Here is a 57,318-nt window from a genome sequence, read left to right as displayed (position 1 = left end):
GATTCTAGATTGAATTGGAAAAATTTTAAAGGAAAAAAATATGACCGAATTATATTTATTTCATTTTGATATTTCATTTTAAATTTAATCTAATATAACCCAATAAAAAATAATTTAAATGAAATCAGTTTTTCTTTTATTATGCAATTTGTTTAGGAAGCAGTCAATAAAATTTAAAATATACAACAAATATACTAATAATTAATTTGAAATATTAAAATTCATAATAGAAAATATTTTATGTAAATCTAAAATTATATCGTGATGAAGTAAGAAATATCTTATTATTCTTTAACATATTTTTAATTAAAAATATTTTTTTCTATTTAATTAAAACTATTTTAGATATACAATGAAAAGGTTATATAATAAAAAAAATAAGAGATAAAAAAATAAACTTTCAACGAATCCATTATTATTGAAAATAAAAAAATATTATTATTTGCAATTTAAATAATAAAGCAATAAAATATTAAAATTAAATTCATAAATATTACTTACATAAATATAAATTGAATGATAATTTTATAAATAAAATTATGTATAATTCTGTAAGTTTAGTTTATATTTCATGATTGGTTTTTAAAATTATATCTGAAATTTAATTCAATCCAATAAAAAATTAATTTTTAGTCTAATAATCTTAAACTTTTTGGTTTAATTTTAGCAATTTGTATGGGTTTAAACTAGTTTATTAACACTCATTCTCTTAAATAATGGTCAATGTTGAAGTTTTGTGAATGAAAACAAAAAGACAATAAATATTCGTATCTCTGAATACAAATAGCTTAACTTCTTTTATATTAACTTTTATTTTATTTATTTTTATTAACTTTTATTGTAATTGAACATGGTGAATTTGTAAAATAGAATTTAAGTGGTCTTCGTAATATAAGCTTTAACGGTGTAGCTAAATCATTTTCTAAACTTCTTTTGGACTGTTTCATTTTAACATTGAGTTGCAACAAATTAAGTCTTAAAAAATATTCATTATAAGTATTTTAAAAAAAATTAAAGGAGTCCCTATCAAAATGTATTTAATTAAAATTTTTAAAAATAATATAACTATTGAAATTTTTTAAAATGATATAGCTATTGAAATTAAATATAAGTTTGTGAGTTATTTATGTATAACAAGATATTAGCACTACATGATTATAAATAACGGTTGGTTTTGTTTTAAGAAATATTTATTTATTTTAAAATTAGTTTTATTTTTAAAAAAATAAAATTATAACATTTAAGATATAAGATAACATAATTATACATGTTATGTTACAAAAGCAAAGAAAAATTATATATTTATATTGTAAATTGTTATAAAGATTAAAAATAGTTTAATTTATATAAAAAATGTGTAATACAAAAAATTTAAGACAATATAAACTATACTTAAATTTTTATAACTTATTCAACAATTATAATTTTAATTAATCAAATATTGTATGTCAAAATAGAAAAATAATTATAACTAATCAAATGCTTAATTATTTAACTTATTAAAGTTAGAAACATTAGTTAAAGTTTTTAAAATACTAAATTAAGTTTATTTAATAAAAAAAATATTTTAAAAGAAGAATAAAAAGTATATTTATATTAATTAATAAAGATAATTATCCAATGAAATAATTTAAAATAAAAAATAATTTTAAAATAAACTTATATTGCATGAGACATAAAGTGATGATGATATGAAATGGTTCTGATAATTTACAATGCATAAAGGTATATATGCTATAAATTAATATTATAAATCATTGTATTAATAAGATAAAATAATTTTATTTTAATTAATAAATATATTATATTTAATAATTAGAAGAAGAATATATTTTGATTAACTAGTAAAATAATTAGTTAATTAATTAATAACTATTAAAGAGGAATAAAATAAAAATATACCTTAATAAAATAATTATTTAATTAATTTAAGATGAAATATAATTTAATTTTAAGATAAATTTATATTATTTAATATTTAAAGAGATGAACATTTAAAATAATAAATTCAAAGAAAATAAATATATTGTTGATTAATTTTAAAAAAACATTTAAATCTAAAATGCATTCACAGGACATAAAACTTAAGGTAATATTAGTAGATATATGTCTTAACATTCTATAATGCATGCAATAAAAAAATTACACATCAATATTATAAAATATTTTATAAATTTTATTCATTTATTTATTATATAATTTTTAAAAAATATAAGTTTAATTATATTTTTTATCTCTATAAATGTAGTATGTTTTCTGATAAATTTTTATAAAATTTTCTTGTTAAAATTTAATTCATAAATGTTAAGATATTAGGATTTAATCTTTATTATCAACCTTTCTGTCAAACGTTGAGCTGATTAAAAAAGAACTAATCCAAAACTTTCATATCATTGTCACATCATTTATTTTTTTAAATATTTTAGACTTAATTATGTTTTTGCTCCTTATAGTTGTAACACACATATTATAAGTCTTTATATAATTTTTTTTTATGATTTAGTCTCTACTGTCAACCTCTATTTTGTTAAATACTGAGTTGATTAATAAAGAACTAGATCAACACTCTCATGAAAAAACATCATATACCTTTATTATTAATTTACAAAAGTTAAAAGCTTCTTTACATTGTTTGAAGGATAAAGATAATCATTTATAAATTTTAAATATATTATTAACTTGGCAAACAACATACTCTTTTATTTAAATTTTATAAATAGATCGAGTAGCATGTAATTGCATATACATTAACCATTTTAACAATTTAGCATATGATTCATTGTAGCCATTAAAGACATTTACAATGGATTTTTGCTTTTTCTTCCAAATTTTTTATGTGTAGTTTTATATCTAAATTGAGAATCATCCTCTTTTGAATTAAACTTATAAGCATTGATGTTTCTTGATTCACCATGCCCACAATAAATACAACAAGAATAATATAAGATGACATCAATTATATTTAAAATATTTTAAACAAAAAACACATTTTATTTAAATCATTACTTACAAATAATGCATGAACAAATCATATTTAAATTGAGTTTTTGATAATCTTGAGAAATTATAGAATTGACATATCTATGTATTCATTATTTAAATTTATAAGTAATAACACTTTCACTCTTCATGGACAACCATTATTATGGTTCACATACTTCGCATGAAATTTTATTGGTTTTTTACTCAACCACAAAATAATTTTTGATGTATTCTCATAGCATAATATTTTAATACTTTTTAACTTCATCTTTGGAATCAAATTACAAGCCAACATATAATGGATCTCTTTGAACATGAATTTGATTTATTTAAATCTTCTACTTTTATTTATTGATCATGATGTTCTTAATTAATACACTTATAGTGTGAACTTACATTTCAAAAAGAATTTTCACACTCACCTACATTAAAATTTTATCAATATATATCATTCATACTTACATATGTCTTAAATATTTCAATCATTAATAATATTTGATATATTTTGCGGTGAAATAGTTTAGTTAAAACCAAAATAATCCTTTTAAGTCAATATCAAAAGAAGTGTCTAATAGAATATATCCTTCATTGTCATTAATCATTGTTATCATCATCCTTGTCTTCATATTCATTTTTACTTTCTTCAAAATACAATAACTTAGTCCATATAAATTCTCATAACACAAACTTAAATATGAAATCAATTAATAAACGTATTTATACCTTCCTTAACTGACATATCAACATGTCAATATTATTGACATGTGAAATTGATAAATTTAACTCTAAAATATGTGAAGCAAATGCAAAACTTTCACTAAAGGTAACATTGACATATGATTCAATAACAACTGTATTACTTTGTTGTTGATACATATTAATCACACAATCAACTTAAAAAATGTGAAATTAATTTATATATAATTTGATTATGACAAATTTAATTTTTCCATGAATTTTTCTTCTCATATCCTCAAAACTTATCCCTTTTTTTATCTGGACTAATTTTTTTCTTTTAAAAGTCACACTTTCATTTCCTTCAAATATTCTTGAACTTCAATTTATAATAATAACAATTTCACTCATCTTAAATATGAAAAAAAAAATTCATACAAAATATTATTTATTATTTGCAATTTATTTAAATAATATAATATAAATTTGTTAAATTAATTAATTAATTATAGTTTATTCAATACAAACTATTGAGTAATTGTTGGAGGCAAGTGTACCTGTTAAAAAGTAATAATGATTCTAAAATAAGTTTTTAAAATATCATCTCACAAGAACTGATTACAATTACTAAGAATTTTTTTTAATTCAATTGTTTGAACTTAAAAGATGCGAAAATAAAAACAAGAATTAAAATTAAATCAATTATCAATGAAATTAATAACACACTTTTTAGTTGACCTTATAGAGAGAAATCTATGACATATAAGTTTACTTATTTAATCTTTTATATATTTTTTTGTTTAACTTTAAATTTGATTTCTTTGTGATTACCAATCATTCATATAAATACTATCAATATACAATGGTCATGTAATATTAATATTTTTTTATCTAAATTAATATCCACAATGGTCATACAAGATATTAATTTAAAAAAACATAAAACATCTATGAACTTGTTAATTTAATAACGATTGGAAAAGAAAATTTGATTTAGTTCATCTAATTCTTTGTCTTGTTTTATCTTAGAGATCCATTAATTAATGAGGTACGAACGTCTGACGATATAATTAGTTATGGCTATGTTACGAGTGATCAATTCACAACATATAATTATGCGTAATAGTATAAACACTAATCACGAACAAAAATCAAACTTAGATTCAAACGTTAAAATCCTATAAATTTATGAACAAGAATTTTTATAACCATAACTAGGAACTTAGTTACTCACACTAAGAAAAATAACTAAAATAGTCATAAACAAAGTTATAGTTAAAAAGAAAATAACAAACTAGAATGTTCTCAAGGGTTGAGAATGAGATGAATTTTTGGTCTTCAACTATGATCACTTAAAGCTCTAAGTTCCATTAAGAAAGTGATGAAAAAGATGACTCAGAGGTGTGAAAGGGATGAGTTAGAAATAAAGTTAAAACAACATTTAAAACAAGATGATAATAAGTTACATTTTCGCTACTTCTGAGGTATTTTCTTAATAGGGTTTGAAAATCCTAAAATTACTTTATAATTGAACTTCTTAGAAGTGAGCAAGGCCATAAGCATGTAAATCGAAACACTCACGTACTTTTTGTTAGGTCTGGACGTGCTAACTGTTATGAAACTTTATTTTTCAACCAATTTTGGTCCAAATGCCTAAAAACTCAATTGTGACATTTTTATGTTAAATTGCACAATTAATATATAAATTAGCATAAAACTTAATTAAAATAATAACCATACATAAATATTTAGGCTATAAAAGCATGCCAAAATACATACTTATCAGTAATATACAACACTTTTATTCAATTTATTCATCAAATTATTAATTTAACAAAATGAACTAAGTAATAATGTAATATCAACTTATTAAATATATTCATCAATTCAAATTAGTTTAACTAAAAATAAATATACAAATTTACTTAATACATTATTTATTTAAAATTAACTTAACTAAAGCATTATTAATTTATTAAATATATTAACTTATTCAAATAAATTAAACTAAAATAACTAACTAAATATCCTCAATTATTAAATATATTGTTTATTTTGATATCTTTAACTAATAAATATAATTAGATTAATAAAAAAATACTGACCTAATAAGGTCTCTTAGAGTTTTTCCAAATAATTTTTTACAAATACATCTCGTCCACTCTTTTATATACAATTTTTTTAGTAGAAAAATTTACCTATGTCAATTTATGCATTGAATCAAGACACATCTTGAAATTCCAAAAAATTTCATCCTTACCTCATATAAGACTAAGTTAATCATGATATATGTCTAAATTGTGTTAAGTTTTGTTTACAGTAGATAAAAATTTCAAGACCATGACACGTGTCAAAAAATATACAATTTTTGTATTTGCATACTTAAAAAGTGAAAAACTTGCGTTAACATGATTAAAATACTCTAATTTTTTTTTTTTAGAAAAAATATTATTTTGATAATTTATTTTTAAAAAGTATTAAAAATTAAAAAAGCCCTTGTAGGGCCTAAAAATAATATTGAATAAGACCCATAAAGTGTTTATCTCAAAACAATAAAGAATGAGTAGGGACGAAGTTAATCGAAGTTTACATGTTCCTTCCCTGTTATCTTCTCGTCAGCATATGTTAGTTTGTTACTGCTCAGTTAAACGAAACTTTCCTCTTTGTAGCCTATTATGCCTTTTTCTTAAAAGATTACATTACTTCTCAATCATAAAAATTTCCCATCTTTTACGTTCTACAGTTTAAGGCATGACAAATAATAGGATAGGAAGATAGAATAAACTAAGGTATAATAAGAAAAAGATAAACTCTTTTCTTATACTTTATGTACATTATAATAGTAGAATGAATAACATTATGTCATCTTTTTAAATGTTTAAAAAATAATAATAATATAAATATAAATATACTTAAATAAAAAAATTACTTTTTTAATCAAAATTAATATAATTTTTTAAAAATATTTTTTATTTAACTTTTCAACTTTTAATTTTTTTTCTCTACATATAATATTAAAATTTTGATATCAAATATAATAACTTTTTTTCAATTTTTTACAATTAAAATTAAAATTTTAGGCAAAACCTATAATCAAAACAAAAAAATTATATTTTATAAAATGAGTAAAATATTTTTTATATAAAAAATTATTAAAAAAAAGTATATTACAAAAATTATTAAAATTTATTTTTAAATAATTAATTTTTATAAAATATTAAAAATGACATAAGTATGAGTAAAAAAGAAGTAGAAAAAAATTAAATTGACCTTATCCTAATATTTTTTAACCTATCACCCTCCTTAAAATAAGAATTTATACTATAAAAATAGGACAAAATAACTTAACAGGATTAAACCTATAATTTTTTTTCATGAAATTAGAATTGAAGTTTAGAATTATAATTATAATTATAATTTTAATTTTAAAATTAATTTAAAATTATAATTTTATATTTTTTATACTCAAAGAATTAGAATATAGAATTAAAATTTTAAATTAAAATAAATTCTATAGTGTAATATAAGATCTAAATTTTTAAAAAATAATTTAATTTTACATTAAAATTTTATTTAATAACTTTTAAAAAATAATATGTTAATTAAAAATATAAAAATAATTATTAAATAAATTATTAAAGATGATATAATTAAATATTTCTTTTTCAAAAATTATAACATAGTAATTCATTTTTTATGTTTAATTTATTATTAAAATATAATATTGTCATGAATCATCTTTCTCATAAATTAAATAAAAACATAAAAATATTCACAAATATAGTTTAATTCTTGAAATTAAAATATAAATTGAAGACAAGTGCTTATGAGAACTCTCATTTTGAAATTATAAGTTAAAATAAGTAGAAACATTACAATGGATTCTTTTATGTTTACATGATAAGTATATCATGTGTAGTCCTCCTCTCTCTCGTAAAATATTGCAAAGCTCAAAAAAACTTATTTAGTAAGATGTAATTGATTATAGCAATTTTTATTAGTTCCGTGATATAATCGCCTCAAAAGTATATTCTCTTTATTATGTCTTTATCATTCTGTTTCTTCTTACATTTAACAATTCAAGAAAAGTATTAAACAATTTATTATACAAATAATATAAACAATATAATTTGCCATAAGTGTTGACAGTGCAGAATAACAATATAATATAATTTACAGTAAGTACATGATAGTAATACAATACAAGAACATAAACATAATAACCATGTAACAAATATAAAAAAGAAGAAAGAAAGAACAAGATGTAAAAGAATAATAGGAAGAACAAGAGAAAGAGGACTAGAAAAAAAACTACTTTTATTAATAATCAATGTAAAACGAGGAAGAAAGGAATAGAAAAAAATAATAGAACATAGAAAAAGAAGTAATATTAATAATCAATATAAAAGTAGAATTAAGAGAAGAAGAGAATACATAAAAATAGGAGAAAGAAGAAAGTTGCACAAAAAAAAAAAGAGAGAACAAAGGAAGAGAGAGGAAAAAAGTATTTGGAAAGAATAAGAATTACAAAGACGAGAAATTATAGAGACGAGACCAAGAAGAGGCACAATAAGTGAAAGAAGTGCATTGTGAATTATGTTATTAAGAATTCAAATTCTTAAAGTGCAGATTAAAAATTAAAGTAGGTCAAATTTAGTTATCATGGAATTAATCTATGAAATTATAATCCCAATTTTAAATAGACATCTAAACATAATAATTTAAATTCTGAAATTTAATTCTAATTCTAATATCTTATTTCATACTTAATTTCGTACATCAAACAGGCACGACTAAAGTGACTCTAATAATTCACTAGCTTATTATTTAACTATGCAATTAACAAGTACCTAATTCTAAAACATTATTTTTGTTATGCGGGAATTTGAAACTTAGACATACTAAAAGAAACTTTGCAATGTTAATAATGGATGACAAAACAAGCCATTTTGAATTGAGAACATTTTAAATGAGATTGAGATCTTTTGTAGATAATTTTTTACCGTATCTCTTCCAATTTTAATTCTATTCATTCATTATAATATTTATTATTTTTAAATAAAAATAATTTATTTTAATGGTTAAGATCCTCTATAACGATAATGTCATTGCAAATTATACTAATCCTTTTGAATGGGCAAGACAATCAAGTTGCCCTCTCCCAAGTTGCTTTCACTAATTATCAGAGATATGACAATAAGCTAAGTAATGAATCCATGGAACACTAATTTTTTACATGAAATGGTTAGAGCTTCTCCTACTCATTAGTTTAGAATGCATGAAGTTGAGGTTTTTTAAGGTTGTCATGGATCTTGGTAACAAACCTTATTTGGCAAAATACTGGGGCAAGTATAAGGCCACAATCAAAGAAATATTATTTATGGTGTTGACCAAGATGTCGGAAGCAACAAAGCCGTTTTTGGTCACCCCACGGAGAAAACTATTGTAACCATAAGATATAGAGGTAGGCAAACAAGGATGAAGAAGTCATATCTAGTTTGAACAAGGCGTGTATTATCAACAAGCCCACTACTACAGTTATTACTTATAGGTTGGATAAGAAGGCCTTGAAAAGTTTTTCTTTTTTTTTTAAGAAGGCCTTGAGAAAAATCAACCAAAACTTGTTAATTTTTTATTTAGGTGGTGTAGACTAGATGTTTCTCTCTTAATGATTTAGGAGGAATTTTGTGTGTGTCAAGGCCATTATGAGTGATACTCGTTTAAGTGGTGAACACTTTGTGTATGAGTTAAGGAAGCTCCTAAGCACATCTTTACCAAGATGTAACCTCCATTCTAAGTTGTCTAAGTTAAGGAGGCCCCTAACCAACAAGCCTCCACCCAAGCGTGATCTCCATCCTAAGTTGCCCTTAGCATTCATACTGGACAGTAAAAAAATGACCCTAGGACAACTATAAAATGGAATATTGAAGATAACTCTTGTTTTGCAGAAATGTCATTTTCACTCAGAAAAATATAGCTCAAACAATGCCCTACTTTGCCTGTTCTTTTAACAGTGGAGAGAGATAATGTGTAAGCACAATCTTTTGTAACATCGAAGTGTTATCATTTGACAATTAAAATAAGAAAATAGGATTGAAGTGCTAACAAAAGATACTGCGTATTCAAATGAGAACAATTTGTTATAAAGAGAATTGAAAAAGATAAATATCAAATATTAGATCTTATTTAAATAGTTAAAATAAAAATAAAAGTATATGAGTTTTTTAAATGAGTATCTAATCATCAAATAACTTTTACTCTTTTTATGTATTATTGTATTGACAAAATTTATTACTTTAATATTACTATATTATTCCCCTACATGTGTTTGTAAAGTGATTAAAATGACCCAAAACTACTATTAAATAACATTAAGAGCACAATTTCTTTTGGGGAAGCTAGCAAATAAGTAACAAGTTAAGGAAATCTAGGCCATTCCATGACTTAAAAACCATACATTTTTTTTTTATAATTATCAATTTTTGTGCGCATAAAAAAATAATGAGATGTCACTGGTTGTGTTAGTGATGGGATAAAACAATAGATAGAAAATATAGCTGTAAACATATAAGAGAATAAATATAGAGAACTGTGGGTTTGGTTTGGTTTTCTACCTCTTTACAACTGACTTCTAAGATTGTTCAACCGATAGAATTCTCCCAATTAATCCTATATACGATATATCTTTCCTTTTAACAACCACTCTAAACTAATATATCTCCTAGACTCTCTCTTCATTAAATTGGGGTACAAGTTATCATACAAGTGACTCTTTTTCTTTTATAATCGACTTGACTGTGAAGCTGTGGATGATGTTATGCATTTTTTTTTAACTCAACAATGTTGGCTGGTAAGGATGATGATGATAATAATAATCCATTTTCATATTAAAAGCTAAATACGCTAATTGCAAGTCGAATGTAATTATTATCCTAATCAAACATATGCAAGATGTATGAACCTAATTTGTAAAATTAATGGTGCATGCAGTGTACAACTATAATACGGACTGCCCCGGAGCATCTACTGAATAAAACCATATAATAAGTATTGCCATACTCATAAAGACACTTCGATAATATTACATAATTATTAAACATGCTTGAATATGTGACCCCTCAGATGTTGAAATGTTGAAATATCACATAATTATTGAACAATTATGCAAATTTAATACAATTATTTTCATAAATTTTAAATTTATATGTAAAGAGTTATTTGATTTGGAAATTGGAATAGCCATAATTCTTGTTATGGAGTTTTAGCGTAATATTTTAAAAAAAATAAATCAAAGTATCATTTAGTTATCAATGTCCTTGTAGAACTTTGGTGTCAAATGTTTAGTTTGTTTATAGCACAAGTCATCACTCTAGTAACGTATACAATTGATTTAACTAAGAGGCACAAATCTGTATAATCAATAAAAAATTATTTCCTTGTCCTTCTTTTAGGTTTGTAAAGGTACGTTGCTTCTAATGACCCTGCATATCAATAATTTCTATATACAAAATATTTTTTTTATCAATAAAAAATATTTGAAAAATACTCTCATATACTCTTATCGATCTTTATTATGAGTGAGTTTATTGTAAGTCCTATTAAATAGAGAGTAAAACTACAATGACTTGCCATTTTGCTTAAAATTAAAATGATATTAAACTAGACAATGATAAATGAATGATTAAACTAGGACCAACCAAATGAGTTTTGAACAAAAAGAAAATCTTGAGAGATTGTTAGAAAAAAATATAGCATTTGTTTTTGATATTGTGAACTATATATGCTGTCCATGGCTACTTATAAATTACAAAGTGTTACATTATTGATACAACACTTTTGCATGATGTTTTTTTTTTTTTTTTTTTTTTTTTTTTTTTTTATTATTATTATTATTATTATTTTATGTATTTCTATTACATCACTCATTTCATTACACTTTTATCCTCTTCGCATTTGGCTTCTTGTGCAAATTCTATTCATGGTATTCAAAATGCAATTTCTCAAGGCCAACCTAATTGGGGTAAGACTTGATTGCTGTTGTACTATTATTATATTTAAAGTTTATATTTCATACTTTTAAGAAAAAAATCACTAACTAAATTATTGTAATCACTTTCATTCATTTGTTAACAAAGTCAATTTTTTTATTCTTTATTGAGATATTACTAATCTTAGTAATATTCTATTAGCTTTAATTTGAAAAACTAATTCACTTTGAAATATTAGGAATTATTGATAATATTTCATGAATATTATATGCGTAATTGGTAATTAACATTTATAACAAGTTAACAATCAGTATATGGATGACTTTGATTTCAATTTTGCGTAATTTTGGAGGCCTCAAGCAAAGTTTTACTGTTACTTCATAAAAAGAAAAGCCAAGTCTTACTTGTAGGGTCTGGCAATTTCTCTATTAGAAACGGTTTGCGCCACTTTTTATTTTATTTTATTTGTCTTTTGAGAACCAAAAGGTAGTGGGCGCCACAAATTTATAGTAAGTTCACGACATATATATCCATGCCGGCCAAGCTCATTACATTCCATCAGTAACACATTAATGATACTGAAAAATATGCCGGCCTTGTTCTATTCTCTATTAGGATCGTACAAGATCTAGTTCCTAAATATATATTGATATTGTGCGTACGTTTAAAGCACACTCAGCTAAACCTCTGCCTTTCATCCTTCCATCAAGCAGAGAAAGTAAAGTTTCTGCTGAACATGGATTCTTTCCGTTTAATTGCTCTCACTTTGGCGTTGTGCTTCCTTATTCATTTTGATCAAGGAAGTGAACTGACCCCTACCACTGAGACCACTGCTACAAGCAGTTCAAAAACGTACATTATTCATGTGAAGGGACCAGAGAGCAAGACATTTACTGAATTAGAGGATTTAGAGAGTTGGTATCATTCATTCATGCCACCACCTACTATTATGAGCACTAAGGAACAGCCACGAGTGATATATTCATTCAGGAATGTGATGAGTGGTTTTGCTGCAAGACTCACTCAAGAAGAGCTGAGAGCTGTGGAAAAGAAGAATGGTTTTATTTCAGCTCATCCTGAAAGGATACTACATCTTCAAACCACACATAGCCCAAAATTCTTGGGGTTGCAGCCACAAATGGGATTATGGAAGGAATCAAACTTTGGAAAGGGAGTTATTATTGGGGTGCTGGATTCTGGAATCACTCCTGGTCATCCTTCATTCAGTGATGTAGGAATGCCGCCACCACCATCCAAATGGAAAGGGAGGTGTGAACTTAATGTGACAGCTTGTAACAACAAACTAATTGGAGCAAGGTCATTCAACCTCGCAGCTATGGCAATGAAAGGAGAGAAAGCAGAGGCCCCGATTGATGAGGATGGACATGGGACTCACACAGCAAGCACAGTTGCTGGTGCTTTTGTTGATTATGCTGAAGTACTAGGAAATGCCAAAGGCACAGCAGCAGGGATAGCCCCTCACTCTCACCTTGCGATTTATAAAGTATGCTTTGGAGAAGACTGCCCTGAGAGCGATATACTGGCTGCAATAGAAGCAGCTGTGGAGGATGGCGTAGATGTACTATCAATATCTCTTGGTCTAAGTGAGCCCCTTCCTTTTTTCAATGATAGCACTGCAGTAGGTGCATTTGCAGCTACTCAGAGGGGAATCATTGTAAGTTGTGCAGCAGGAAACTTTGGCCCTTTCAATGGATCCTTAATTAACGGAGCCCCATGGATCCTCACAGTTGGAGCAAGCACCATCGACAGAAGCATTGTAGCAACAGCAAAACTAGGAGATGGGCATGAATTTGATGGTGAATCTGTTTTCCAGCCTTCCAATTTTTCTCCAACACTGCTACCCTTAGTGTATGCTGGAAAGAATGGCAATCAAAACTCTGCATTCTGTGCTAATGGGTCCTTGCATGACGTTGATTTCAGAGGCAAGGTTGTTTTGTGCGAGAGAGGAGGGGGTATAGCAAGAATTGCCAAAGGAGGGGAAGTAAAAAGAGTAGGAGGTGCAGCCATGATTCTAATGAATGATGAAACCAATGGCTTCAGTCTCGCAGCTGATGTACATGTCCTACCTGCAACACATGTAAGTTATGATGCTGGACTTAAGATTAAAGTATATATAAATTCAACTGCAACCCCTACAGCAACCATTTTATTCAAGGGAACTATAATTAGAAAGTCCCTATCTCCTGCCATTGCATCCTTCTCTTCAAGAGGTCCCAACTTGCCAAGTCCTGGTATTTTGAAACCAGACATCGTAGGACCAGGCGTGAACATCCTAGCTTCCTGGCCATTCCCCCTGGATAACACCACCAATTCGAAACTCACTTTCAACATTATGTCTGGCACATCAATGTCATGCCCCCATCTTAGTGGCGTTGCTGCTTTGCTCAAAAGTTCTCATCCTCAATGGTCACCAGCTGCTATAAAATCTGCCATAATGACTTCTGCAGACATAATAAATTTAGAACACAAACTAATTGTTGATGAAACACTTCATCCAGCAGATATCTTTGCCACAGGTTCCGGCCAGGTGAATCCATCAAATGCAAACGACCCTGGATTAGTTTATGATATCCAACCTGATGATTATATACCTTATCTGTGTGGTTTAGGCTATAGTGATACACAAGTTGGGCTCATTGCACATAAAACGATTAAGTGCTCTGAGACTTCAAGCATTCCCGAAGGAGAGCTCAACTATCCCTCATTTTCGGTTGTGCTTGCTTCCTCGCAGACATTCACAAGGACTGTAACAAACGTGGGTGAGGCCTATTCATCTTACGTTGTCATGGTTACGGTACCAGAAGGGGTTGATGTGAAGGTCCAACCAGATAAACTTGACTTTTCAAAGGTGAACCAGAAAGAGACGTATTCAGTGACATTCAGCCGTGTAGGATCGGGTTATGAGATGGGGCAATATGCTCAAGGGTTTTTACAGTGGGTCTCTGCTAAACACACTGTAAGGAGCCCTATTTCGGTCAAATTTGTTTAAGACAATAACGTTTGCAACCAGCAACCAGTGCTACAAGAGAACCACCGTAATGGTCAGATAATTGCCTTGCTAGCTACAACAAGTGTTAAGTGACAAATCTCAATCGTACCTTGGCAGCATTTTCTTTTCTATTTTCATTCCATCAATGCAAAAGCAAAAGTTAAACTAGATAACCAGAAGGTTTTGAACTCTTACTTTTCAAGTTGTCATGATCGTGAAAAAAAGAAATGGAAAAAACAAATTCTCTTAATAGATAAAATTTGTCAGCTAACAAAACAATGAAAGCTTATTTTTCAAAATATGAGATGGAATAATAGTGGACTATGGAAAGGAAGATACAACATAAACCAAAATAAAAATTACAAGGGTGTTAGTGTTATACCCAATAACCATGGTTCACAGCAAATGCGGATAGATGCCAGATATTTCTTTCAATAAAAACTTTCGAAGCATCCAATATGCAAGACTAACTAATTGATGTGTAAACCATAAATTTGAAGATGTTTATAATCTCATGTTAAGTACATAGACTTGGCTATCAATCCTAGGTAGCAGCACAAATTGGTCAACCCCAAGACCACTAGCAGGATGGCCACTAAACCAAATATTTTAAATACAAGTGATTTATAATTTATACTATACAAATAAATGCTTTAAATAATGATAGCAAAAATTAAAGATAAGTTCATAATTAACAATCAAAACTCATAGTCTAACATATATTCACCATTAATTTAAGCTACAATTAACAATGAAAGCAATGAGAACATAGGAAGTAAAAAAAATGGAAGATATTGAATTTTACAGAGAAACAGAGATGCAACAAAATAATTAGAGGAATGTGAAGAACACACTACGCGATAATTGACATAAGAAAACAAAGATATCTCATATATGTCTTAGTTAAGTTGCAACAGATCAGCATTTAACCTTCGCCCTGTTGTCAGTCCTCTGTTTTTTGAACTGCAAAACTGGGGTTTGAGGTGTAAAGAGATAATGAAGTGAAATCTCAAAAAAAAGGGGGCCAGCAATGTCTTTTCATATTAGATTGAAAAATAAAAAAAATACAGAAGTTGAAAAGGGAAAAAAGATAAGAATGACAGAACAAAATTTGGCTGTGCATACACTTGTATTAGAACCAGAAGGAAGAAGACAGGATGACAAAAAGCAAAGGAAAAACAAAATAAAAGACAGAAAGAAAGGCAGCAAAGAGGAGAGCTTGGCCAGAAAATGAATGGGGCTGGAGGCAAAAAGGGTGGATAAGGCAAAAATATGGTGAGCTTGGCTGATATATCTGTGGGCTATCAGGGTTAGACTAGAAAATGGAGGGGCTGAGGTGTGAAGAGGGTTGGCACTTTATGGTACACCGGTGCTATCCTCTGCAATTTGGATGCTATTCAGCAGCAATTGCTGCCACTATTTGGGCAAAGCAACACTATGAGTTTCCAGCAGCCATAACACTCCATCTCAGTGCTATAAATGGTGGTATTTGCTAATTGCTACAATTGATAACTATGTACTTAGGAAAATCTCAATCAGCTGAATAAACAGAAAGATTTAGCAAATGTACTAGGTACTGATTAGAACACAACAAAATAAGAAGAGCATGGGAATGGGGGAAAATAAATAGAAACCACTCACAGAAACACATTATTTATGTCTTACGGAACTCCAAAACAAGTGCTGAAACAGATACTCTTACGACTTAAACTAGTTTTATTTCACCAAATTTGTACAGAAACAACTAAGTAATGAAACATATACAGAAACTCCAAGCTCTTGTGAAGAGGGCTTCTATTGATCAATAGCTCTTAACAAAATTCATTGTGAAGATCTAGCATTCATTTCAGAAAATTTTGGGATTAGTTCCCACAAAAATTACATGTAATAGTTGACCTTCTGCTAATTAGAATAAATAATGCATCCAATATTAGATCAGGATGTCAAGAGACCTCTAGACCGTCGCATGTTTTTCTATGGCTCAGTCAATATCAAAAACAGAAAATTCGATGTGTGACATCCAACGACAGCAAGGGTTGCAGAACAGAAGAAAAATTGAAACACCTAATTCATCAACCGAAACCAGGAGGCACATCAGGGTCTTCATCACTACAATACGAAGACGGATTGGGCTCCACATTCATTGAAAATCCAGGGGGCGCATTGCTATTAATATCATCTTCAAGTGTATCCTGCGATGGATGGGAATCTTCATTCCCCTCTGCAGTCAATCCTTGTTTCTGAACCTGCACCTTCCCTTTATCCTGGTCCTCATGATTGTTGTTATTCAGATGATTAGGTAAGAGAGTGAAACCCGGTGGCTCTGTTGGCTCATTTTCGTGCAAATTATCATCAACCTCAGTATTTGAAGCCGTTTCACCTTGTCTCAGAATTGGCTTCATATCAGATGTGGGAACCTCATCTTTCCCTTTCGGGTTTGCCAGTTTGTCATAGACAGACTGCACTGTTTCCATTATTTCACTTTTCATGCCGTCACTTGATCGAATTATTTGCCATAAACTATCAGATATCTGGCTCATCACCTTGTCACTAGTTAAAAAAAAAAAATGCAAAATAAAACTTCTAAAATGAGTATACAGAGACATAGTATGACTGCAAAAAAAATGCAATTTATAATTACACAATAGCTAAATATGGGGTAACATACCCAACTTCTTCATATATGGCATCGGAAAGTTGTCTAGGTTTCATATTTTCCGCTCCAGCACGATTTAGCGCCACTGACTGCTTCACAATTGAGGTAATATGTTGTCGTAACTCTCCCTGTCATAAATTGTTGGATTCAGTATTACTTACACGCAATCATACAGTCAACCGTTAAATTAGAAAAATTAAAATCATAATGGCCCATTATACGAAGCTCTAAAAACTCGTCATACTGCTACTGACAAATACAAATTATAATTAATCTGAATAATTCGATATTGTGTTGAATGTAATGTCCAGTTATGTAACTGTAAAGCAAGCTTCAGCAATTTTTCTTTTTGTTTTACATTCCATGATAAGAGGCACAAATTCAGAATATGATAGAAACCCTAAAACGAGATGAATAGAAATTAAGGAATAGAGAATTAGAAGAAAGCTTACGTTATCCTTGAGCTTACGAACGATCTTAAGACGAAGCCTGTCAAAGTCGCCATCGTCCTTCAGTTTTGCGATAACCTCTTCCTTGCCAACCACTACTTCTGATTCTTCCCTGCTTCCCATCACTCACTCACATTCCCTCCTCGCAACACACACAAACTACGCTCCCCATATTCCTCTTTCTTCTGTCTAACCCGGCAGATAAATATCAACCTACGCTTGATATGAAACTTTAGATAATTCTTAACTGATATGCCATTAGTTATTAAAATTTATTATTAATGAATTTTTAGCATAATGTTTAAGAAAAAAATATTCATTAATTTCTAATTAATGCTCTTAAAAATTCTACTTAATAAGAGCTTAAGATTTTATATTATTCTCTTGGACTACTTTACTACTATGTGGTATTTATTTTTTAAAATTAAATTTATCTGAAGATATTACGTGAGTTATATTGTATTTTATATATTATAATGTTTTCACTTTGTTCTAAATTTTAGAAATAAAATTTATAGTTATAAATTAAATTAAAATATTTTTTAAAAATAATTTTATTATAATGTATTTCTTGTTAATGGACCAATAAATTTTTCCACCTTGTGAACTATTTATCTGTAATAATATTCTCTAATAAATGAATAATTGTGGTGATTAAATATTTATTTTAGATTTTAATTTAATTAGTTTCAAATTATTAAATATCACTGTAATAATTATTTAAATTAATTATAATCGTAAAGTTTACATATTTACATTAAAACTTATAATATATGAAAAATTAAATTTATAAGAATTATCATAGGTGTCAATAGAAAACTCAAAAAGAATTGAGAAGCATGATTTGGATAGTCATCATAAGTATATAATGATTTATATAAAGAAAATAATTAATTATTTAACAAATTTTTTAATTAATTTCTAATCTTTTAAGTACATTTTAACTATATCTCTATTAAGAATTTAGATTCTTTTCAATTTGTATAAGAATAAAATGTTTAATTTTATTTTTGTTTAAGCACATTTAAATTTACTTAAGCAAAATTTAAAATTCATGTTTAAACAAGATAAAATTTAGTTTAAGCAAATTTATAAGCGAGTAAATTATAATACGATTAAGTGAGTCACAAACTTTTTAAGCAAAATATTTACTTAAACGAATATTAATAATTTAGAATAAAAATTTAACAGAGACTACTAAACAAGAAAATTGATTTTGGCTTAAGCAATAATATGTCTCTTTAAATAAAATATAAATTCTTTAACCAAAATTGAATAAAAAGCATACTATCTTAAATATTTAAACTTGTTTAAGCGAAGCTTAGATTGCATAGGTGATGTGTCTCTCTATAAGCAAAACATAGTTGACTTAAATGAAAATTGAATAAAGAAAAATGTTGCAAGAATATTTAGTTTTCACTTAAGCGAAGACTAAATAGTTTAAGTGAAATATTTGTTTCAACAAATTATGTTTAACTTAAGTGAATAATGCAAAAAATTGTTTATAGATTATAAAAAATTAAAATTCAAACACATCAAACAACTAAACGAAATTTATCACAAAATAAATACATCAAATAATGTTAAAATATACATTTATAATGTTTATATGATTAGAGAAATACAACTAACATTGAATGAAGTAAATAAGGTACAAAATAAAATTAAAGTTAATAAAAAATTGAATGAGTTGTATTATCAAAAGGTTCCTGCAAAAAAAAAAAAAGACAAAATACTAAAAATCATACAATGAAGTAAGAAAATAAAACTTTGTATTTTTAAGTTTAATGATCTTACTATTAATAATATAGTAAAACTAACTTGATTGTTGAAAGTGTGCATTGTTGAAAGTGTGCAGAAAATGATAAGATGAAAGTATCAAACAATGTATGTCATAGGGTTCAGAAAGAATGAATTAATATTTTTAAAATATTGACAAAATAAATAACACATTGTTATAATAAGAAAAAAATAAATTGACTTATTTATTATTATATGCATTGACATATGTATCTATAAATATTGACTTTGTGATTAACTTCTAATTAGAACATTATTTTTTCCTTTTATCTCAACTCAACTTTTGAATCGCTTATACCTATTTTTCTTTATACTTGATTGTTACTTAAAATTCTTTGGTTATGTACAGTCATTGATGACTACTGTAATAACATCATTATTGTGACTCTTAATATTTTGTTATTGTAATTGACGGTGTGTAATTTGACGATAATTAACGTTTACACTTTAATCTACAAAGTGGGAGTATTATTTGGAAGTAGATACCTCATACACAAGTTTAATCATTTTAAAAGTTAGTTGTCGATATCGTTGTATAACAGTAAGTGTAGGATCTTTGTCAACATTTATTCCTTTACATTTTGTACACTATCAGAGCAACCTTCTCTTATCTAACTCTTATTGATGTATTTTTCAAGCACAACTTTGATATTGTTCGCTTAAAAAACCTTCAATGCATGAGAATAAAGTTTGTTAAATGTTTTAATTTTTTTACAATTGCAATATATAGACTTTGAGGCATGATTAAGTGATATTCTCTATGATCTCTCTTGGAAAACTATAGTAATGACATATTCAAACAAATGAGGAGATTCAATCATTTTTTATAAGCAACATGCCAAGAATAAATACAATATTGTGTAATTTTTATCCATTTGTATTAGTATGAAAGATATATCATATCTCAATATTGTTAGGTTATGACGAGATTTATACTCACAAATTAACTATTTGTAACATTTGTCTTCAACAATATTTTTAAACTATGCAAAGAATTATTTTATGTCAATTCTAAGTTTTATACAAGCTTTGAAATTAAAATTTAAACTTTCACTTAATTGAATATTTTGCATCTTAAGTGTAAATATTTCTTTCTTGTAACAAAATGTCCATTTTTTCTTAATAGCTTATATTGATTTGATCCAATTCTTGTTAGAAACATTGTAATCCTCAACCTTTTAATTCAAGTTTGCACGAAGTCAATTAATGTATCAAAGTCCATCTCTTAGAATCTCTTAAAAAATATCTTCTACCCTTCATCAAATTATCAAAGTGTTTTGTTCTATTTTACATCTAGTCCCATATGTTCAAAGTATAATGTGTCTCAAGTATAACTTCAACTAGGGCCTTAGCCATTATTTAATCTTGATCAATAAATATAGTTAGTAATTTTTTTTATGGTGTGCTTCTAAGAATGTCTTAAAATCATTTAATTTTTAGTTGGTAATTTTTTTTTATGATGTGCTTCTAAGAATGTCTTAAAATCATTTAATTTTTGTTGTTGTTTCATCATAAAGTAAAATTGTATCAAAGATCACAACATCACGATAATAATTAACTTATTGATCAATACAATATTTAGTATTAAAAAAATCGCTTCATCAAAATATGTTTAATCTAATACCATTTTTTGTTCAACCTAAAATATATTTGTTATTTGTTCATTTGTATTTATCTAATATGTATGAAAGAATAATGAATTGTTTAATAATTTTTGTTAAAAATATTGTATTAAACAACGAACTTTTTTATAAATTATATTTCTTTGTCTTCTTACTTTAAAATAATTTTTTGTATCCAACGTAATATATTTGACAATAGCTATATGACTTGCAATTATAGTGAAAACTCTAAATTTATTTTAACTAAAAAAATAAAAAAACATGTCATTGACAAATATAGACTATCTTAGACACTTGAAACATGAAAACTTTGTTTTCACACAATTTCTAGTTTCTTTCTTATTCATTTTCTTTATACTACAAAAATTAAGTACATCAAGTAAAGGAAATAATTTAAATCTAATTATATTAAAAGATACTAATTAATATTTTTAGAACACTAATTAAGAGATAAACATATTTATTAAAAATATAAAATAGACTTATTTTCATGTTTTAATATATTTTAATATAATTTCATAAAAACGAACATTGATTAGCAAGTTTGTTATGTTAATTACTTAAAATTCATCGGCAAGAAAAGTGATCTAAATGACTTGCCTTTAATACAGAAGAGGGAAGAAATGAGTGACGCGCACGCCATCCGAATTAAATTATTAACTAGTATGTAAAATATTCAGACTAAGCATTTAGTTCTGATTAGTATTACATCATTATCCGATCATCCGCGCGTCATATTATTACTGGAATTTGATTTCTCAATGATTTGTCACTATATACTCTTTTTACCGATGCGTCATCGTTTAATTTGAAATAAACTAAAAATAAACTCAGTACGATCTTTAAATTTATAAAATCAAAACATATTTATAAAAAAAATGGTAAGTTAACAATAATTTTAAAAATATAAATAAAATTTTAGTTTTAATCCTATGCGAGTATTACATCATCATTCCATCATCTATGCGTCATATTATTAGAAAAAATTTTCAATTATTTGTCGTTACATACTCTTTAAATGGAGTGTCATCACATAATTTGAAATAAATTAAAATTAATCTGTGCAGTCTTCAAATTTATAAAATCAATGTTAAAAGGTATATAAATAAAAAAATATAAAATTAAATTTTTTTATTTAAACATGAGTTATATATATATACATTATGCATCTTTGCTGACAATCTTTTAAAAGTAGTATATAAATTGATACACAAAGGGCATTATGTTAACCTTGATTTTGTACAATTTGTTTAACAAGCCTCAATTGGACATGAATTGAACATCACATAATATCATATATTGTCTGTGTGATCAACAACCACTATCAGGAGATATTCATTTATTGTTATAATGATAGAGCATGGCCATCTTTAATCGAAGTTTTTCTTTTAAGAAAAATTTTCAGAACTCGAAGTAACATTTTAGATGAGACAACTTAATTTTTAAAAAAATAATCTAAATTAAAATCTGTCAACTCTGTGGATTAGCTTTAGAGTTAGTTTATAAAATAAAAAATTAAAATATAGCAAAATATATAAAAAAATTGAAACATATAAATAAATATATATATATATAATTAAAAAATCATATAATTTTGCTGTTAAACTTTAATAATTAGTACCATTAAACAATAAATTTTAATAAATTATTAAGTAGTAAATTTAATAATAAAATATTTTTAAAAATAAAATAACGAGTTGAATATGCTAAAATATGATAATTCACAATTTTTATAAACTTATTATTTATTTTTTTTACAAACTCAAGCAACTTGTGAGTCATTGATTTAAAGGCCAAATCTATATTGATAATTCTAATCCAAAAAGTGTACGAAAAAAATAAAATAAAAACTGATGAGATATTAATAAATTCAATAATGATATAGTTGCAGAGATTGAGCTTCCACTTCTCCCTTTCATCAACATTGGGGACAGGAGAGGTCTAGCAAACCAAATATCTAATTCCAAACTGCGGATTATGCTGTCGTAAAATAAGGTTTTAATTTTAAAAAAATGAAATTTTTTTAATTAGTTCCTTTTTTTTTAAATAAGTCTTCAAAAATAATTTGTTATTATCATTAATATAAACTTATATATTAATAACTTAATTTTTATTAAGTAAAAAATATATTAAAATAAGTTGTGACGCTCCACATTTTTTATTTGATAGTAGACAATTTTTTAGTAATTATATTAAGATTCACGAATCAAACCGCGTGCTTATTTTAATATCACCAAATGCGAACATTAATTTGTTGGAATCAAAGACAACTTGACACGTGGTGATATTATTATAAACTTCGTCTGAAAATATATACCTGATTAATCTAAGTCATGTGTATGCATCGATGATAACAACACTTACGGGAAAAGTTGTTCGTATGACCGAAGAATGTTAATTTAAGACACCCGAACAAAATATAATTAATAAAACAATTAACATGCATTGAAATAATTTATAATTTTGATTAATCATATGAACAAGCCGGCGAATATATATTATTCCCAAGGATACACCACTTCACCGCATGCACGCGTTTCTTCAAATTTACTAAGCACGAGCCAACCGTAGGGTCAAGGTCAAGTGTCAGTTTTTTTTTTTTTTAATATGCACACTAGATTTTATTAAGAACATATTATAATTGGTTCAATAATTAATCTATAAACCTTGTTAAAAAATCAAATAAGTTATCATTAACTAGTATGGAAAGTAATGAAAAATTCAATATACAACTAACCTTTTGGCGATCATTGCATTTTTTGTTTTTCCTTTTTGTCTAGGATCATTCAGTTTGTGTGTGTGTATTTCATGCAAAAAGGAGGTAACTGTGAAATTATTGTATCTTTTCAAGTGAAAAAATGTTTATTTTTGTGTATATACAAAGTTATAATTAATTTTCCACAATAATAATTAAAAGTAATAAGTAATGTACGTGTATATACTTACATATTTATGTATGCAAATAAAAAAGGGAACAAAAAAAAATTGCTTATATATATACGAGATTTTTTTACGTTCGACATATTTTCGAGGATTAATTGCTCATCTAGTAATTAAGGCAATTGAATACTCTAAAAACATTAAAAAATATATATGTCAAAGCATTAAAATATTTATTAAATACTATGAATAAATAATCAAAACTTTGTTCCTTTTAATTACTTGAAATGAAAAAAAAAAAACTGATTTAAATTTCAAAAATAAAAATAAAAATCGGCCTCCTATAATTTAAAGATGCGGGACCCAATTAGATCAGTTGGTCAATACTTATCCTATTTTGTTTCAATAATTGTATCACTAATAAATGTTATAAAATCATTTGCGTATCTAGGTTCCGTGGTTGCCAAGTAATAAATTGAAGAAAAATCGTCACTCGCTGATCTACGTTTATACTACTCACCAGAATCAGAATAAAATTGAAAATTCACATTGCTACATATAACTTATAAGGGTAAGTTTCTTAATAGTTACAGAAAATCCCTATAGATTTTATTTTACTATATTTAGGATATCACAGTCATGACTTACTCCTGTTATTACAAGGGCATTCCTAATCTTTAATTATGATGTTATGCTAGCATACCACATGAGTTCACTCTTGTGTTATAATATTGTGCATCACCCTATTTTGACACTATAGAACAAGTTGCATATTCTATCATAAAGCATGTAATGTATTTTTGCTGTTGCTGTTGTTATCTTATTAGTATAAATATTAATTTAAGTATTGAATTGTCTTTATAAATACACTATCTATTACAATAATAAAGTCTCATGTTGGTCGATCAATAACAAATCAAACAATATTCAAATTAAAGTCTAACACCTTTTTTCAAATTGAGTTTATATTCAAAATTCTATAGTATTAGATTTCAAATTAAAAAAAAAAGACTCGAAATTAAAAACAAAGAGTGTTGGGGAAAAAAAAAGGTCTATGACATTAACAAACTAATTCAAGTAAAAAAGAAAAGAAAATTATAATTGGGTTAATTAAACTGGTAACAAATTTGAAGGTATATAAATAAAAAAGTTATCCCTTAAATTTAGAGTCCAATCACTCTCTTCTAAACTTTTGAATTGAACTCATATTTAAAATATTAATATCAAAATCTTATTACTATCAACCTCGTGCACTATTTTTGTGATACCACTCTCTCCTAAACTCTTGAATCCTGATTCAAAATCCTAATATTACTCTCTCAACTACCATTAATCTCGTTCACTAGTTTTATGATAACATTTTTAAAACTACACATGACCTTTAGAAAAAAACTGCATTTCTTAGCATGCCAATTTGACTAATATACAAAAAAAAAAAAAAAAAAAGCATTTGGAGCTTAGGTAAGATTACCCATCCTTCTTGTTTCTTTTTTCTTCTTTTTGACGGAAGATTACACTTCCTTTAAACGGTTATATATAAATATTTATTATTATTCTCAGAACATTGAAACTATATTTGGTCAATTAATTAACGAAAGATAGAATTCACCATTATAATATTTGATAAATTATACTTGTAATTTTAAATATTATACTCAAACTTCTTTCGTAAATAAGATGAATAAGTACATATAAAGTTTGAACACTTTAATTAATTTCTTGGCATAATTATAACTGACGATGTCACATATAAACAGTTAATTTGAACACTTTAATTATTAAGATCGTCATTTTAGAATCTAAAATAAAGTTTTAAACATCCTTATCATCTGCTTTAAAATTCCATCTATATTTTTTATTTTATTTTCTAAAGTCAAAAACTGATAATTAATAAAAGCTTAAAACTAAATGTTTGTGATGTTGAAAATTCCAACAATGAGGGAAAATAATTGAGAATTACTCATAATTATTTACATTAAAATATACTAGAATGTGTAATACATATAATTTATTCTCAAAATAGAGTGTAAATTTTGAATTTGAAGAGAAGTAATATGAGATGGGGATATTTATACGTGCCAAAAATGATTAGATCAGCGTGACTATTTAATTCATTATTGCAAGCATAAATTAAAGCCCTACGCTGAGAGGAAAGACATTAGAGTAACGTGATTGAAATAAAAACGAACGTAGGTATACTTAAAATAATTGAATATTTGGATAGTTGAAACTTATGAGAACAAAACAACGCGTACAGTTTCATTCTCATATATAATTAAATATCAATTGTTTCTGTGACATGTTTATGTTGTTAAACAATGATGCCAAGCCCCCAAATAAACAGCGCTAAAATATAAGGTTGTAGCAGCTTCATTGAGGTCACTTCTTATATCATCTTGACTGTGATCAGCGGAAAATATAATAGCTTAATTAGGCCCTTAAATATACATGGCCGAACATTTTGTCATAGAGATAAGAGAATTAATAGACTTCCAGGACATGGACGACTACGTGTTCCAATTTGACCAAACAAACCATTGTTCCAACGTTTTCCCCCTACCTTCTTGTCCCCAAAAGAAGATCATCAGCCCCAATCTCCCCTCCCACCTGCTGTTGAGCTTTGGAAATTGGCGTCATGAATCATCACCATTATTATCTTTCGATGAACTTGATCGTAAACCTGGTGAAGTCAAAAAGAGGAAGATTATGCACAGAGATGTTGAAAGACAAAGAAGGCAAGAAATGGCCACTCTTCACGCTTCTCTACGGTCATTACTCCCTGTAGAATACCTCAAGGTCACTCTTATTTTCCCTTTTCATTTTGTCCCTCCTTTCTCTCTCTCTCTCTCTCTCTCACACACACACACACACACACAATGTTGCAATAGATACATAGATCAGCATGTTCGAACTCCGAATATACTTTTTTGTCAAAGTTTTAGTTAGCTTGCAACTTGAATCCTCCTTCACTTGAATACTCCTTCTGATCTCTTTTTATAAAAATTAAATAATGAAAATTTATTAACTATAACAAAATAGTAATATATATGTTATAAATTTATACTATATTTAAAAATATTTATAATATTAAATAGTTAAATTAATAACTTATATATTAAATAAATAAGCATATAAAAATAATATTTTTTACTAAAAATATTTTGAAGGAATATTATATAACAGTACTGTTGTGAAGGTTTTAGGGAACGCGTTCAATATCAGATCACATGCACCAGGCGATGAATTATATCAAACATCTTCAAAAAAAGATCGAGGAGCTAAGTAACAAGAGAGATGGGCATAAAAAATTGTGCAACCCTAGCTCTTACCACATGGAAAAAACGGTGGAAAATTCCGAAGCAGCAAAACAGGATGTGGTGACAGTTAGACAGTGTTGGATAGGAGTCGAGGTTGTCATAAACACTGAACATGAAGAAGGGCTTCCTCTTTCTAGAGTGCTCCAAGCTCTAGTCAGAGAAGGACTCAGAATTGTCAATTGCAATTCAACTAAAGTGAAAGGAAGGTTAATTCATACCATTGAATCGGAGGTAACAGTCTTGCTCCTTTTCAGGAACTATATAAATTTAGGGTTATAAGGTATCCACTAGTTCTACCACTCTTCTGGCTGGGTAATGCCTTCTAATTCCAGTTTTCATTCAGGTGAGCAATGATGGAAGGAAAATGGACCATTCTGAGCTACAACAAAAGCTAACAAGCTTAAGCTTAGCTAGATTTTTGTCATGATTTGTATGGAAACTGAAGGTTGATAAAAAGTGTACGTGTATATCCACACCAATGATGGATGGCTTATGGTTATGGCTATTTCGTCTTCCTCTTCAAGGTTTTTGGAGATAATGGGTATAGCAAGAATAGAAAGTTGTAATTAGCAATAATGGGTTACGGGAATACATGCTAGCTAGTTTTAGACAACCACGAGCTATGTAGTTGTAGTGGATAATACTGTTGATAAATATTTTTGAATATTAACTTTTCTTAAATAAGCTGATCTCAGCAATAAATTGTTACACGCATGGCGTCCAATAAGTTTTAGCTGCATTGCCGCAAGTAATAATATTCCACAATTGATTTCTAGATTTTTCTGCTTGCTTCCAGCCTCTTTGGCACACTCTACATCATGGTTCAGGTTCTGCTCCCCTTTCGCAATCCTTTCCCACATTACCGTTCTTATTGCTAAATTATAAAAATAAAGAAAAGCACCCTAATCAGATTGCTGAGTCGAAGTAGAAGGTATCAACACCTAACAATCTTATAATAGCATTTATTCAGAAGTTATTAAATACATCAATAAGATAGGCCATACTTATAAATTGTGATAAAAAGCTATTAAAGTTGTGGAATTTTCTTCAATGTTATCTTTCATCCCCATAGATGGTGTGTCGTTAGAGGAGGTTATTCACTTAAAATCTACAGTTTAGCTCTTATTAATAAACTTTAACAACAAAAATTGTTGAAGAGAAAATGTTAGAAAATGAAAGAATGGAAGGATAAATTTCAAAATAATACAACATCATCACTCAAATCTATAGGAAAAGATAATTATAACAACAATGAAAATATAAGTGAAAAAATACAAAATATTATAATAGCTCAATCTCTTAATTAATATTATTTTAATATTAATTATAACTTACACTTTTATAACTTTAAATTTAATAATGCTTTATATTATATTACATATTAAAATTATAATATTTTTTAAATAATTATCTAATTATATTACTCTGAATTTAATATTCATTGATACTAAAATATATTTACTTTGCATTGTGTAAAATATTTAAGAAAAGTATATAATAATTATTGAATTTAGAGGTAAAATTAAAAATAATTATATTCAAATTAAAGACGATTTAGAGACTTAATCAATTTTATTCTTTTTTACTCAAAATAAGGTAAAATTTTGAGCTATTGATCAAGAAGGTGGAAAACTTCAATAATGGAACTAAGAACACTGTTGACCAAGAAAGTGACTAGTAGCAATGCATTCTTCCATTTCACTAAAAATATAGAGCACGAGCTATGTTAAGAAGATGTTGATATTTTCTTTCAACTACTGTATTTTGTTGAGGACATTGAACACAAGAAAATTGATGGATAACGCCTTCCTCTTGCAAAAATGAGGTAAGAGCCAATTCTTTGGCATTGTCAGATCATAATTGTTTACTTGTTTTACCAAATTGATTTTAAATTAGTGGAGAAAATCTAACAAGTAATGCAGTAGCTTCGGATTTATGTTGCAACAAATATGTCCAAATGAATCTATTGTAATCATATACTATAGTTAAGAAAAACTTATTGCCATTATAAGTGGGAATATGATATGGATCCCAAATATCATAATGAATTAAATCGAATGAAGCAGTACACATGTTGTTATTAGAAGGAAATGAAAGACATCTAAGTTTAGCCAAAGGATAAATATCACAAACATGAGAAATATTTTGCGATAAAGACAAAGTGTCAACAAGTTTATTTAACATTAGAACTATGTTGTATAGGAAAAATTTGTTATAAGACATAAAGCCCTTTAAGCAAATCACCCTTGTCAATCACCTTTGAAGAGAGGTTGTTTTGAAAGAAACAAGACTTATTAGTAAATATGACAACATTGGAAAATTAGGTTAATAAAGTAGGTATTGAGAGTAAATTAACTCTAAAGCTAGGGACATAAAGCACATTATGTAAAATTAGATTAGGATTAATATGAACTGAATCAGTAGATAGTGCATGAATTCTATTATGATATGGTAAAGTGACAAAAAAATTATGGACATGTATATGAGAATGAAAAATTGAAAGAGTTGATGCAATATGAGATGTTGTTCCACTATTAATAATCCAAGTGTATGACTCAAAATTGGATCTAATGTGACCAAAGCAGAAGATTCTCCGACTTAAACCTTGCTAGCCTCAGGTCAACAGACGTTTCTCGCTCGGCGCTACTAACTAACAGGGTGGGGTCTCGTTTGATTTCCCCTCTGAGTTAATGGCACACAATCATTAACAGAATCATAAGCTGAATCGACATCGGTAGTAAGGTCTACTGAGGGTCTCGAAGCGAAGGTTGAAACGTAATATCCGTAAGATCATAATCAGTGACCCTTACTCCAACCTCTAGCAGTCAATCTGGAGTAGTCGAGACTGCATCATCCCCCAACAAAATCTCGAGCTAGCCTGACTTCCTCTTTTGATTCTTCTCTTCCTCTTATTCTGCTTAGTTGGATACAGTGTAGATGGAGCCACTGGTAGAGTGATAGGCCCTATGAAGTCATACGTCTTCGTCATCCTCAAAACTAGTCGTTGTAGTTGCAGTACTCATACCAAAACCATTGACCTGAGGAGAGAAAGTCGCTGATTTAGATTCCGCAGTGCCGGAAGGAGCATGCATTGCTTGTGATTTCTTTCCGCTAGGAGGGGATAAGCCCATGTCTAAATATAAGTCTTCGTACTGATCTTTGCTAGTATCCTGGAAAGACAGCTTTCTAGTCTCCTCTAAGGACTTCTCCCTGGCCCTATTATAAGAATCGTAATTTGCAGTGCCATCTGTAGTTGTAGAAGGAGACCTTGGTGACAGGTTCACTTTGCTCTCTTGACCAATTGTAGAATTAGGCCTTGGTGAGTTCACTTTCTCTTTTTGCATTTGCTCGGCCCATTACACTTTACAAGTTTTTTGCTCAGGGATGGTGGACCAAAGCAGAGCTTGGCCCTCCCTCTGAGCAGAAAAAATGATACCTCTTGAAACCATATTATAAGTATATGTCTTTGTCTGTGTCTCTGTCATTGGCTTGATCTGTCACTACTAAAAAGTCTGTTTATACAGACAGATTTACAAACGAATTTTTAGAGCATTACAGACAGTTTTTTCCCTTACAGACGGATTTACAGACAGTTTATGTCCGTCTGTAATCTGTCGGTGATATATTTTACTATTATTGATATTTTTTTGTTTATATAGATAGTTATTTCCTGCTGTTCTTGATTATCACAATTTATAAACAAAATAGAAACTATAGATTCGGCATCTAAACATTCCAAAATGATTTATAAAATATAAAATTTAAATGTTATTACAAAGGAAGACAAAAAAGCATCTAAATAAATACATTTAAAAATAAAATACAAGTCTTTATCAGAAATAATCTGTATGGTCATAATCCGAAGGAGCATCATCATCAGTAGAAAAGGAGTCAGTAGAGGAATGATGCATGGAGGTGAAAACCGGTGGTGCTGGAGCTGGTAGAGGAGGAGGAGGAGGTGTAGAGCTGCTTGCTCTCATGAGCTCAAAATAAGCATGCATCTGCTGCATTTGCATATGTTGTTGCGTCATCTGCTGTTGGACCTCCCTTTGCATTCTCGACGCCACCTTCTTCTCTATCTTCTTCTCCATTTTCTTTGCCCACTTCTTCTTCCATGCACTTTCTTTGCTCTTCCACATCTCCTCATTCTACTTCTGGAGTTCTTCATTGAGGGCATGGACCTGAGTGTGGACCATGTCCTCCACATCCTCAGGTGCAAGAGAAGGGGCATCTCCAGTGACAGATGCAGGGGATATAGAGTCTGCAAAGCGGCCCCCATGCCATAAATGCGACCTTTATAAAGGCCACCCACTGTCTGTGACCACATAGCATCCTCATCTACTGACTCTGAATTCTGAGAAGATGCTTCCTCAAGCCTTTGAATATAGTCATCCTACAGTTCAGTTCAGATAATTAGATATTAGTTTGGAGAACTATTTAATAAATCGCTAATAATAACATATATTATCAATAACTATGACTTACATATGTGGCTTGAGATCGTGTATCAACCCACAGGTTTTTGTCCTGCCTGCGAGTGTGTGTCTCCTTAAACAACTCTCCAGTAGTAGGTGGCCTCTTCAACGACTTCTCCTGCAATTGAAAATAAATCACAATCTCAAATATGAAATTATAAATAGAGTAAATTGAATTTTAAAATCACATACCAAGTTCGCCTTAGTGCCAGCCAAAGTCGTAGACCCACCAGTATGCAGTGACCCCCCTTTATTAGATGCCATGTTTGTCTTGTTCTTTACAGAGAGATTTTTAAACTCATCCGTACCCCAATACTCCTGCAAGGCATGAAGAAAGTCGAGTACGATCCAATCAGCAGTAGAAGGGTCCTAGCAAGCCTCAGTGTACATCTGTCTTAGTCACTTTGTAGTGCGACTCTTCCAGTCCTTGAAAATCATCTTTTCGTCCTGGGGGGAATGGAGAAGTTGCTCTACAGAAACACAATTTCATTAGAAGAGGTACAAACAGTCATATGTAATTACACTTAGTTAAAATTAATACACTATTATTACCTTCCAATCTTTGAACCATTCCATCTTTGTATCATTTGGCACCTTTGCAAAACTTCTGTAAGGCGCATCAAACATCTTCTTAATCGTATCTGTGACCTGATGGAGACCTTTCTATGGTGGTATCCAACTGATAACACAATAAAATAAAACATAACTACTAACATTCACATAAAATACGCAATGTTAGGCATGTTTGATTGAATTACTTACCAAGTGGACCCATCCCATCTCAAAGTTTCTAACGATCTCGATGATGCCTGGGTCTGTGATGACTGCTGCCCGCTTACAGATGAGATAGCAGTGGATCCATCTCCTGTGCCCTGTGTAGCAGGTGACTGTGTGGCCTGTGTAGTAGGGGGTGCAGAGTGTGAAACTCGCTGTACTGGAGGGGGAGGAGCAATATACCCAGGATTGGGCACCATGATAAATTGCTCCTGTCCCCTAACCTGGGAGGTCTGCACTATTGCTGGTGTGGACGTCGAAGTCAGAGCGGTAGGTGAAGAAGTGTTGCCACGATCAGTTTGCTGAGTAACACCCTTCTTACCTTTACCTGCCATATCAGAATCAAACCATATATATGTTTAGAGACAAATACTATAATTTGTTTAAAATATGAATAATATTGGTGATAACTCAAATTAAATAATCATGGCAATATAGTAAATTAACAAACTTACTTACTTTACCTCATTTACTCTGATAGTTCAAGACTACCTTCATCATCATTCGATGAAAGTTCATCCATAATCTCCCCTAATACATTACAGAAATTTTTAATATAAATTTTGGCAAAATTTCCCCTAATACATGTTAATTTCCTTACATTTGTTTATCATTAATTTACAAAAATGAAAATTTCACCTAAAATCAACTAATAAACTATATAACAATAAATTATTCGATATATCAAACATAAACACATCACAATCCTAAACCGTTCTAGAGCACATCCCCTTGTAACTCCACAACATGCATATTCTATAAACTCCACAAAAACAAACAATCCACAACACACAATAATCAGGTTCGGAGAAGGACCTCTACGCCCTTCCTCCCAGTCATACAATCTCCAATCCTACAACTCTATCATAGAAATTTTAAGTCTCTAAAAAACATAAAAAATTAAAAAACTAAATCGATTAAAAGTTAGAGTATCGTACCAAGAATACAATGATGCAAAAAAACTTTCAAATGGTTGCTCCAATCACTCGCAATGGCCAAATCACTGAGCTCCTAGAGAGAGAGAGAGGGGGGAGCGAGAGAGAGAGAGGGGGTTCTGATAATGGTGGAGGGGAAGAGGAGACACAATTTTTATGGGTGTCAGTCATTACAGACAGGAAAATCCGTCTGTAATGGGTTTAATGAAACGGTGCGTTTCAGGTGGCACATTACAGATGGATTTTTTTCGTCTGTAAATGCGTCAATCCCATTTACAAACGGAAAAATCCGTCTGTAATGTGCCACCTAAAAGGTCAGTTAAAACTGCCATATTTACAGACGGAAAAATCCGTCTGTAATTTCCCGCTATAATATTTCTCCCTATTTTCAAATTACAGACAGAAAAATCTGTCTGTAATTACTGTCTATAACGTTTGGCGCCAAAAGGCGGGCTAAATACAGATGGATTTTACAGACGAATTTTATAGACGGATTTTAATCCGTCTGTATTACCGACGGATTTACAGATGGATTTTTCAGAAAATAAAAAAAAAATTATTCCACAAATCCGTCTGTAAAGTCATCTGTAATACAGACGGATTAAAATCCGTCTATAAAATCCGTCTGTATTAAGCACTTTTCTAGTAGTGTGTTGAGCACTTAGCAGAGAAACAAGATGTTGGTACTGGACCTGAGCTATGGAAGCTTTGGCATCATCTAGAGGAACAATAGGAGCAATAACATCCTCTTGAAGATCATTAGAGACCTGATAAACAATTGATTTCCCTTTATCTTTTCCATAACCTGGTGGAAAACTATGAAGTTTATAACATTTATTCACTATATGGCCTAATATATCACAATGTAAACACAATGGTCCATCATTATTCCCAGTCTTAACCTTAGCAGTATGGGCAAGTTGTAATAAGTTTTTAACAGCAAATGCAGCTTGAGTAGTATCAAGAATAAGTTGGAATCCAACCACTTATCTTTGTTTTTCTTCTTGAACAACAAGTGAAAAATCTTATTGATTTTAGGAATTGGCTCCATAGCCAATAGCTATCCACGAATAGCATAAAAAGATTTATCTAAATCCATGAGAAAACATGACATATTCACGTTGAAAAAATTCATGCATTGGACTATAACCACCACAATTACATACAAAATTAGGCTTCTAACAACTCAGTTCAGCCCATAGTGTTTTGATCTTAGAAAAGTATTGTGTAATAGTCAAATTGTCTTTCACAATTTCTTTGAAAAATTTTTGGTCCATTACCATGGAGAAAACAAAGATTTCAGATCTGACTACATAGCAGCAATACTATCGCAATATATAATGCTCTCAGTCAAATCTATTGAAATAGAATTGAGCAATCAATAAGTTACAATGTAATTCGTACATTACCAAGTCTCAACGAAAGTAGGATCAACATCGTCACTGAGTCTTGAAATAGGTCCATCAACAAATCTTAGTTTCTTTTTGGAGTTGAGCACCATGCGCATTGCTCTGCCCCATAAATGATAATTTTTCTCAGTTAAAAGTTGCGAGACCAAAATCAATCCTAAATGATCGAAAGAAGAAAGAGTATATAGACCTGCAGCTAGTAAATAGTGCACCATGAAGATGCAAAAACAAAAAAAGTAAATAAATAAGGAGTATTATGCCAAACTGATCAAGAAAGAAAAAGAAATATGCGAAAGAAAAGAAAATTCTTCCAGATACCATGTTAAAACATGAATAATGAGAGGAGAAGAGGTCCTTAGATATTGAACATTTGGAAAAATAAATATTACACATTTTTAAAATTATACAAATCAAAAGCATATATACATCGAAACCAACGTAACTAACAAAATTAATGAAAACTAACAATCAACCAACACAACAGAACTAACAACTAACTAATTAAATATATCATTTTCTAAATAATTCTAGTGTATACACAATGTTTAACATTTATGATAGGTGTCACATTTTATTCTTCTTTGTGAATCAGTGTATATATATATATATATGACAACTTTTCTAATTTAAGCACAACTACAATCTATGAATTTACTCTAATCCTATAATTATAAATATGCTAATTCCTATTATTATGAATATCACAGCAAAATGTATGTTATATACATGATTCATGCAAATATTTTCTTATTTTCTCCCTAACAAATAACATACAAAGAAAGCCTTAGGATACAAACCACCCATGCAAATCCTAATTAAGTTTAAAATTTTTTAAAAAATAGAAATTACATGTCAATGATTAATTCGGAAATATATAGAGGATAGTTACTTAGATTACGGCAGGGGATGATGGGGGCAGCAAACTAAAATTTTGGCAGTGGATTAGCAAGTTTATAAATATTAGTCTTTGCATCGTATTTAGTATATTGACATTCTTGAAATACTATCTACAATCTCAAAGATTTCATGAGCTCATCTATCGAGTATGCATGCCTTCTACTTGCAATTTAAGATTTTTGGTTGCCTTTACTTTCCATCACAGTTCTTCTTCTTTTTTTTAACAAAAAATCACTTTTATTTAATAAATCACTTTCAAGATTTAATTTGTTTAATATTTATTAAAAATAAAAATTTTCACTATTTTATTAGCTTCTAGAAAAAAAAAGTATAACTAACTCTTAACATGTTTTTTACAGTCGTAAAAAAAAAGGTTTTTCTTTATATAAAGTCACTAAAAATGAAGGCTAATTTTTGTAAACTTATAAAGAAGTCTTTATAAAAAATAATAATTTTTTTTAATATATTAAAAATAAATTATCTTTTTAAATTTAAAAAAAAAAACTAACTTCACAAGAATGTAATCTCACAAAAAGAACAAAAAAGCAATATAAAAACATGAAAATCAGTTTCTCTAACATTATGCAAAGAAATTTTCGAATTTATTAATTTTTTATACAATTTAAATTTTTCTGACTTTGAGTAATGCGTACTGAAGATAACATATTAATATGTAAAAAAGCATAAAATTATAAAAACAATTGTAACCTCATATTTTTCTATTATTTTATGATTCTGTGGGTCCATTTTGCCTACGTGACGGAAAACCCGTGGCGAACGAAAAGCAAACGCAACAGAACAGGTAGCCCACATCGAAGGCCATGGCAGATTTTTTGTGGACGCATCATCACAGACATGTAAGAAACAAACGTGAGAAGAATCAAAGTAACAAGCGATATGATGAGATTGTCTACGTAATGAAACAACTAAAGAAGAGAAAAAAATGGGAATAAGCCGTTGCATTTCCCTCCACACGTTCTTGTTACCTTATCTTCAAGCTACTTCTCTCCACTTTTCCTTTCATTTTTTTCCCTCCAAATAAAACAAAACAACCACTAGCCTGAATTTCCCACTTACACTGCCACCACCATCACCACTTCAATTCTCAATAACCACCATCATGTTCACGGCTAGCAAACTAGCCTTCACATTAACATCACCTCGTCCACGCACTGCACCTACCCCGACAACACCCTTGGTTCCAATCTCTTCATTGTCCTCTTCTTCTGGTGTTCACTTCATTCAGTTCAATGGCCGCCACTTATGCCTTCGCCGCAGGTTGTTTCTACTGACCCCTAAGGCCACTGCAGATAAAGAAGGTCTTTACAATAACATCATATATCTTTCTTTTATAATAATAATAATAAAAAAATCATTGTTTGATCATTTTTTAACAAGTGCGTCATTTTTTTCAGGCAAGGTTGAAGAATTTGAAGAAGATGCAGTTGATAGTAAAATCCTCCCATATTGTAGCATAGACGGAAAAGAGAAGAAATCAATTGGTGAACTTGAGCAAGAGTTTCTTCAAGCACTGCAAGTATGCCCTCCCCCCCCCCCCCCCCCCCCCAAAAAAAAAAGTTTTAATTTTGCTGCTTTTTATATTTTGGGTGATGATCCTACAGATTCCATAAAATAAAAATAATTTTTTGTTTGTGAATTTGAATTTGTTATTGAGTTTTGTTTTGTTTTATTCAATAGGCATTTTATTATGAGGGAAAGGCTATCATGTCCAATGAAGAGTTTGATAATCTCAAGGAAGAACTCATGTGGGAAGGAAGCAGCGTTGTCATGCTAAGTATGAGGCAAACTTCACTCACAGTAGCTGCAGCTGTTTTGGTCAATGAATTTGTGTTGGTTAACACACGTTACCTTATCTTTTTTTAATTAGCCTTTATTGGTTGATTGTACAGGCTCGGATGAACAAAAATTTCTAGAAGCTTCTATGGCTTATGTATCTGGAAATCCAATCATGGGTGACAAAGAGTATGATGAATTGAAACGGAGGCTAAAGGTTTGCTATTTTCTTTCCATCAATGAAAATTTAAAAGACATTTTGTAGTACGTGGTGTTTTTATTAACTGGTGTGAATTGATCAATATCTCGGTGATAATTGTGGTAAACAAATTAAGTTAAAGACTATATCATCCAGACCAAATCAATGGTTAGAAACTTTGGGTAAATATTATAACACGTGTTTTATTTGGCAAGTTTTTATGAAATATCATTTCTAGTACATTGATCACTGAAATTTGGGAATACAATTGGAATTGTTTTATTAGCTGCACATCCCCCTCCTTCTACTGATCTCAAAGCTGTTTTCCAGATGGAAGGGAGTGACATTGTGGTCGAGGGTCCAAGGTGCAGTCTGCGTAGTAGAAAGGTGCGCGTTAATCTGTAATCTGTTCACTGATTTCAGTTTTACTTGTTAATTGTAGTTTTTCATGTACAGTTGTTTTTTATTAAATCATTCTTTCAATTAAATAATAAATATAGGACTCTTGGAGTAATTTTTCTTGTTTCATCATTAAGAGATTTGTTTTTGAATTCGGATATAAGCTACTAAGATCAGTTATATCACCAAGTACTGACAGGAAATATAGGATTATCTTTACATGTCAAGTCAAATGCTTATTTAGTTACTAGAATTCAGCTTTAGGATTTTAGCATAGCATTTGGAATTCATGAATATTTGGTTCTGCCGTGTTTAATCTTTATTCTTTACTAATTACAATTCATTTATAGGTTTACAGTGACCTATCTGTGGACTATTTAAAGATGTTCCTGCTGAATGTCCCAGCTACTGTGATTGCATTAGGATTGTAAGTTGCTTTCCTCTAATTTTTCATTTGAGTTATTAGAAAAATTATAGTTCCAGCTACTGTCAACAATTGGTCTCTTTATAAAAGAAATTTATCTATTTTTCTTTCATATATTTTTGGAAAGATTAAATCATGTTTTACTCATTATGACTATGCTGTAGTAAGGGACGGAAAGGAATGTAAGAAATGGTAAATATATGCCGACTCTTAGGTATCCATTCATCCACGCATTCATATTAGGCTGTTCCCACATGTTTTATAATTTTCTTATAATTATCGACTTTTTTTACTTCGTGTTATTTATACTTCTTAAATAAAAGATAGATTGAAATGTGTTATTTGAGTTGATTTTACTGTGAGTCAAGTTGACATGGAAGTTACTGTTTGCATGCAATTGGTCTTAATTTTAAATTTTTTTCCCCCTGTAATCATTAGGTTCTTCTTCCTTGATGATCTGACTGGATTTGAGATCACATATCTGCTAGAGGTATGTTCCCCTCAATTTTCCATCTATATCTAGCATTGCAAACTTGGATGTAGTTTGGTTCCAGAATGTCTCGCTTCTGAAAGTAATTGTGATTTTATGGTCTTTTCCTCTCTTTATTGGACATTTCCTTCTTAATGTCATGAAGCAATTTAGCTTTATGTTATTGGATTGTTTATGTCTTCTAGTTGGAAAAGGAGATGTAAAAATGCAGGGTGAACTTTTTGGGAGCAAAGTGCATGGTAGATCACCATTTGATGGTGAGGGGAGGGGGGATCAGGGGTTTATATTTTTTATAAGATGCAAGCAACAAGTTAACAAAATTAACAATCCGTAGATTTGTGAAATTTCATCAGTAGTTCCTATCTTGCTCTTTACTCTAAGCTGGCACTTTAGTCAAAAAAAGAAGAGATTAACTAAGATATGAAGAAAATCAAGAAATGCATAGCAACGTGTAAGCTGGATGTTGTTGGGGTAAATGATTACTAATTATATTATTACAATTAAGGCACTTATAGCAGATAATGAATTGCTGAATGCAGCTGCCAGAGCCTTTTAGTTTCATTTTCACTTGGTTTGCTGCCGTTCCCCTCATTGTGTGGATAGCTCAGTCAATAACAAGCGCCATAATAAAAGACTTTTTGATTTTAAAGGTATAAATTTACTAACATTATCTCATGTAGGTTATAATTAACTGCTATATACTGACGTATTTAATTTTTAAAGGGTCCTTGTCCAAATTGCGGTACTGAAAATACCTCTTTCTTTGGGACAATACTGTCAATTTCTAGTGGTGGTTCCAGCAACACTGTCAAATGCTCTAAGTAAGTATAAAAATTCAACTGATTCACTAACTATTTTGGCTTCGTGTGATTCACCTTCTTAAAATCAAACTGATTTAATTTATGGTATAACATTAATTTAACTATTGAAATAACATTGTGACTCAGCTGTGGCACTGCAATGGTATATGATTCAAGTACAAGATTGATTACATTACCGGAAGGAAGCAATGCCTAAGTGGAGGTACATTTCTAGTATACTCTACAACTCTCTGCTAAGTCTGTCATAGCGTATATGTTTGTGAACCCACCAAATTCGATGTGTTGACATGTTTGTGCACCAACCAAATTTGAAGGTATCTTCATCTCGAGTTATTCTAAACTGGACTGTTTTTGCAACATTTAGTATTAAATTTGTTCTATCTCCAATAGGAGTCGAGTGCCAATCTTCATTATAATTGGAGTAAAAACAGGATTTGTTCACAATCCATCATGATTTTCATTGTGCAAATGGAAGTCTATAATGAAATCATAGTAATTCACATGTTATATTTGTGTCTGCGTACAGGTATACCTGAAAACCATATTTATTGTTCCAGCAATGGTCATGAAGTCTTGTTATCATTGTCACACACAATTGGTGTCATCTTAACTGTATGTGCCACCATCCTACTTGTAAGTATATGAGCTTTGTATACTTGTAAGTAATATGGACTTTGTATAGCATGCACTGGATTGTCTACTCGAAGAGTTGAGCTAAGAGGGTGTTTAACACCATCGATGAGTCTAATCTAAAATAACGTGCGTAAGGATTATTTGTCACACACTACTGTGACCAGAACCTTTACATCCGCAGGAATATCAAGAACAATAAGGAAAATTGGCAATATTTAAGTAATTAATGCTAATTAACTATATTATTTCGGGTATTTAATTAATTGGAAGTCTTGAAATTGAACGAGGCTGTCTAAATATGAGTTTGAAAACATGTTGAAAGATTTGTAAATAGAAATTCAATACAAGAATTATAACTAGTTGCGTTGAAATAAACATGAATTCCTTTGTATTCAGACGTGGTTAACAATTCTAGTCCTTCAGCTTTAGAGAAAATGAACAGAAACGATCAATGTTTTGAAGGCCTACCTGATAAGAACGATAGTTATGCAGTTGAATAGTCAATAGTATACTTTTAGATTTAAAATTCACACGCTTTTCAATTATTTTGAAGGGAGAAAAAAAGAATGAGGAAAAAAGGGAGAAAACGAGATTCTCTTTTTGTTTTACAAATTAAAGAAATATGGGTAAGATCTAGCTGATAAACCTAGAAATAATATTACTTGTTGCAATTATGCTCAGCAGTTATAAAAATTTTGAAAAGAAAATCAATTCTTTGAAATCTTTGCCACTCCACTTGAGTTTAAAACTTTGGCAAATGTTAAAAGAATATTAATAAAGAAATTAACGTTGCGTTTGGATAGAAAATTTTAAAATTCTAACAATTTATATATTTAAATAATAAGAAAAAGTAATTTTAAAATATTATAAAATTTTAACTAGATATTTTTTATGTCTAATAGAAAAAAATTTAAATAACTTTTTTTTAGAGAGAATTTAAATTTATCTCTATTATACTCAACTTTTTATATTTATCATTCATGACTCTTTTCATACCTGAGTCTACTCTAAGCATCCTTTATTTATTACTTTTATATTTTCTAGAATTTTAAATGTCTTATCTAAAAACAACCTTAAGTAAAAAAAAATTAAAATATTATTAATATTTAACATAATTCTTAATGTATTTTTTTAAAAAAATTTAATTAAAAATTATTTATTCGTTCCTTAAGTAGTTAACAATATTTTGGGAATCTATTTGGCTTGAGAATTATTTATCTTTATTTCACTTTTAATTGTGAAAAATCCAACTTATTTTAAATTTTAAAAATGAATATAAAAAATAGTGAAATTTCAGTGTTTCTAAAGATCAAGAAAGAAGGAGAAGACTCTTGACACGATATATTTTCCCTACACACGAATCTTGATATTAATTCAGGATTAGATGTTTATGGAAAGCCAAATTCCTTCTGTATGTAATAATTTTTCAAAATAACAAATAAGTTAAGATTGAAGGGGATGCACTTATTGGATATCCATCACTAGAAGTTGAAGTACTAATACATTAATTCTTTTCAGTAACAAATAACTAGTTTTAAGGCTTAAAGTGTTCCCACTATCCTCGGATGTACTTAATCATCGTCCAACACCGAAACATTTGTTCATTGCGCTCTTAGTCCAAAGTGTGGACTTGCTGGATAACCCCAGCAGTAACTTTGATTCTGCATATGCAAAATTCAACTACTAACAACCTTGAAGCTGAAGCAGTTCAGTTCTTGACCTTCTTGAGCCCCAGGGGAATAGAAAATTAGGGTTGCTTTTAAAAAAAATTAGAGAATATAATAAAATAAAATAAAAATACATGTTAATAATTCTATTAAAATAATATTTTTTTAAAAAGAATACAATTTTTTAATAAAATTATAAAAAGAAAATATTCTTTCATTTAAACAATTTTTATTTTATAATCAACTATAAAAATAAAAAATAGGTTCTATTGGTATTCTGATATGTAAAATCATTAATAATAATATTAACATTAATATTTTTAAAAATTCTTTCTCAATCGATAAAATTACAAGAACATTTAATCGTTTTTATAACATTGACCTTAGATAAGTTTTAACTGAGATTGTAAAAAAAAATTTATAAACGATCAAAATATTTAAATTATAATATGCAGATTTGACAAATTAAAGAACTGGTTAATTTTTTAGAGAAAACTAAAATTATTTATGAATTTTAATACTAAGAAAAGTAAAATTTAAAAATTAAATAAAATTTTGAATCTCAATAAGTTAAAGAATGAAATACATTTATGACAAGTGAAATCCTAAGAAGTTATTAGTTTTTTTATTTTTTTTATTTTTTTTCTAACTGTGTAATTAAGAGCTGATTTTTTTTTTTAATGTGAAAGCAAAACATGATTATTTTGGACTCCTTTTAAGCTTGGGTCTTGACGATCTCGCTTCTAAATTACCTTGGGAGCCGGGTCTGAGCTGAAGGAATAATTATTATGAGAATGAACGAAATTACTAATTGCTGCTAGGTGGATGAAATGAAGGACAAGACCCAGCAAACATGTTCGCACGTTTTTCACTGATCTAAGAAAATCCGGGATAATATAATCCCGATCAATTCCTACATCATTGGGTAGCAATATTGTTTCGAGGCAACAAATAAAAAGGGGTAATCATTTTGACTTGAGAGATTAGAGACGTTATCTTCGTGCGGATCACTAAGGCAAAAAAATTTCAATTACCGACGTGCTATTGGAATCTGACCTTACATATATATAAGGATACATGTACAAGTCTATAAGCATCTAGCAGCAATCCAAAATCTTTACAATGGCTACAATTCATCATTCTTGTAGCTTCTTGTTGATTGCATTTACATGGATGTTCACAATCATTGGAAAGGCAGCATTAGTAGCGGGTGTATTTCAGCCCAGTCAATGGACTCAAGCCCATGCCACATTTTATGGTGATGAGACTGCTTCAGCCACCATGGGTATGTTGTCACAGTTCCTTATTAATAAACCATTCCGAAAAATTGATGTAAAAGCCTAATCAATGTTATGTTACTTTGTATTAACATGCCTTTTTTTTATATCGTGATTAAAAAATTGGATGGACCTAATCAAAGGAGGAGCATGTGGGTATGGAAATTTGTTCCTGAACGGGTACGGGACAGATACAGCGGCTTTGAGCTCAACATTGTTCAACAATGGGTATGCATGTGGGGCTTGTTATCAGATACAATGTGTCCAGTCGAGTGCATGCTACTCCAACGTGCCTTACGCCACTGTGACTGCCACCAATCTTTGCCCTCCTAATTGGGCTGAGGCCTCTAATGATGGAGGTTGGTGCAACCCCCCGCGTGCACATTTTGACATGTCCAAGCCCGCATTCATGAAAATTGCACACTGGGAAGCTGGCATTGTTCCTGTTATGTACCGCAGGTGATTTAAGAAAAAGTTTATTTACCATATAAAGAATATAATAACATCAAATCTTTCTTGCACAATTGTTTTATAGAGATTGGTTACTTTAAGAATTGGATTCATGTATTTACAAAAGTGGCGTGTAGATATCAAATTCCCCTTATTCTAAATAATCATGTTAGTATGTGTATCTCTAATGATCTCTGACAATGTGATTTGTTAAATGATTATTTCTCAGAGTGCCTTGTGTAAGGAGTGGAGGGCTTCGATTCTCTTTCCAAGGAAATGGGTATTGGCTATTGGTGTATGTGATGAATGTGGGAGGTGGAGGAGATATTGCCAACATGTGGGTGAAAGGAAGTGGAACAGATTGGATTAGCATGAGCCACAATTGGGGTGCTTCTTACCAAGTATTTGCTACATTGAATGGCCAAGCTCTCTCTTTCAAGGTTACTTCCTACACAACCAAAGAAACTATAATAGCATGGAATGTTGCTCCTGCCAACTGGGGCGTTGGACTAACTTATTCCACCGATATCAACTTCAGTTAAAAGCACTACATAACTTCTCACTCTCATGCCTCTCCTTTTCATTTACTTGTTATTTTTAATCTTTTGTGATCAATTTTCCACAAGCGATGCAAATGGCCATTGTCAAGAGACTTCCTACTGAACTTCAATTTTACACATGTTGGAACAATGGGAATTTGTCACTCAACCTTTCCAGTATTGGTTAAATATATATTCTATTTAGAATCATTCAAAATTTAAAATAATTAATTTGATTTACTCATAAACATGTGCGGTAGCTGTATAAAACTAGCAAATCTCTATTTATTGGCTCTCACGTCTTACTCTTCGTTTGATTTCATTTTGATAAAAAGGTTATTGGTATGGTAAAACCAATTAGTTTTCTCGTATTGAAAGTCAAGATTAAATCAAGGATAAATCTTAAGTTTTATATATTAGATATTTGTAATATTTTTATTAAAATTGAAATTTTACTTTATCAATATATATATATATATATATATATATATATATTAAAGTGTGAATTCTGAATTTATAATAAAAAAATTATCACAAACATACTTAAAGCGTGATGTCTAAAATTTGTCTTAAAAAGATCAAATTGATTCTTTGCAATATTGTTTTCTGTTGTTTGATTTGCATTTTGATAAAAAGGTTATACAGGTGAAATCAATTAGTGCGTGTTTGATTTTGACTTACTAGTCATTAATTTACATTAGTTTTTATGTTGAATTCATATTTATGAATTTTTTAATGTAAAATCAAACAAATACTTTATTTTCTTATATTGATAATCAATTAGTTTGTTTTCAATTGAAAAATCTAACTAACTAAACTTATAGAAAATAGATACTTTGATATTAATATTTTACATGATTTTTTATCATGTTAAATTTTCACATATTTTATAATGTAAAAATATTGTATTTATCTCTTTCTTTATGGGTATTGAATAGGCGTGATTTATCAATATTTATTTGAAACAATAAATAAATTATTGTTACACGTTCATATATGATAAACAAGTAAAAGATTCATATTCCAAATTCAAATTCAAGTTAAAACTTACTCAACAGATTACTTTGTATCAAATAAACAAAACATTAATTTTACCTGAATTCCTTTCTTTAGTACAACGGTTTTAATCTCATGCACGCACGCTATCCAAGTCACTCACTACTAATCCTATCCTGGTAAATTTTTAGATAAGTATTTAAAGGAAAAAATTAATATAAAAAAATAAATAAAACTTTTTTTATGAATTAAAAACAATTTATATTTTTGAAGTCTTTAAAAAGTTAAATAAGAAAGTTTTTACCAAAATAGAAGAAATTATAAATTAAAATTTATCTTAGCACTTAATTTTTTTATTATTATAAGTACTAATTAAGAAAATTATCCAAACTCGACCTTTATATATTATAAAATTATAAGAATTTAATTTAAACATAGTATTTTTTTACATTTATTATTTGATAATGCATTATCAAAATATTTAAAAATTTGACAATCATAGTTATTTTCCAAAAAAAATCTAACATTTTATAATAATGTATTGATACATTATTAAATAATAGTGGAAAAAAGTTATACTGATGAAGATTGAATGAAAATAAAATTCAGTCTACTAATTTTCTTGTGACAGAATAAAATTGCTAATAATGAAAGATATCATTAACTAGGAGGCATACTAAATTTGGTCTTTTTTTAAATTTAAAAATGATAAAAAGAATACAAAATAATTTGGCTTTGTAATGTATATGGAAATTTATTGCTACCATGTTACTGAAAAGATCTAAATCTGGCCTTGAAAAGAGGGGGCAAAAAAATCCAAATCTGGTTTAGTTTTGGAGTATGTAAATACAAAATAGAGAATACCTATTTCGAATCTTGGAACGTAAGCTGGACCTTGTTGTTTTCTTACCACGCAGTTGGCAGATTGGGCTGGACTTCACTGCTACCTGTCTGCTCCAAACCATGACACCATTTATTGTGCTATATTTTATATTTTACTTATTTCTATTTTTAGTTTTTATATAATTTTAATTATTTAAATTAACTTTTATTATATTTTTGGTTAATCAAAATACAAGACTTCAAGTGAAAAACTTAATATAAACAATTAAAAATATTAATAAACTATATATTTTCAATCTCAATAATACTCGTAAATTAAAGATATTATTTTTCATTTACATAAATAATAGTATAATCTTTGTACTACAAGGGTAATTGAATATATCTATTCAAAAACCATTAATAGTATGGCATAACCGTCAATTTAACTTATTTTTATTTTTGCCTTTAGAATGCTTTCCTACGAGCATAAAAGAAGAAGAAGATACTAGATAAAGAAGAAATACTATAACAATCACTTACCTCCGACTTAATAAAAGAACAAAAAATAAAATACTTACGATATGTACCAAATATCACATGAAGATGCCACACTGATGTTCATTGCATTTTTTCATCATTGCACATTTCGCATCATATTTTATATCTATCAATTTCTTATTTTGTTATATTACGCTTTAAATAACAGAACATCTTCAATAAATTTAGCAAACTTTGAAAAATCCCATGTGAGAGATGTAATGTGAGGACAAACTTTAATATTCTTTATACGTTTTGAGTATACTGGATCGGTTGTGAACAAGTATCAATGACCACTTCTTTACATAAACGTGCCATGATTGTTGAGTATGAACTATTTTTAACAATATCACTTCCACACCATTTTGTTTCTATTAATAACATCATCGCATTTGATATGTGAAATATTAACATCTTAGGTACAGTTATACATTAAAAAGTTATAATCTTTCTTAAATTATTTTTTCACACCCATATATTTTAAAATAAAATTTCGAATTACTTATTTAATAATTTATTTTTGGTTAACTAAATTTTCTGAAAAATGATTTCCTATTTTAAAGCAGAGCAATTTATTAGACTAAAAATAATAAAAAAATTTATATCTATTTCACTTTAAAGAGAAAAGTAAAGATTCAAACGTGTAAAATGTTGTCTTTACTTCACTTGGCTTGAATCACTTTTCTTTAAATTAACATCTATTATTATTATTATTATTATTATTATTCACTACTTTAAATTCTCTTTTTTTTTTCTTGCATTTTTTTTATTACTATGATGTTTTGTTATTAAACATAGTTTATTATTTCTAATGATTGATTTTCTTTTTAATATTATAAATTAAATGACGGAAACCAAACATCATTGCCATATCAAAACTTGGGGGGTATCGTAGATCTAATCTCGTTCACATAAACTCGATTGATTCGACTCAGTTCAACTCAACAAGCATGAAGTTAATCGCATTATAAAGAGTATAACCTACTCATGATTGGATCAGGCTATTGGATTGCACATTATTAAATTTGACGAACAAATAAATTATTGCTTTACATTTTTTCCTCTTCTTTCTATTCGTTTTATTTTATTTTGGTTTCTTATTAATATTATTTGAAATTTTTAATACATATATGCGTGATGTGGATTTATTTTATTTTTAAAATATTATCTTCATAAAACCAAAACATATAATATCCCGATTACCAGATTTGATTTAACTTAAATTCGGTTGGATTAATTTGAATTAAGTTAATTAAATTTTCTTGACAGATCTAATTTAACTCAACTTACTAAATTTAACTTCAAGTAAATTCAACTTAACCCATACTCCTAATAAAAACGATTGACTGCATTTAAATTTAGCATTTTTATGAACCTAAAACTGAGCATATATTTTTTTATTTGGTCTAAGAAACTGAGCATTTCTACATAAAGGTTTTATGTCAACGCGCACGGAGAGAACCGGTAAACCTTATAAACTAAACAAAAAAAAGTGAAGTAGATAATTAGAGAATTAAGATTTAAGGATCTATCTAGTTAAACATAAAACATAAAACATATTTTTAAATTACTATTTTTATATTTTTAAAAGGTACTTTAAATATGGTGTAAGTTTTTATTTTTATAAATTAATCTAGATAATTTTTTTTTCAGCGACATTTCTAACATGATAAGAAAATAATTAATAATAGTTTTTATTAAAAATTATAATAGTTGATTTTATTAATATATTAAATTCGATAAATATTATGTATTTTGTAATAAAAAATTATCATACATAAATTTTCATTTTTTCTTTGGACATGGTTAAAAAATTCATTCTTAATAACCTCAAATTAACTTGCTCTGAAATTCTGTTAGTGAGAAATTCCAGCTCTTATTTTCGCATGGAAATACTTCATTCTTTTAACCATGAAGACAAATAGGCATGATGGAGCTCCTTCTAACTCATGTAAACAACGTTGTTTAACCACTATGAAAAGATCGGGAAGAATTACGTTAAATGATGTATTTTATTTTTTTTTCAATTTCACGTTATTACTTAATTAAGTGTCTTTTAAAAAAAAAAATTGTTACATAAGTATAAGCACAAAGGAAGGGATGTGGACATCTGAAGTGATGTAGTTCATTGGAGGAGTTATTACGGTCTTCTTAATGTATATTTAGTTTTAAAGTGAATTTTCAGATGAGATGCTTTTTAATTAAAGAGTAAAGATAAGTTTTTTAAAAATAATTAAAATTATTATTATATTATTTAAAGTGCATTATATATATATATATATATATATATATAAGCTTGTTTATTAAATTATTGTATAAGTAATTAACATTTTATAATAGCATATTTTATGACTTTGATTTATTCTAATTTTTAATTATAAACTAATTAATTAGATGAAATGTATTTTAATAAGAATTAATATGATAGAAAGAAGAACAATTAGTAAGATGATGATTAATTAAGAGTGCATCGTTGTAAGGTGAGCCCTATTTTTTTTATGAGAAAACTATTTATGCTTAATTATCTAATTAATTGATAATTTTAAAAAAAATAATGAATGCAAATATTATTAATAAATAATATTTTAAGCTTAATAAAATGGGGAGTCTAAAATCATTATAACCTTTTACCCTCTCTGACCGGCCATGGAGTTATTTATAAGCAGCAGCCAGCAGCTAATAAAGCGCATAAAAACTCATTTCGATAACAACAGCATGAAAAACAAAAAGATGTGCGCCTGAAAACTCAATACCATTTCAACGCCAAGAAAAACAAAAAGATGGATGCCAAAGTAATAGCTGTTGGCCATGATTAAATATATTAGAAGATTTTCTAGATTTTTAATAATTAATAGCTATTATTTAAATATAAATATTTTTGTATTTACATTCATAAAAAGTATTAAAGGATCTTTATAAACATATCTAAATAGAAGATACTTATGAGGCATGCCAATTTTATTTTTATAATTTGTAATCGTATACGATTGGATAACAAAGCAACTTTTTAGAATATATTTAAATTATTATATTTTAAGTAGCTTAAACAAAAGATTATATGATTTTTCTTCATTCGTAAACTCGTATAACTCTTTTTTAATGAGCCCAAGTCTTTTTATTAACGCGATGCGATCCTAGATATCCTGGTGTCCTATCCACTGTGATCCTTAAGCACTTTATATTAAATGAAAATTAAAATTTATCTTTAGCAAAATGTAGATCTTGACATGCTAAAAAGTAATTAAGCATAATCTTGTACAAAAACATGCAAATTATACAACATTAAGCTATTAATTTTAGGTGAAGCGAGGAGTGACACTGGTAAATTAATACATCTTTAATAATAAAAAAAGAATCCAGGAAATTGAGTGAGTATGATATCCCTTCTTGCCTGCAAAAGTGTATAAGAAGAGGAGGAAGGAAGAACACAACGACCGGTGGTGGAGCCAAGAGGGAGGATAGAGGGGTCCACGATCCAGAGTGAGCGAGTGAGCACGAAAGCCGAGGCAGCTAAAACCGCTTAAAAATAAAAAAACAAACATAAAATAGCTGCAACTTTTACTGGATTTTCCCGGGAAAATTAACAGCCTCCGCCACAGTTTCTCAGATCGTGTTACCGGAATCATGAACGACTCATCCGGTCACCTGAATCTTCCTCCCGCCGCCGCGTCGGGAAACGTGGCGGCGTCTCTCCGACACGTAGACCGCATGATCAACTCCAACCATTACACCTCACCTTCTAGAACAATCTACTCCGACCGGTTCATTCCTAGCAGATCTGCCTCCAAATTTGCTCTCTTCGACATTTCCGCGCCTCCTGAGGGCCGTGACGACACCTCCAGCGCCTACACCACGCTCTTGCGCACCGCCTTGTTCGGAGCCGACGTCGCCGGCGTCGCGCCGCCCCTCACGCCGGAGAAAACGCCTTTGCCGGCAATGATGCTTCCTAGCTGGAATATTTTCCGGTACAAGACCGAGACTCGCCAGTCCATGGACTCGCTTTCGCCGTTTATGAGCGACGATGTGGTTCTTGGCGTTAATCACAGCCCGGTCAAGGCTCCGAGGAAGGTTCCAAGGTCGCCTTTTAAGGTGAATTGAATTGAATTTAGTTTAATTTTAAGTTAATTTAATTTTTTCTGTTTATGGAGATTGTGTTGTGTGTGGTAGGTTCTGGATGCACCTGCGCTGCAAGATGATTTCTATCTGAATCTGGTGGATTGGTCTTCGAATAATGTGTTGGCTGTTGGTCTTGGTAACTGTGTTTATCTCTGGAATGCTTGTAGCAGCAAGGTGAGTTTTGTTTCTTTCTTTTTGTTTGGATTTGATTTGGGGAAAAGAAATGCATGTGTTTGATTTCGGAACTTAGATTTCTCTGTGGTTGTGATGTGAGGTAACCGGTGTGGTGTTCGGTTATGCAAATTGAAGATTCTTCTTATGTGATTCCCTTCCATCTTGATGTGCTGCGTGCAGGTTACTAAATTATGTGACTTGGGGATTGATGACTGCGTTTGTTCAGTTGGTTGGGCTCAGCGTGGTACACACCTTGCTGTTGGAACTAGCAATGGTAAAGTTCAGGTAAGAGTGTACATGCTGATCACATCTCAGGCACGTTTACTGGTTCATATCGTGGGGTGTATTTGATGGGTACTCATAAATATTGGCGTGCGTGGGAATGCAATAACATGTGAAAAAAGCCATCGCCCTAGACCAGAGATATAACCATTCAGCATTGTAGTATCGTAGATCAGCAACTTTTGTTGATCCTGAAACCTGGATTTATTTGGCAAGCACTAAGCATACTGTCTGCAAAATCTAAGAAAGAAAAGTAGCAAAAAGGAGGGAGCATTGGGGTAAAGTGTAAAGATGACGATGCTGCCCTTCATTTAGGTTGGAGAGAAAAAAGAATAGCATGTAGTTAATAAGAACTTGCTAGAGTAGATGGGAAGCGATTGAAGATAGCTGCAAATGGTGGTCAATTAGTTTAGACATCTTGTTGGTGATCCAAGCCTTTCTGGGGAACAGAGAGCTTCCTGGGTAGATTCTTAGGTTTAAGAAGGGGACAAGTATCAAATCGCTTGCCATTACTAACTGTTTATCCGTCTTGATTATACAGGATGGAATGAAAAATATTTTAACAGTCATTAATGAATGAAAAATAATTGAAAATATTTTGATTATTTTTTCCTTGATTTGATGGTTCTTCTTAGAAAAATAATGAGTATAGATATGCTTGTTTGGCTTTAGTTTGGATAAAAATTAAAGATTTTCTGTACAATTTCCATTTTAAAAATTGTTTTAATTTCTTTTATTGAGGATGTATTAAATTGGAAGTTAAGAAAATTTCAGTAATATCGTTTTTGTTTCCCCTCTTTTCATTCTTAAAAGGTTTAGTTCAAATGCTTCTTGGGGAAAGGATCACTCCCTTTGCTTCCTTTTTGATGAAGCATAGATGCTTAGATACCTTATAAATGTTTTAGCACATACCAGGCATAGTTGGGTATATTTTAATACATTTATTGATGTTTTCATGTTTGGACAAGCAAATGTGTTTATCAATATAGTTTTTCATATATATATATATATATATATATATATATATATATATATACACACATACATATATTTATCCCATGCCAAATCCTTGTATTATAGACCTTGTTATGTACTTGTGTTGCTTAGTGCTTGTCGTCTTGTGTTGTGTCATGTCTTGTCTTGTTCTATTGACTATTATATGCATCATATCATTCTTTCCTTCCTTGATCATAAGAGTTATGTTATTCTAGACTTGGGTTCATGGTGAACACTATATTTGTAGCTCATCCATCATTGAATTTATAATATTTACATATTTATAATTTTTAATTATGCCTTGATGATGGATAAGTTGCCATGTATGGGTTTCACCATGAACTTGAATCTATTTTAAAACTGATTTGATTATACCACACTCAAAAAAGGGATCAGACGGGTCCTTCTCCTTATTTTCATTTTATTTGATTCCATTACATTTGTTTTAAACAGAATTGATGCTCAACATATGATTAGGCCATAATACTATTGATTAAATTGGATTTACTTTCTAACATTAGGTTATGTGGTTGACATTCTGAGTTGGCATTGATGTACTTGTGCAAATATTGGATGCTGCTATTCATATAATTGAATGAATCATTCACTGAATACAATAAATGCAACAAAAGTAAAAAAAATATAGTTAAACCACTCGGAAAAGTAAAGTTGATAGAGGGGAAGACCGTTCACTATAAAAGTGAGTACCTGATTGATATGGGACTCATCTATGTCAACCCCATCAGTTTAGAAAGAGCACTCGGTACTTTGATGCTAATTGATGTGGACTAGAACACTCCCTAGGAGCCAGGCGATAAGAGGGGAGAGGCTCCTCTACTAGGAATGGGAGTTGTGTCACAGCTAGCTAATGAAGGTCATGCTTGTGTCAGCAAGTGATGTACTAAATGGATTGATTAAGTTTTTGGTTCTATCATATTTATGCTGAAAAACTTTGTCAGTTTGTGTATTTGTATTTCTAGTCTTCTTAACACTGCCTTTCTGGGGTTCTGCTAGATCTAGGAAACATAACCTAAGAATGACAGTGTTTTGAATTCCTTTGGTTTGATAGTTATGTATTGATATAGTCCATAAGCATGTCATGTTACTTTTAATATAGAAAATTAATTTGCTTGCTTAATTGAATTTTACTTTGGTTCCATAATCCATAGCTGTTTGCCCTCAAGTGTGCGAAAAAGTAGATGGCAAGAACTTGTTCCTGAGCAAAATTGGTTCTGGGTATATATAGGCTACTCAGTTTTCCTTTTAAGTTAGATAGTGCATCATTTCTACCTTAATCATTGTCCTCGAGACTGACTTCCCCAAGAAAACAGGGTGTCAAGTTGATCTCTGCTTCTCTGTTTTCCATGACCAAGATGTCTTTTTCTTCCCATTGAATCCCTGGAACTTGCTAAGATCACTTTATTCTTTCTTTCATGAACCTTTGTGTCCTCTGATACTATATGACAAATTAACCCACATTTGGCCCTAATTATTATCCATGTAGATTTGGGATGCATCTCGATGCAAGAAGATAAGATCAATGGAGGGTCATCGTTTACGTGTTGGGGCCTTGGCCTGGAGTTCATCTCTTTTGTCTTCTGGTGGCAGGGATAAGAATATTTATCAACGAGATATACGTGCGCAAGAAGATTTTGTTAGTAAACTATCAGGGCACAAATCAGAGGTCAGGCTTGCTTTTATTTCCTCCAGCTTTATCTTTATTTTATTGGTAAACTGTCAAGCTTGCTTCAATCTACTGTACATGGTATTCAGCAAGATTTTGATTTTTTATTTTCCTTTCTGGTTTTTCAAAGGTTTGTGGACTGAAGTGGTCATATGATAATCGTGAGTTGGCATCTGGAGGAAATGACAACAGAGTATGCAACTGCAAACTTGAACATTGTTCTGAACTATATCCAACTGCTCTGTTATCCTTTACTTCTTCTGCTTATGTAATAATTTATTTCATGTGTTTGCAGTTGTTTGTTTGGAATCAACATTCAACTCAGCCTCTTCTGAAGTACTATGAGCATACAGCAGCTGTTAAAGCTATTGCATGGTCTCCTCATCTTCATGGACTTCTTGCATCTGGGGGAGGAACTGCAGATCGATGTATACGTTTCTGGAATACAACCACAAACTCACACTTAAGCTGTATAGACACTGGAAGTCAGGTAAAGTAACTTCCTTATCATGTTGGCACCCTTACATCAAATTCACTACATTTTGATATTTGCTTTTACACAGTTGTTAGTTGGTTCAACACAGTTGTTGACTAGTTGCTAAAAGGAGTGTGTTCGTTTTGCTGAAGGGTAATTTCAGTAAACATTTAAAGCATGCAGAACAACAAGCTGCTGAACCAATCTACAAAATGGAAAATGAAAATTATGCAAAAGAACTTGAAAAATAATTCGAAATGAATTGGAAAATGATAGAGCGGTTCAAGAAACGATTAGAAAAGGGCATGGTACAGCAACATTGGACCTCAAGATGGTCCTGTCCTCTCTGTGCAATCATCATAGTTATTGTTGAAAAATAAGAGTGGATGCTTATTCACAAAACATTTTTCCTTTCCACTTTTTTTTTTTTTTTTGAAGGGAGGGGGGGAGGTGTGGCAATTGAGTAATCTGGATTTTACCGTGAGACATTTAATCAGTTTCTGCATATTGGTTATGGCCAGTTTAACATCCCCAAATTTTCCTTTCCACTTTAGATTTAGTATCTGTGGCTTTTGCCTCGTCAATATTGAGAGAAGGATAAAAATGGTCTTCCTGCTATGCCTTTTCTATTTCTTAACAAATAAAATGATGTTCAACCTTTATATACGACAGGTTTGCAATCTTGTATGGTCAAAAAATGTCAATGAAGTGGTAAGCACACATGGCTACTCCCAGAATCAGATAATTGTTTGGAGATACCCCACCATGTCAAAGGTACCCAATGTCTACCGTGATAAGGAGTATCTATTTTATTTTTTCTTAATTTGAACATTGATTTACCATCATTTTTTTGTCATTTGATGCAGTTGGCCACTCTTACTGGCCATACATATAGAGTTCTTTATCTTGCCATTTCTCCAGATGGTCAGGTATTTCAGTCCTTCTTTCAACTCTTCCTCTTTCTATATTACTCAGTGTCTATGATTAAGAATATTATATATTTTTTTATCATCCATGCTATGTGCTGGTTATGATGGCTTCTACTGTTTCAGACTATTGTTACTGGAGCTGGAGACGAAACCCTAAGGTTCTGGAATGTATTCCCTTCCCCTAAATCACAGGTAAATTTTTCACGAGAGATGGAGAAAAAATCTGTGCTGTCCAAAGCCTTTTATTATTTAAACTGATTTAACCAATATTACACGAGCAGATAACTGCAAATTCAAATGACAATTTTTATGCCAATCCCTTGTTATTCCCCAGTTATATATTTTGGTTAGTTATGTTTGTTAGATGGTTAATCAATAATCAACTAGTAACCCCTACCAACCTCAGTAAAGTGATTAAATCGGTTTGATAGTTGGTTTCCCGAAATGTATGTGCAGATAACACCATTTCGTGTGTAAAGATAGTGTATATATAAGTAACAAATGATCTTTTGGTTTGTTTCATGTTTATATGATAATGATTGACAAACTGGATGCGACCATTGCTGCAGAATACTGACAGTGAAATTGGAGCATCATCGCTTGGAAGAACTATTATTAGGTGATTGCTCCTGGTCTTTTGATTCAATCATATTGCCTATTTCAAAGTTTGCGTGGCTGTGCAGAAAGAAATTTCAGAACACAGAACACCACGGTGGGAAAACTTAGCATGTGAAAATTACCATCACAACGGCACGCTTTACCAGTTAGAGAGCATTGCAGAAAACTATAGAAGTTATAATATGGCTGCCAATGATACATGTTCATGCGATTCATTTCGAGTCTCATTTCATTTTGAAGAAAGGGTCATGTTATTATCCCTCTTAGATTTATATGTGTTAATGTTGTAGCCAAGTTTTTTTCCCCTCTCCCTCTCCCTCTCCTTTTTGGTTCTTTTCAATAGCGCTCTCCTGCGTCATATATTTAAAGATGGGTCCTCAGAAAAAAAAAAAAACATCCTTAGCTAGCTTGTAACAGCCGTTGTATATAATTATTCTTTTCTTAGGAGGGTTGATGCGTTCTTCCCATTTTACCATGTCTTTATTAGTTCTGATTATTTCATGAAGTTTTTCTTGAACAGGTGTCGATTCTATCCTCTAAACTTATGGTCTACTACTCATGCAAGAGTATGTACAAATTGAACCACAAGTATTAATTTACATTTTTGTTTGGACCGAATCATTCTTGGGGGAGCTTTCTACCCATTATGAACCTAAACTAAAATAACTTTTAAAACACTAGTGGGGACATTTTAAAGTGTCTAAAAACTGAAGTGTATTTTTATGTGTATTTATATAAAATAAATAAGAAATGAAAATAATAATATATGGTTACATACCGGATTAATTTTTTAATGATTTAAATAAGGGAATTGAACCTAAAATGGCGATTGGACATCATGTTGGCCATTTCTATTGATGATAATTGATTTATTTATTTTTAAGTTACTCTACTTATCTAGTATTTAGTATGACGATTTGGTAAAAATTATAATTCTCCTTAATGACTGTTTTGAATATATTAGTTCATTAATCTTTTTAATTACCTAAAGGTAGATGCTAACTGGTGGTTTTATGTTATTGACTAAGAAATAAAAGAAAATATTTAATATAAAGAAAAATATTTATTAGTTTAATAATAGAAAATTTTATTTAATTTTTTAAAAAACGTAAAGTTTTTGATAG

The 57,318-nt window shown here is 29.5% G+C and overlaps 6 protein-coding genes across 8 annotated transcripts; 5 read left to right on the top strand and 1 right to left on the bottom strand.

The window, feature by feature from the left end:
• Nucleotides 1–12,305: 12,305 nt before the first annotated feature.
• LOC113850278 (subtilisin-like protease SBT1.2) lies at nt 12,306–14,766 on the top strand. Its single transcript, XM_027480747.1, has one exon. The coding sequence runs from the start codon at nt 12,382–12,384 to the stop codon at nt 14,653–14,655; it is 2,274 nt and encodes a 757-aa protein (XP_027336548.1). The 5' UTR covers nt 12,306–12,381; the 3' UTR covers nt 14,656–14,766.
• A 1,518-nt stretch (nt 14,767–16,284) lies between these two features.
• On the bottom strand, nt 16,285–18,006 carry LOC113850100. The gene is made up of 3 exons (XM_027480467.1): nt 17,764–18,006; nt 17,324–17,439; nt 16,285–17,205 (listed from the first exon to the last, which is right to left on the bottom strand). Exons 1-3 carry the CDS (start codon nt 17,881–17,883, stop codon nt 16,728–16,730), a joined length of 714 nt encoding a protein of 237 aa, XP_027336268.1. The 5' UTR covers nt 17,884–18,006; the 3' UTR covers nt 16,285–16,727.
• An 8,555-nt stretch (nt 18,007–26,561) lies between these two features.
• On the top strand, nt 26,562–27,806 carry LOC113851145 (transcription factor bHLH36-like). Its single transcript, XM_027481624.1, has 3 exons — nt 26,562–26,858; nt 27,266–27,610; nt 27,723–27,806. Exons 1-3 carry the CDS (start codon nt 26,562–26,564, stop codon nt 27,804–27,806), a joined length of 726 nt encoding a protein of 241 aa, XP_027337425.1.
• An 8,922-nt stretch (nt 27,807–36,728) lies between these two features.
• LOC113849082 (PGR5-like protein 1A, chloroplastic) lies at nt 36,729–40,870 on the top strand. Of its 3 annotated transcripts, none has more exons than XM_027478686.1 (11): nt 36,729–37,188; nt 37,285–37,406; nt 37,568–37,664; nt 37,780–37,880; nt 38,193–38,249; nt 38,612–38,688; nt 39,124–39,175; nt 39,715–39,825; nt 39,899–39,996; nt 40,123–40,198; nt 40,523–40,870. In XM_027478686.1, the coding sequence occupies exons 1-10, from the start codon at nt 36,990–36,992 to the stop codon at nt 40,190–40,192; spliced, it is 984 nt and encodes a 327-aa protein (XP_027334487.1). In that variant the 5' UTR covers nt 36,729–36,989; the 3' UTR covers nt 40,193–40,198; nt 40,523–40,870. The 3 variants fall into 3 exon arrangements, 2 of the variants coding, with proteins under 2 accessions (XP_027334487.1, XP_027334488.1); XR_003502068.1 differs by having other exon boundaries at nt 36,825–37,188; nt 40,123–40,310; nt 40,523–40,826; XM_027478687.1 differs by having other exon boundaries at nt 36,825–37,188; nt 40,123–40,209; nt 40,523–40,826.
• A 2,548-nt stretch (nt 40,871–43,418) lies between these two features.
• Nucleotides 43,419–44,578, top strand: LOC113849084 (putative expansin-A30). Its single transcript, XM_027478688.1, has 3 exons — nt 43,419–43,581; nt 43,717–44,032; nt 44,253–44,578. Exons 1-3 carry the CDS (start codon nt 43,419–43,421, stop codon nt 44,563–44,565), a joined length of 792 nt encoding a protein of 263 aa, XP_027334489.1. The 3' UTR covers nt 44,566–44,578.
• A 5,713-nt stretch (nt 44,579–50,291) lies between these two features.
• On the top strand, nt 50,292–56,790 carry LOC113849361 (protein FIZZY-RELATED 2-like). Its single transcript, XM_027479224.1, has 10 exons — nt 50,292–51,009; nt 51,088–51,210; nt 51,391–51,495; nt 53,993–54,172; nt 54,303–54,365; nt 54,468–54,662; nt 55,320–55,421; nt 55,514–55,576; nt 55,700–55,768; nt 56,146–56,790. Exons 1-10 carry the CDS (start codon nt 50,545–50,547, stop codon nt 56,197–56,199), a joined length of 1,419 nt encoding a protein of 472 aa, XP_027335025.1. The 5' UTR covers nt 50,292–50,544; the 3' UTR covers nt 56,200–56,790.
• Nucleotides 56,791–57,318: the final 528 nt, after the last annotated feature.

The sequence above is a fragment of the Abrus precatorius genome, unplaced genomic scaffold (assembly GCF_003935025.1).
Source record: "Abrus precatorius isolate BTA unplaced genomic scaffold, Abrus_2018 Scaffold9, whole genome shotgun sequence".
NCBI classification, from domain to species: domain Eukaryota; kingdom Viridiplantae; phylum Streptophyta; class Magnoliopsida; order Fabales; family Fabaceae; genus Abrus; species Abrus precatorius.
Note: the sequence above shows the minus strand (reverse complement) of the source record. Positions and strands in the feature narration are given on the sequence as shown.

Excerpts from the sequence above, each read along its gene's own strand:
- LOC113850278 (XM_027480747.1), top strand. The coding sequence starts at position 12,382 with ATGGATTCTTTCCGTTTAATTGCTCTCACTTTGGCGTTGTGCTTCCTT.
- LOC113850100 (XM_027480467.1), bottom strand. The coding sequence starts at position 17,883 with ATGGGAAGCAGGGAAGAATCAGAAGTAGTGGTTGGCAAGGAAGAGGTT. Across the intron at positions 17,440-17,763 it reads TTCGTAAGCTCAAGGATAAC|GGAGAGTTACGACAACATAT; the intron begins GTAAGCTTTCTT and ends AATTTATGACAG. Across the intron at positions 17,206-17,323 it reads GCCATATATGAAGAAGTTGG|TGACAAGGTGATGAGCCAGA; the intron begins GTATGTTACCCC and ends TTTTTTAACTAG.
- LOC113849361 (XM_027479224.1), top strand. The coding sequence starts at position 50,545 with ATGAACGACTCATCCGGTCACCTGAATCTTCCTCCCGCCGCCGCGTCG. Across the intron at positions 55,422-55,513 it reads GATACCCCACCATGTCAAAG|TTGGCCACTCTTACTGGCCA; the intron begins GTACCCAATGTC and ends CATTTGATGCAG. Across the intron at positions 55,769-56,145 it reads TCCCTTCCCCTAAATCACAG|AATACTGACAGTGAAATTGG; the intron begins GTAAATTTTTCA and ends CCATTGCTGCAG.
- LOC113849082 (XM_027478686.1), top strand. The coding sequence starts at position 36,990 with ATGTTCACGGCTAGCAAACTAGCCTTCACATTAACATCACCTCGTCCA. Across the intron at positions 38,250-38,611 it reads GCAGTCTGCGTAGTAGAAAG|GTTTACAGTGACCTATCTGT; the intron begins GTGCGCGTTAAT and ends ATTCATTTATAG. Across the intron at positions 38,689-39,123 it reads ACTGTGATTGCATTAGGATT|GTTCTTCTTCCTTGATGATC; the intron begins GTAAGTTGCTTT and ends TGTAATCATTAG.
- LOC113851145 (XM_027481624.1), top strand. The coding sequence starts at position 26,562 with ATGGACGACTACGTGTTCCAATTTGACCAAACAAACCATTGTTCCAAC. Across the intron at positions 26,859-27,265 it reads TCCCTGTAGAATACCTCAAG|GGAACGCGTTCAATATCAGA; the intron begins GTCACTCTTATT and ends TGAAGGTTTTAG. Across the intron at positions 27,611-27,722 it reads TTCATACCATTGAATCGGAG|GTGAGCAATGATGGAAGGAA; the intron begins GTAACAGTCTTG and ends GTTTTCATTCAG.
- LOC113849084 (XM_027478688.1), top strand. The coding sequence starts at position 43,419 with ATGGCTACAATTCATCATTCTTGTAGCTTCTTGTTGATTGCATTTACA. Across the intron at positions 43,582-43,716 it reads GACTGCTTCAGCCACCATGG|GAGGAGCATGTGGGTATGGA; the intron begins GTATGTTGTCAC and ends ACCTAATCAAAG. Across the intron at positions 44,033-44,252 it reads GTTCCTGTTATGTACCGCAG|AGTGCCTTGTGTAAGGAGTG; the intron begins GTGATTTAAGAA and ends ATTATTTCTCAG.